General features: G+C 42.5%; 5 protein-coding genes across 8 annotated transcripts; 3 read left to right on the top strand and 2 right to left on the bottom strand.

The window, feature by feature from the left end:
- Positions 1-22,324: 22,324 nt before the first annotated feature.
- wdr43 (WD repeat domain 43) lies at positions 22,325-33,771 on the bottom strand. The gene is made up of 18 exons (XM_060051909.1): positions 33,496-33,771; positions 32,596-32,730; positions 32,309-32,430; positions 30,192-30,312; positions 29,742-29,860; positions 29,101-29,203; positions 28,920-28,984; positions 28,672-28,831; positions 28,480-28,566; positions 28,207-28,332; positions 27,864-28,013; positions 27,668-27,754; positions 27,548-27,579; positions 27,313-27,376; positions 26,332-26,445; positions 25,757-25,823; positions 23,442-23,500; positions 22,325-23,345 (listed from the first exon to the last, which is right to left on the bottom strand). Exons 1-18 carry the CDS (start codon positions 33,700-33,702, stop codon positions 23,211-23,213), a joined length of 1,953 nt encoding a protein of 650 aa, XP_059907892.1. The 5' UTR covers positions 33,703-33,771; the 3' UTR covers positions 22,325-23,210.
- A 1,069-nt stretch (positions 33,772-34,840) lies between these two features.
- Positions 34,841-37,864, top strand: trmt61b (tRNA methyltransferase 61B). Its single transcript, XM_060051910.1, has 7 exons — positions 34,841-35,863; positions 35,995-36,097; positions 36,459-36,652; positions 36,795-36,886; positions 37,241-37,431; positions 37,565-37,645; positions 37,763-37,864. Exons 1-7 carry the CDS (start codon positions 35,072-35,074, stop codon positions 37,795-37,797), a joined length of 1,488 nt encoding a protein of 495 aa, XP_059907893.1. The 5' UTR covers positions 34,841-35,071; the 3' UTR covers positions 37,798-37,864.
- Positions 37,865-39,065: 1,201 nt separating this feature from the next.
- On the bottom strand, positions 39,066-41,971 carry spdya (speedy/RINGO cell cycle regulator family member A). 4 transcript variants are annotated; one of them, XM_060051912.1, is made up of 7 exons: positions 41,806-41,971; positions 41,060-41,313; positions 40,753-40,811; positions 40,568-40,653; positions 40,274-40,445; positions 39,675-40,095; positions 39,066-39,475 (listed from the first exon to the last, which is right to left on the bottom strand). In XM_060051912.1, exons 2-7 carry the CDS (start codon positions 41,310-41,312, stop codon positions 39,414-39,416), a joined length of 1,053 nt encoding a protein of 350 aa, XP_059907895.1. In that variant the 5' UTR covers position 41,313; positions 41,806-41,971; the 3' UTR covers positions 39,066-39,413. The 4 variants fall into 4 exon arrangements, with proteins under 4 accessions (XP_059907895.1, XP_059907898.1, XP_059907894.1 ...); XM_060051915.1 differs by having other exon boundaries at positions 41,156-41,396; XM_060051911.1 differs by having other exon boundaries at positions 41,060-41,396.
- A 277-nt stretch (positions 41,972-42,248) lies between these two features.
- LOC132457644 (G-protein coupled receptor family C group 6 member A) lies at positions 42,249-46,711 on the top strand. Its single transcript, XM_060051916.1, has 6 exons — positions 42,249-42,538; positions 43,166-43,454; positions 43,548-44,402; positions 44,523-44,732; positions 44,841-44,958; positions 45,036-46,711. The coding sequence occupies exons 1-6, from the start codon at positions 42,345-42,347 to the stop codon at positions 46,154-46,156; spliced, it is 2,787 nt and encodes a 928-aa protein (XP_059907899.1). The 5' UTR covers positions 42,249-42,344; the 3' UTR covers positions 46,157-46,711.
- Positions 46,712-48,195: 1,484 nt separating this feature from the next.
- Positions 48,196-53,748, top strand: pcare1 (photoreceptor cilium actin regulator 1). Its single transcript, XM_060051917.1, has 2 exons — positions 48,196-51,903; positions 52,855-53,748. The coding sequence occupies exons 1-2, from the start codon at positions 48,584-48,586 to the stop codon at positions 52,976-52,978; spliced, it is 3,444 nt and encodes a 1,147-aa protein (XP_059907900.1). The 5' UTR covers positions 48,196-48,583; the 3' UTR covers positions 52,979-53,748.
- The last annotated feature ends 16,837 nt before the right edge of the window (positions 53,749-70,585 follow it).

The raw sequence follows: 70,585 nt of genomic DNA on the forward strand, positions 1-70,585 counted from the left end.
CAGTAGATTAATCTTCATCATATTTGAATGGCAAGTGTGCTGTTGGAAAGAAACCATAATCTCCAAATAATAAATCCCCTCAATATGTCCCAGCCATTTCTCCTTGTCACCATTCATTCGACAAGACCATTCTGGAGAAAGCATTCAGATGAAAATGGTCACTCATATTTGTCTGTTGAGGCTTGCTGTGAATGACATGTCGATTTAGATGTTTTTTGTGCACTACTCACTATACCCGACACATTGTGTAACGGCTGTATTTGGCATGGATGGCTAGTGTTTGGGTTGGTGCCAAGTGAATTCAGTCTTGTATTCAGACATTCTTTTATTTGACTATGGCATTTAGTTTAAAAAGGTTGTTCTTCCAAGGCATAGCCTTCTCAGATTTTCTTAAACTCTCTTATCTCAAATCATCTTTGATTTGATCTATTCTTCGATCGCCCCGCAATTTCGGAAGAGGAAGGAATGGGAATAATTGGAGTCGATTTCATTCACAGTATGAACCCCAATATCTCAATCACTGCACATATTACTGCTTGTCGCCAGAGTGAATCGCCAGATGCAGAGAGAAAGAGAGAGGAAATTGTAACGCACGAGGGCCAATAAGAGGAGAAGAGAAGAGAATGAGTGAGAAACAACCCTGGATCACGTTTATCAATTTGGACATACATGGAACGCTTGGGAAATCACATCAATGACAGGAACCCACGGCAATAAATATGGAGAGATGCAAATTAGCCGTAGCTGAATTAAACATGGATTATCCGTGGGCCACAAACACGGCGCATCTCAGGAACGTTTTCCTCTCCTCCTGTAATACGGATCAACAGTCTTCCCTAATGGATCAGATTACAGATTGGAGAAAGCATACAATGATGGCTTTGAAGTGATGACGTCTTCGAAGATGGCTGTCATGTTTGACTGGCGACACGAATACGGTGACTGCTCACTTTTGTTTAGTTTAGCATTTCTGATGTTAAGATAACAATGTAGATACTGTATATCTGCCGGGGGGGAAGCATGTCAAAAATCCTCTTGAATGTATACCGAGAACCATTTAGCTGAACCTTCTGACATATTTTGTCAAATACAAATGTTGGTGATATGTGTGGGAATTTGGCACTGTTCAGCCATAACATCCCTGTTGGTGCCTGATGCTCATAGGTTGGGGTGAAGATGGATTCAAATGACACAGACATCTCACTCTGGGTATGAGAGTATCATTTGTTTTTTCTTGTTGGAATGGAAAATAAAATAACAAGGCAATGGTTGGTTTCCTCGATTTTCCTTTTGTTGGTTATTTTACAAAAATGGATTTTGGCTTGTTGCTCTGTTAGATTTTGGCATAAAAGCAAATATATGCATTAATATCTATGTGTTTCAATTGTCAGGGGGAATAGTTGAGCGAACATCCTGTTTGTTCAAAAATAGATTATCTTTACATTACATCAGGTCTTTGACATTTAGATTCATAGTGGTGTGTGTTTATGTGTCTTCCACGTCCAACCCATGATGTGTTTCCCAGTAAAACAGGTTATTATTGTGGAAGAAAAATACAGGCATGTGGAATTGGGGCTCTGCAGGATTTGATTGGAGCGTCCAAATGTGCCAGCACTCACACAATGTCCTCACAAAAAGGAGGAAATGATGGTCATTAGTTTTGGATGTAAAGGAACTACTAAACGGAATGGATTGGCAAACATTGTTGAATGGGTGAATAAAACAGACATCTGTTATGTCCAAAGTGCCTCTGGTTATTTGCATGGCTTTATATATGGAGAACATTGAACTATAAATTGATGGCCCCTTTCATGGTATCATATTCTTTGCGTTAATGATCCCCAAAAGTAACCATTCCATATGAGCTATCGGGATGGGTTCACTGAGGGAGGGCAGATCTTGGCTGGATATGATTAAGGATGGGGGAATAAATACAGACATTAAGCCTAGTGAATGAAATCCATTATGGTTTTTCATCTTGCTACAGAGACAAGAGACATTATCGTTCTATCTGAATCAAAAGGTGCACACCCTTGTCTCATCTTTTATCGGCGACACAGAATGTCTTATCAAATTTGTCTTCAAAAGGAAGAAATGTATGAGCCTTCTGGCTGCTTTCATTGTCAAAATAATGCAACAATGAATATCCATCTGCCAATGCCTCGGTTGATGTTTTTGAAATGCAACCCGTTTATTCTGAACAATTTGGTATAAAATGAAAAATGTTAAGGAAGAGAGGGAAAATAAAAAGCCTTCATAGGATTTGCTCAGTTTACATGCAGAAAGTTGACCCATACGACTTGCTCACATCAAATGACGTAACCAAGTCATCCAAGTAGATCCTCCAAACTCATCGATAGAACAGCAAGTTAAGTTAGAGGTTATTTTGAACCAATCTAATTTAAGTGCTATTTCAACGTTTCTGGTGGCGTTGGAGAAGCACAAATCTGTCTCTTGTGCATTGGACACATAACACGCTACCTGCCATATTACTAAGGAGTACAATCAAGCCACCACAAACAGCCCTTCAGTTATCTATCACTCGCTTCCACTGCCTTATCTCCTATTGTTGTTCTGCGTTAGGCTCATATAACAATTCTCTCCGTCTCTCCTAACGATACTGTCGTGTTCATGGGAAATACAATTTAATATCTAATCAAATGTTTGCCGTCATGCTGCGCCGATTAGTCAACTGGTTATTTCCCTGATTAGTGCCTTTTGTAATTGTTCCGAGGATACGGGGGGAACATCGTGACAGGCTATTAGCGTGTTCCACCGTGAGTCACCATTTTAAGACCGCCTATACGCAATGAGTTTAAATAAGAGTTGTTTAGCGAGGGTTATGCTCATACACCCCCTCATCCCCCCTGAACATTCACTAACACACACACACCACACACACATGAGAAATAATTTGTACTGAATACAAACAACACAGTTAATTTCCAGCACAGTCCCCTGAGTGTAAATGTACCCATCTGGGTTCTTAAGACGTAACCATGAGAAACACATGCCGTCTGAATGGCTCCCTACTGTGGTCGGCTGGGGCGCCGGGAGGGGCGTGGAAGGACCATTATCTGATGTCCACCGTACTCATCGCAGCAATGCTACAACCAATTAAACCTTAGGAGGTTCCAGGGTTCCTGTATTGTTACATTCCATTGTACAGGTATAAGAGTCGATTCTTTGGGATTATGGCTCCTCAGACCTGCAGTAAATAAAATAACAATCAAAATATCTGTGATATAAATAATGTGGTGTGTTTCTAAAGTGCAGAGGTGAATTGTTTGCATAGTTTAACCATAAACCATGGTGAGAGTGGCGCACACTGAAGCCATGAATCCTGCTGTCCTTGCGGGCGTCTTTATGCAGAGTTTCTTCTTTTTTTTCCCGCGGTTTTAACCGACCTTTCTCTTTTATTATCGTCCCAACCTGGCTAAGGCCGGAGAGAAGGAGTTCCATGGGCTCAGAACATGGCCGGTCAGGTCATGGCAGGATAACGCGCTTGGCCTGGCTAAACAGAAACCGCGAAGGGTGTATGCTGCTGGGGTCTGCTGGCTGCGAGTTTTTTATGCTGCAACGTTCTCTGGTGGGCCATTAATCAAACGCATAAGGAACATTCTCATCGGTGTGGGGAAAAAAAGGACCACAGTGTAGAAAGTTTCCAGAGGTAGTCCATCGCAAAAGGTCAGGCGTATCAAAAGGTGAGAAAATGCACCGCTACAGAAAACCCGACACAGTTTAGATGTTGAAATATTAAATGTATTAGTCTTTTGCTTTTCAACATGGTGGTCTGGCATTCCTGAAGGTACAGTGTGTATAATTGAGTGGCATCGGGCTGTACATACTTGGCAGAAATGGTATTTTAATTATTTAGTATAATGGCATTACCCAATAGCCCTTTCAAACATGCACTGTAAGCACGATATTTTCCGGATTGTATGTGTGAACGCAAAGGTCAGAATCATGCTTCTCCGGAGTACACCCAGGTCAGCCCCTAGTGTAAAGTCTGGACAATCGGAGGGCCGGCTAATTCACGAGGAGCGAGTGCATGTTGTTGACGAGTTGATTACGCTTCTTCATGCAGCTGGAAACCGGAAGCACACCAAACCTGGAGCACGGAGTGTGGCGGCTTCGTATTTTACTTTCCACTCTTCTATTGATATTGCGGATGCGTCTTAATAAATGCAATATTGATATCGCCGCAAAAAGACTCAGCATTACGGAGTTGGAAGCCTCACCTTTGACCTTCGTTGTGTCAAAACACCGACTTCCAGGGCATTATCTACCCTTACTACTACTACTACTGCTACGAATACTACTACTACTATTACTGCTACCTCCTCCCTTCGTGTCTTCAGATGGAACTGGTCCTCTTGCACTATGTTAGTAGGCTACTTTAGCCCCGAATGGACACATTTTTGGTCTAGTTCTAGGAAGGAGTTAGGGGATCTTATCCCCATGGCCACATCTCTTTTCTGATTCTTTTTGAGTTCCGTATTTGTGCAGGAATGTTATAATGAGCGATATGCTCATTATCGTTGTATTTGAAATGTGCCACCCACAAAATACTGGCCATTATTATTTGTATCCAGCAGATACAGTATGAGATACATTTCTGTAGATGTATCAGTCTAGTCGTCTAGGAAGAAAATGCACATTCTCTGAATGTGATCGAAGTGCCTGTAAGAAGCCAAATGTACTTGAATGTCTCTGAGGTGAGGCCAAAAGCGCATTTCTGGCCCAAGTCATTATTTTATTTTATTCCATTCCCTACAGCCAACTATTTTGCTTCTCCCTTAGCACTGTTGGGTCAAGTTTAACCTAAACCGGTGGTGATATGATTTGGAATTTATGGAGGTTAATTATTCACAGGAAAAAATAAACAATAACATTACACAGATGATTTTGTAGATCACAGAGTAAGAAATACAAATCATATAACCCTGATGGTCCAATGATGGCTCCAATGTGTGACTTTAAATAGCCGGTTTGCCCGTCTGCACGCGTGTGTATGTGTGCTTTCGTGCATTTATGGACTTTGCCTGAGGGCATCTATCAAAAACGATTCACATTAAATTAAAGTGTCTTCTAAATTACCAAAATAGTAACCTAATAGTATAAACCTTGTGTATCCTCCGCATTCATGTAATGGCTGTTTGAGCAGAGATGTCTAAAGATTTTTTTGTTGACATGGAGATGAAATTATTGACATCATTATATCCAAGATAAATTATGCAAGGCTATTCTCCACCCGTCCCTCCTGAGAACAACACCGCTATGATTGTTGTTATTTAATGTTAATTGGGATCAACAGTAAGGTTGCATGGTGGCCGGGAAATTAATTAAACGTGATCGAGAAAAAAACCCAGCTCCTCAGGCTTCTAGGCACCGGTGGCTTGGATATTTCTGTTAACCGCCACCGTAGTCCGTCTCCAGCGCTCGCGGACCCCGAACAGACGAAATCAAGCGTCTCGCATGCCAATAGAAAAACTCTCCCTGGCCCGCAATCAAAAGCTGCCATCTGCCGGAGCGCCTTGAGTGAGTCAGCTTTTAGGTTGGGGAGGGTTATTCCGTTGTCCCCCGAGATCCCTCTGATCATGACGTAGAACCGAAACCGAGTGTTTGCTCGGAATAAACATGACCGAAACAGTAGGGGGGAGACTGTCGCGCTCGAAAATGGAAGCTCCTTGCCGTCGCGCTCCTCGCGGTTACTCCTCCCTTTGATGTGAAATCTCAACGTGACAAGCCCTTCGTCGTCTGGTGCGTCGCAGCGGCGCCTGCTGTGACCAGTCACAACGAGAAAATAACTCTGTTTCATGCGTCACTTTGGAATGAAATCCTCCAGCCCTTGGAGTATTCGTCCACTGGTACCAGTCGGAGGGGATAGGATGGTTTTGATCCAAGCGATAGTCGATGCAAATCAAGCAGTGTGTGTGTGTGTGTGTGTGTGTGTGTGTGTGTGTGTGTGTGTGTGTGTGTGTGTGTGTGTGTGTGTGTGTGTGTGTGTGTGTGTGTGTGTGTGTGTGTGTGTGTGTGTGTGTGTGTGTGTGTGTGTGTGTATATCCATCATCTTTTATTTTTGTAAAGATGAAAACATTGTAACTTTTAAACATCAGATCTTATATAAAAGGTTAACAAACAGAAAGCAAAAAAGGTTGACTGTAATAAAATAAAATAATCCATTGGAATCACACCGCCGAATGTATGTGCCCTGGGCTCCGAAAGTTTGGAGCTGGCCTGAAAAACAGAAGCACAGGCGTCTCTTGTTATTATGTTTCCCGTCTCCCAGCCGGCACGTAATGCTGACCGAGGCTTCACCACTGCACTCCAGCCCCCTGCAGCCAGCCAGCGACCCCCAGACTGCCCCGCGCTCACTGCTGGTTCTCTGGTTTAGTTTCCGTCTACACAACCAGAGGCAATCACAGTACCCAGAAGTGCCGGGATGTCGGCCTGCTCCACACAAAACGCTTCTCCGGGGGGGATGGGGGGGGTCTCTGTGCGCATGGGGAGGGCAGGGGGGGGGGGCGTATTAATCCTGTCAAAGGCGTTCCACTATAAGCACCTTATTTTTCAATGTGTGAAAAGCGTGACTGCGTTTTCGTCGTCATATCTTCGTCTTCTACTTGGGCGCGCCTCTGATTCAATCTAATTGGAGGCCGGTTAATTCCTGTGGAGTCGATGGATGCTTTGCTCGCAGCAAAGGAAACGCATAAAGAAAATAGGACATCGAGTCAAAGAAGGGAGTCCATAATTGGAGGAGGGCACGCACACACACACACACACACACACACACACACACACACACACACAGACACACAGACACACAGACACACACACACACACACACACACACACACACACACACACACACACACACACACACACACACACACACACACCTGAATAGCCATTCGGAGAGAGGGAGGAGGAGGCAGGAGAACATGTTTCTAAAGAAGGAGTCCATCTTCATATTTAGATATAGATCGCTATGTTGTCGATGTGTGTAGTGTTTACTGGTAGAGATTTTAGATTTATTGTTTTACTTTTATGTTCACTAATGACTTAAGTGCATCAACATAATTGTTTACTGTGCCATGTCGAGTACATAAAAGGTTTTAATTCAAGGGAGCCCACATGCTAACATGCAACATAATTACAGTGTAATGATTGTAATGTAAAATGCAAATTATTTTCATTAGTTCATTACGGCTGGTGGAATTTATTTGAGGGGGGGCTGAACGTTTGCATTCCAAACCCAAAAAGGGGGGTCTGGGCTGGGGGCATCCTCCCCCACAAGATTTTTTTGTGATTTTCACAAACAAACAAAGCATTCTGGTGCATTCTGACCAAATAGTAAAGGCAAAAAAAGAACATTTACTTACAAAGACGAATGGGGCCAGGGAACTAAGTTTTAAGTAAATTTTTTGCCTTGTAGAAATCAGCAACATTAAGAGTGCAGATACATCAACAATAACTTTGAATTACACACAAGGTAACATTCTCTCTCTCTCTCTCTCTCTCTCTCTCTCTCTCTCTCTCTCTCTCTCTCTCTCTCTCTCTCTCTCTCTCTCTCTCTCTCTCTCTCTCTCTCTCTCTCTCTCTCTCTCTCTCTCTCTCTCTCTCTCTCTCTCTCTCTCTCTCTCTCTCTGTGTGAGTGAGAGAGAGAGAGATAGAGATAATGGGTGAGTGTGTTACGGCCAAGCCATTGTGTTGGTAAACGTCACTCATAAATATATCTACAGTCTGCATTAGTATGCATTTAGACAAATACAATGAAATATGAATTCCACAAAATTCATGTAAATGTGCAAACTTTTGTGTGTGGTTGTTGAAGACACACTTAAGGCAACATAGGTTTGCAGAGGACTACATACAGTACAATATGCACACTGAAGGCCTGATGCCACCATAGGTTTGCAGAGGACTATATATACAGTATGTACACTGAATAGGTTTACAGAGGACTATACAATATGCACACTGAAGGCCTGATGCCACCATGTTTGCAGAGAACTATATACTGTATGTACACTGAATAGGTTTGCAGAGGACTATATACAATATGCACAATGAAGGCCTGGTCCCACCATAGGTTTGCAGAGAACTATATACAGTACGGGGTGGGGGGAGGTTGTGAGGGTCTGCAACCAGTGTCCATCTCAAGGGAAATACATATAGGCTAGTAGTGGAATAAATAGAAGTTGCTTACCTCTAGCATGGCTAGCTTCACACAGTTGTTCATATGCACTCTCGTTTTTTTCATCCGTTCTGACAGAATGTGTCATTCCTCTTACGTCAGGTCTGTGTCCACGAACTATCACACGCACTTGTTTTAAAAAGTATACAAGGAAAGCAAAAAATTGCATTGGCATACCCACAGCTAGTTAGCCAAGCCTGAACCAAACTCCGGAAAAACTTCTCTTGTAGACTCTATCCTTTTCTCTTGCTTGTTGGGTTATGTTCACTTCTGGCTTTTCTGCTCCGAGTTCTTTTACTTGCAATTTTTCTGCAAATGTTCTTCTTTCGAAGGGATTCATAAGCAAAGACTTAACTGAATTTGGGGATAGCTGAACTCACAGGGAAACAGTGGAAGCAGTACTCAAAGTCGCCATTTGCTGATCTCTGAGGTAATGGCAAATGCGCGGTTACGCGCAGTTGACGGTGCACTGCGCTTGGGGCTATATCTTGAGCACCCCAAAGCCATGCAATTCGACGACGCTGATTGGCGAAATTATGTACTTTTCTGCCTAGCAACGGGGGAACCATTGGCTAATAATTCAGGCATGTGGGGCTGAGCGAAAAGCGCCCCACGGAAGACATCTACTTCACCAAAATGAACGTTGAACATGTCAGTGAATGAAGATTTAATCATGGGGGATTCTAAAGATATTCTAAAGTAAATGCATTATTTGAATGCAATTAAAATAGATTAATTCTCAAAATGAGAAGATTCTTAAAAAAATATATATAAATATATTTTAAAAAGAAAAAAAGCCCCAGCGCCCTCTATAGGCGAGCCGCCACTTATTTTATAGCCGCTTGCTTGGTCCTTACCTTTCTTTTCTGTTTCATTTTGTGTTTGTCAACTCTGACTCAATATTACTGTATTATTCATCAGGTAGAGACATGGCCTATTGTTTACTCTGGCGCTGGCCGCTGTGTAAAGACACCTCTTAGATTTCCATTGACTCGCTTGCCATTGTCAAATGTGATTTACAATGTGAAAACAATGAAAGCAGAGAAGGAATAACGAAACGCCCTGTACATGAATCAGGCTCCTGAATGCATAAACATAGTGTGCAACAGCACAACAGAGAGCTGGTTGTAGGCTTACACATGTAGAAGAGTAGGTCAGTGTCAGCAAACAACAATCGCATTCAGGTGTCCACACTATTAATCACATCATAGAGTTTCCTTTTTATTAGACCTATAGATGTAAACAGGTTAGCCTGATTGAGGCTTAGCAGCGCCATTTGCAAGAGGATGCCTCATACATTCTTCTAATATACATCCAAACATATTCCGATGCAAGATCATTTTAAGCACTCTTTATCTACTGGAAAATAAACTTGAATCATTGGTTCCAATGTACAGACCGTGGTGGCAGCAGTTTTCAACAAAGATCCTCATGGATGGTCCTGTGTTGTGATATTTGGTGCCTCATTTGTGTTCTGCAGGTCTACCATAGTAAACTCCTGCACTATATAGTTGGGGCTGCGTTGTGAGCTCCTTTCAATCAGAAGAGAGATATCGAATAGACTGAGAGAGAAGCTAGAGGAGGTTAATGATTGATGGGTGATGATCAGTAAGTGATTAGTAGAACTGCTAAAGAATCAGAGTAATAAGACCCTTTTAGCCAAAGCGACTTACAATAAGTACATGTGTCACAAGAAAGAGAACTAACAACATATTGCGGTTGGCACAGTAAGGATTTTCATAGTATCAGACGTTACAATTGATAGGTTAACCCATTCCCCGTACACAACGCAGATAGGATGTGACAAGACACAATGGTAAGTACTATTTTTAAGTGCCAGGACAGTGTCAGGACAGCCACAGCCGATGGTGTTGTCCACTTACGCGGGATTAACCCAGGAGGGATAAGAGCGGTAGAAAAGTAGTGCATTTATGTCGCACTCAAATAGGTCGGCCGGGAGCCCGGCAGGAACGATGAACTTCTACAGAATGGTCCTCAAGCTGGGCCTGACCAGAACAGGGTCAGCACTGCAGCAGAACACGCTCACCGCCTCCCGACCAATCAGAGTACTGCGTCGGCGAGGGAGACGCTGAGAAAGAGGAAGAGGGGGAGAAACCTGCCATGGTGAAGACAGCCCCAGCTGCTGGCCGGACAAAGGACAATGAGTGTGTGGCGGAGAGCCTTCAATTGGCTCGACCCCAACATGAGGGAGAGGAACCACAGCAAGATGCACCGCGCCAACGTCCAAGAGCAGCTGGAGATGGGTGAGCTCTGCCTTCACCCTAAACCTTTTTCTTTGGCACATAGCTCAATGTCCAACCTTCAGATGGTAAGTGCATTAAAAATCTCTCTCTCTCTCTCTCTCGCTCTCTCTCTCAGAGGGGTTCCGCTCGACCATACATGTAATCTCATCGCCTTGCATTACAAAAAAGAAATCATTCATTCTCTTAATGCAGGTCTCTCTCTCTCTCTCTCTCTCTCTCTCTCTCTCTCTCTCTCTCTCTCTCTCTCTCTCTCTCTCTCTCTCTCTCTCTCTCTCTCTCTCTCTCTCAGGTGAAGGGTGAGGTACTGCTCAGACTGGAGGACGCCCCGTAAGTACGTGGAAGAACGGGAGCAGAAGACCCGGGAGCAGAAACAGAGCAGGAAAGCTAGGCTCAGGTCCGGACGGAGCGGAGGCTCCAGAGCCTTGGGGACCAGATCAAGGTGAACAGCCTCTCTGGGGGTGCCCAAGAGGAGGAGGACCCAATGGGAGAAGGTGAGGTTGAGATTATTGACCCAATACTGAGGAGAGCAAGGTCCAGGTTGAGGAATTAAAAGTCAAAAACTATTTTTGTTTTTTTTTGGTCTTTTTTTTTTGAAAATCACATTATAATTAATTTTTTCTCCCTAGGCTGCCGGAATGGAAAGACTCTACATTCTTCTTTCTCAATAAAGGACTGGCCTGAGTCATTTCAATTCTATTATCAAGAAAATCACATCCTGTTACTGATATATTCTAGAAATAAAAAAGGCTGGCCACCCCTCCCACACACGCCACCCAGCCAGATGAGCTTTGTTAATTTCAGGGTCACAGTTGCACAGCCATTTTTTTATATAATAAAAGTCTAAGGCATTGCGACTTACATTGCGACTTAACTAAAAAAGGTGTAACCCCCCCCCCAGTTTTAGCAGGATATCTTCAACTACCTATTAGGTAGTTGAGGAAGAAATGGACACACTGGGTTCCATAGGAGCAGGAAAATGGTCAAAACACATGTCACACTCGAGATTGGGTGTGCAGCCAATGGAAAACAACCACATAGGAAAATTGATTTTAGCTGGATGTAGCAGACAGGAGAATTTTTAAAGGAGAATTTCCACCTTTAACAACTTTAGATGTTTTTGTCAAAAAAAACACAGAAAGGTTTAAAATCTTTGCGGGAACAAAATGTAGGATTGGGGGATTATTTACCCTTTAACAGTCACTTTTGGTTTCCGTTACAGCTTTTGACCTGTGATTTGTGCGAAACAGACATTACCAAGAAATGTTTAACATTTACATAACATTTAGTAGATAATGCTAATAAATATGACAGCATTGAAGGGCCTAAGCCTGCCTGCCTGCCTTCCTGGGTGCGTGCCTGCCTTCCTGTGTGCCTGTGTTTGTGCCTGCCTGTGTGTGTGCCATCGTGCGTGTGTGCATCACATTTAATTCCTAGTGATTAATATAGTCTGCTATAGGCTTTGTAGTGTTTTGACAACCACAACGTACAAAACAGCATGGCTTTCAAACAGCAAGCGCTATCCGCCCTCCATAATACAAACTTCCATGGCCAACGACGTCCCACTGCGCTCCAGTCGGGTGGTTTCCACATAAGCTGTGTCTCAGAAGAGTTGACTTTCAATCTGTGTGTTAATTTGAGAATGTCATTGTGTAAAAAAAAGGCCCCATTGTGTTTTACAGGATTGTTATGCAAAAATAGGTTGGCTTCTTTAGTTGCAATGGTAGATAAACAAATACAAGAAATGCTAAATGTTTGCTTGTATGCAACCGTGTTTGGATTTTCCAATTGTTGAATACTGCATACTGATATGCTTGCTGCCTTTAAGATTGAGTGTGTCGCATTATATTTGCATGACATTTTGTCTGTTTCTCATTGCAATTCAAATTAAATTCAATGATTAGTTTCTCATCTTTCACTTTGATTCGTACTTACCGCCCTGTGTGTATCACACTCAGAAGCTTTATCCTCTCACTCCCAAAGACAAGCTAGTTTACAGCTTAATTACCATGGATGGCAAATCATTTCATTACATCTACGACATCCTGAGTGATAGCGACTATCTTTGACGTAAACTTTGACCGCATACTGTGAAGATCTAAAAGTGCTTATCGCTTCCTGCACAAAATGAAGAAATTTGAAAAACGGTTTGTTTTTCTAGCTGTCTAGTTTTTCTAGTCTAGCTGTTTGTGCCCAGTGCAGTCTCTTAACTTAACTGCACACATAGTGATGTCTACGAGACTATTTCTGAAACTATACTCTGTTCATGTCTCAAGGCTCAATGTGTCACAGCCACTCCATGCTCAGTGACATCTAGTTTGCACAATGAACTGGCGTTCACCTTACTGGCGATCCAAACACAAAAAAGGCGGGCCGAGGCGAGGCGAGTTGAGCTGGTACTGTCGGTTGAAAAGGGTTACTAGACTCTGCATAGACAACCCGCCCCTCCTACGTATTGTATGTTTAACGTCCTGGCACATAATTTATTATTGTATGTTGTATTTCGTTATAGTGCTTAGTTGTGTAGCATCTTATCCTATCATTGTTGTATACGGGGAATGGGTTAACCTAGCGATTATTAGTGTTGGCACTTGGTTCTATGAACATCCTTACTGTACCGAGAGTGATATATTGTTTAACTTTCTTATGGCAAATTTAATTACTGTACGTCCCTTTGGATAAAAGCATCTGCTATATGCCCTTAATGTAAATGTAAGCACACAGGGTTCCTACATACACCTAACCATAACACTACCACATTTGAAGTAGATCAAATTGATGGTTGTGGAGTGTGTGTGGATGATGGCTGGTTTAAGCAGCCTCACCTGGCCCCAGTCACACTGATTGGACTCTCGGGCTGTGTACGGCTACACACCTGGTGCACATTGAGCAATCAATGTGCAACAGGTTAAACGGGTGATAATATACCACCAGGGCCCAATTCGGAAAGTCGAATCTCCTAACCTTTATGCCACCTTGCCTCCACTTTTCCTAACCGACGTCATTGCGCGGCGGCGGGTATTGCTGACCTAAGATTCTAGCGCGAAACTACAATTTTCCAAAGATGGACTACAAAAAGCACTGTTTTGATCCATGCGTTCTTGTCGTATTGATTTCAATCAGGTTGTCGCCAACAGAGAGAATCACTTAGGTCGGACTTGGCCAACGGGAATATCTTAGGCCACTTGAATCCCAACTCACAAAAAAAAAGGCTAAACTTATGTTGATGTTGAAATTAGCTGCCCCCATTATTTTTATAAAGGTCCCATGGCAGGAAAATCTCACTTTATGAGGTTTTCTAACATTAGTATGAGTTCCCCTAGCCTGCCTATCTTCCCCTAGTGGCTAAAGCTAGTGTTCGGTGTAAAACGAGCCTTAGGTATCCTTCTCGCCCTTGAAAAAATGGAAGCTCAGGCGCGCTGATTTGGAATGTGGCCCCATATATTGTCAAAAGGGGCCAAGTTTCCTCCCCTTTCTCTGCCTTGCCCACCCAGAGAACAATGACCTACGACCATGCGAGCGCCACATGTGTGTGTGTGTGTGTGTGTGTGTGTGTGTGTGTGTGTGTGTGTGTGTGTGTGTGTGTGTGTGTGTGTGTGTGTGTGTGTGTGTGTGTGTGTGTGTGTGTGATTACACACACTGTAACGCAAGTGTTGTACACTTCTTTGTTATTTGGATAACACGTTGGCTCTTTGACATCTCTGGTATTTCCACAACGAGACTCGTAGTGGGGTTATCTCAGCCATTGTTGAGAAGCAATTGGGGGAAATGAACTTTGGCTTTGACTCCCTGAAGTACATGAACCACGACATGGAGGAGAAAGGGATTGTTGCCTGCGATTGTCTCCCGCTTAAGCCCCACTTCCCACTGCCGGCTGCTGAGGCAGCGAGGCTCCGGCGAGAGACAATCGTGGGCGACAATCCCTTTCTCCTCCATGTCTACTTCAGATTGATGTGGACGTGGAAGAACCAGAGACGTTGGAGAACCCGACGCAGTCGTTTGAGATTCATAATATCTTCTGGAGGCGCACACAGCTTGGGGCTGTGATAATATATATTATATGATATAGATATCTATGCATAATATGCTATTATTTAGATATAGAGGAGGGCTCCAGGAATCCCGCCGGAGCACCCGGAGTGTTCTAGAATATTTACAGAACAAGGCCAAAGGCTGTGTGCGCCTCGCCATTGCGATACATCCACTGTAAACAGAGCGCATGGTACCATGGCCGCAAGCTGCTCAGGGCCACACCCCCACCCTCCTCCTTGACCTGCCTCTCTTCTCCTCATTTGCATTAAAGCTACAGACAACGAAACGGCGCATTTGGGGAAAGCTCAATTGGGTGGCTGTAATTCAGCACCACGGTAGAATTTCGGGAACGTTTTCAAATACTGTGTTAGGGGCCCACTAATATCTATATTAAAGCATCCATAAAGTAGCATGCCATGGGACCTTTAAATGTGAAGTTGGCATTTTCTTTTCCTCTCTTCTCTTCTTCTGCCTTACCGCTTCTCTCATACGTAGTGTGTAAACTTTGTCGGTGGCCGCTTGCTTTTAATATTGCCACCGTAAATGATGATGGGTTACAAATATCTCCTTTTCTTTTGTAAAGGTTGGTCAGGAGTGCTAAAGGTGGGTTAAAGGTTGCATCGAGGCACCTTTCCTTAGCATTTTTAGAATTCCAACAACATTTCCTCCAAGTAGGACATTTCCTAAGCAAAAAACAGGCCCCCGGGGTGAGTGTGATGGGCCATTACAAGCCATTTGAAAATCTGCCTTTTCCTGTGTTTTAGTGACATGACAAGTGGGCGTGCCCACCTGGATTTATGATGGATAGATAAGCCTAATTTGCTACAGTCCACTGGGTAGGCTGGTAGACTGATCTATTCAGCATACATCTAGGTGGAAACGCCCCAAACGACTTGTAATGGCTAATCACACTCCCACCTTATGGCATAACATCACCCCTTTAAATCAGACATCACCACACACACTCCACAATGGTATACTGAATAACTTAAAAAGCATACAATGTTGAGTTCTGCTTCCCTGGCGACGCCATTATCACACCAGTGAAAACAGAGGCCTGTAGAACGGTACTGTTCAGCAGACCAAAGCGCAGAGATTAAATATTTAAAAGCAGCTTGCGTTATACGCATTCAAATAAGGCATTTCCAGTCTTCATATCATTGTATTCTCTCTGTGGATATGTGTCAGAAGAGGAGGTGTACGGGCTGTCAGGTTGGATAAGGGACGGACAGATGGAAGAAGTCAAGGTACACTGGAGGGCGTACGTTGTCTTGTTATTGAACCACAACCCTGTTGGGGGTGTTTTAGTTTAGAATTTGGACCAGAGCCCCCTCACCGCAGGGAAGTCCTGGGGGGATGTGAGGATGGGTGCGGGCAGCGTTATAAAGAGCCGGCCGACGTAGGCCTCTCGGTGTGAGAGCGAGAGAGAGAGTGAGAGTGAGAGTGAGAGTGAGAGAGAGAGAGAGAGAGAGAGAGAGAGAGAGAGAGAGAGAGAGAGAGAGAGAGAGAGAGAGAGAGAGAGAGAGAGATAGTGAATCAAAGAGATGGAGGGTATTGTAGCTGATCGTCCTCCTCAGTAGCCCGGATAATCCCCTTCTCAGGCAGCGGCGGCGGCTGCGAAGAAACGGAGCGATCATTGAAGATAGGGGGAACTTGATAAAAGCTTGCATCAAGCGTCATTTGACTTCTGACAGGTTTGAATTTCGAAAGTGCAGGTGTTAGGGTGATTTTGGGGACGGGGCTCATGTTTTGAATGGGGTTCCAGGCTGGGACCCTGACTCCAGGGAGATGTGCCTAAGGGGGTCTGAAAGGCTTGTACGGTGTTAATTGGCCACAATGCTGTTTGGTGAGGCTATGTGTGAGAGCATGTGTCCTATGGTGACGATCACCCATCACCTTTTATTTGACTGTGCCTTTGGAACAGCTCGACCGGCTGGGGCGGTCATCAACCCCTTTTATGTCTGCAGATTCGTATTCGTGGGATGTTATCCATTTCCCTTTTGGCTTTGTGTTGCCGTGAGTTTAGTCTTTCCTGAGGCTGGGGTGCTATGTTTGAGCAGGCTGGAAACTGGCTGAACAGCTAATGAACCACATGCAGATTTTCCCTAAATATTTAACATATTATTAATTCTATAACGATTTCTCAAACACTCTTTAATAAACTGTGAGGCACATTAATTCTGAGTGAAAGGATTAGGTAAACCTAAAATGGAGTTTCTAATTAAATTACATTTTAGATTAAATTAAAACGTCATGTGATGAAGCCAATGATAATCACAGTAAATTCAGGGGTTGGCACCATATTGCCATTCAGGGGGTCCAATCATTTTCTACAGCCCAGCACGTGTTTTACTCGCTTGCAAGCAGCGCTCCAAGTAATTTGATTTGCGCTAATAAACGGAGAGACAAGAGCAGTTCCAGCGTTTGATATAAAATACCTTTGATGAATGGATCCAGTCCCGGTGGCTCTCGCCGTCATAGGTTTGACGTCATATAGAAGTGAAGTAGTTAACAATGGCCACTAAAAGGCTAATGGAAATTTGATTTACCTCAATTTTCATCCAGAACAATACCACCTAATCCCAAGGGCCGATGCCAAGAAAGCGATTCAATAAATACCTCGAAATTATTCAATACAAAAAAAAGTATACATTTTCTTTCTGTAAATTAAAACATATACAGTATATTAAAAACTGCATTAGCCGGGTCCTGTGAATACAAACAACAACCAGATTATTGGTAATTATGGCTATAACTATGAATGACAGCTACAGGTTATAGCACAAGTAATTCATAACGTAGAGCGCTTTTACTAAGCAACACGTGCACACACACACACACACACACACACACACACACACACACACACACACACACACACACACACACACACACACACACACACACACACACACACACACACACACACACACAAACACGGAAAGAAAAGAGAGAATAAGAGGAAAACAGGAATACAATTCTAACCGTTTTTTATTATTGTGGGTGTATTCATGCGCATGTGCGTTCACATTTCCATCGTGGTGATGAACGTTACATAAGTTCTGAGTTGGCCAAACGTGCCACGATAAGTCATTCAAAACCATGGCAATGATGACATCTAGTGGTCAATCGGCTAAGAAATCGTAACATTTGAGATGGAAGGGCCAAGGGTTTCCCAGGAGGGACTTGGGTTTGGTTGGATGGATGTGGATGCAGCCTGGTGCCCACAACTAATGGTACTGGACAGTTTCTTATTCTGACAGAACTCTAACACCTTCTAGCCTACTTTCATAATAATGTACGATTGGAATAAGTCTGCAGAGTTGGTTCACGATAAGGGTCTGATTTCCCTCTATTGGCTTTTAGGCCTAATCAACCTGCCAAACATTTTCTCTCAAATCTTGTGTTCATAGGTTGAGTTTCTTCCGAGCAACCGATAAGGTTGTGGTTCTTATAAATAAAGCTAGATAGCTAACTAAATCAGTCATTGAAAATGTGTTCAACCTATTCTCATTACAGTAGCGAGATGTTTACAATTACCAGTCACAAGCTCATTAGCACCGGCAATTGTGAAACAGTTACGTTTTTTTTTTAACTTAAATCCAAATCCAAATTCTTTTCACTGGTGTTCTCTAAGAAGACTTGTTTTGTCTACTTCAATTTTGTGTTGATGTAACAGAATATGGTTCCATGAAATGTATAAAAAACTGATCTTCAACTTTCAAATAAAACAGATGCAATGTATTTGTGTAAAGTCGTACAGGTTCTCAGAGAAATGTATTTTATTGCTTTATTCCATCTAGACCAATTAGACAGATTGGTTTGGATTTATTGTGGTCTTGCAGCATTCGTCTTCCATTAAAAAACAATGTTATATTGTCAAGATTGTACTAATGGATCCTTTGGCATTGTTTATGAAGAAAAAATGTTTGACAAGTGGGTTGCAATAAATAAAAGTTCTGAATAACTTTGAATGAAATCGGTACACAGGCTCAAATCATATAGGCCTTGATCTCAGCGCCTCTTGTGATGTATGAGCGTTTCAGCACATAGGCAGCCTATGGGGCAGGCGCGTAGCCTCATAAGGGCCAACGTGGGCCAGTGCCACTATGATTGACAGCTGGGCCAGTGCCACTATGATTGACAGCTGACCCACCCTATCAGAAGTGCCCGGCATTAACTCGAAATTCAAGGAACGGAAAAATTTGCCCTAATGTCATACTAAATTGTTTGAGATCTATTTTGTTTCAATTAAGTATCATTATGTTACGAATATACAGAAATGCACTTTTTGTTCATTTTTTATATTCTGTCCGTAAGCTGTGTCCACAATCGCAATTCGGTTAGGCTATATGTCAAAAACAAACGTTGTTGGTGTCATCTTTTAAGAAACCAAGATTAGTTGTTACCACTACAGAAAGGATAAATGTTGCCGACAACGATGACTCAGTCTCGTTGCCTTCAACCTCGTCCACAACCACCTCCACTCTTTGTCATTCAGCTCTTTCCATGCCTCCAGGTGAGTAGTTCTCCAGCTCCCGGCACGCACGCACGGAATTGATCCTTGATATGTTTGTTGAACTCAGTAGCCTTCTTGGTCAGAGGTGGTTCTGTTCTGTTTTGTTATTTTGAGTAGTACCTTCTTCAGAATCAATGTTTTGGGTTCAGGCAGCACAGAACAAGTAGGCCTATATAGGCCTAATAGGCCTATATTTTTTAACAAAGCGCCCGCAATAGCCTAGGCCTTCTACAACCTTTTAATATTTAGCCCAGGCTACTTTATATGATTCTCTTCTCCATGGTGTTCACTATTTGACAAGTCTGTATGTTCAAAGTTAAAATCATTAGGCCATTAGGAACTATGAATAATCAGTTTTATATAGAATCTTTATTTGTCATTGGGTTAAATACTAAGTATTTACACAACGAAATTAAGGTGCAGATCTTGTTCAGTGCTTTTTTTTTTTTTTAATAAATAAATAGAATACAGTAAGAAATATTAATAAATATTTAACAACAATAACCCCAATAACCCCTCCCCCTGCCTTCCACTTAAGGCACATTAAAAGTGTCCTACACCCTCCCCTCCCTCCCAGACAACAACGCCTTCTGCCCACATATATCTAAATAGCAGCAGGTCCAGGAAGGTAAGCAAGATGAGGAATGTCCAGAGGTAGTGGTGATCGTTTATGTGGTTGTCTATGTATTGCACAGGGGTTATTTTTGTTTAGCGTACGTATGGCCCAGGGGAAGAAGCTGTTGGTTAGTCTGGTGGTGCGTGATTTCATTGAACTGTAACGCCTGCCAGAGGGAAGCAGATCGAACAGGTGGTGAGCAGGGTGCGCAGCGTCTTTTAGAATGGCACTGGTCCTGTTTCGGCAGCGGGAGCTGGCCAGCTCTTCCAGGGAGGGCAGTGGGCAGCCTGTGATCTTCTGAGCTGTGCCTATAACTCTCTGAAGTGCCGTCCTGTCTGCCGCCAAACTCCCAGCATACCATGCTGTGATGCAGTAAGTGAGCACACTTTCAATGGTTGAGCGGTAGAAGGACACCAGCAGCTTTTGTTCAAGATGTTTTTTTCTGAGAATTCTCAGAAAGTGTAGTCGCTGCTGGGCCTTCTTTTTTATTGCCGTTGTGTTTGTGGACCAAGAAAGCTCCTGAGAGATGTATGTTCCCAGGAACTTGCAGGACGGAGCCCTCTCCACGCAATCCCCGTTGATGTGCAGAGGGGCATGGGCTGGGCTGTGTCGTCTGAAGTCTATGATGATTTCCTTAGTTTTGGATGTGTTTAGTTGGAGGTAATTTGCTGAACCCCATGCTGACAGCTGCTGGACCTCATCTCTATATGCCGTCTCGTCGCCCCCAGAGATGAGTCCGACCACAGTGGTGTCGTCAGCAAATTTTATAATGAGGTTGGAGGGGGAGCAGTCAGATGTGTATAGAGTATACAGAAGTGGGCTCAGCACGCAGCCTTGGGGGGAGCCAGTGCTGAGTGTGAGGGGGAGGAGAGATGGGGGCCGAGTCTCACTTGTTGTGGTCTGTTGGAAAGGAAGTCCTTTATCCAAGCGCAGGTGGAGGCAGGGAGGTGTAGGCCCAGTAATTTATTTATCAGGATGTCCGGGATTATTGTATTGAAGGCTGAGCTGTAATCTATGAAGAGCAGTCTTGCATAGGTGCCTGGGTGTTCGAGGTGGCTCAGCGTAGAGTGGAGGGTGATGGCGATGGCGTCCTCAGTAGAGCGGTTAGTCCTATAAGCGAACTGGTGGGGATCAAATGATGCTGGGAGGCAGGCCTTGATGTGCTGGGCAACCAGCCTCTCCAGGCATTTCATCACCACTGACGTGAGTGCAATGGGCCTGAGGTCATTTCCGCTTTTACCAGCTGACGTTTTTGGAACTGGGATGATAATTGCTGATTTCCAGCAGGATGGGATGGTGGCTAGGGACAGAGAGATGTTGAAGAGCTTGGTGAGAATCCCTGTGACTTGGTCTGCACAAGCTCTGAGTACTTTCCCCGGTACGCCGTCGGGTCCTGTCGCCTTCCTCGGGTTCACTTGCCTCAGTGTCCTTCTAACCTGATGTTCCTGGAGGGTCAGCAGGGTGTTGGTGAAGGCTGGGGGGGGGGCGTTGGTTGTCTATCCGCCTCAAACCGGGCAAAGAAACTGTTTAATTCCTCTGCCCTTGTAGCATTAGAGTTGGTAGTTGTGATGTTGTGGCCCTTGTAGTTAGAGATGTGCTGTATTCCCTGCCACACCTGACGAGGGTTTTTGTCCATGATGTAGCCCTCTCTTTTCCTTTTATATGCTAACTTAGCAGCCCTTATGCCCCTTTTTAGGTTCGCTCTGGCTGTGCTGTACTGAGCCCTATCTCCTGACCTGAAAGCAGTGTTGCGGTCCTTGATAAGGGGCCGCACTTTACTCGTCATCCAGGGTTTCTGGTTCGGAAAGACCCTGGTCTGTTTTTTGATGGTGACATTTTCAGCACAATGTGATGTAGGATAAAACAGACTATGTACTCCTCCAGGTCCAAACTCTCAAATAGACCCCACTCTGTTGTTGAGAAGCAGTCTTGGAGCTGGGAGAGGGCGTCCTCTGGCCAGGTGTTGATGGTTCTAGTAGTGGGCTTATTTTTCCTAATGTGAGGGGTGTAGGCTGGAATGAGGTGCAGTGAGAGGTGGTCTGACAGCCCAATGTGTGGCTGGGGTAGGCCTACTGCTCTGTATGCATGCCTAATGTTGCAGTAGACATGGTCGAGTATTCTGCCCGCCCGGTTGAAATCTCCGGCGACTATGTGTACCCCATCTGGGTACGCCTGCTGCTGTTTGCTAATAGCGCCATGAAAATAGTTTAGAGCTATACTAACGTTAGCGTCTGGAGGGATGTACACTGCCATGATTAGTTATCTCTAGGTAAATAGAAAGGGCGGCAGATGACCGTCAATGCCTCTATGTGTGGGGAACAGTAGCTGTGGGTTGCTTGGCTGTGTACACCAGTTATTATTTATATACATACAAAGTCCGCCTCCTCTGCTCTTTCCGGAGTCCCTGTTCCTGTCGTGTCGGTGGATAGTGCGGCCGGCTAACTGCACAGCGTTATCGGGGATAGCAGGATGGAGCCAGGTTTCAGTCAGAATCACACAACAATCCCTGACAAAGTTGTCGGTTGCTATCCGCAGCTCGAGGTCATTACAGTTGAGTAGACTATCATTGTAAACAGCTTGGATGTCTAGCCCTTTCAATCAACAAATAAAGTAAATGTTGCAACATAACAATGAATATGTTCAGTACCCATGAAAATACTCAGAATTTGTAAGTTTCAAATGTTATGAACTTGGTAGCCTGTTGGAAAAACCCATTTATTTATCAATTTGAGCAAATTCACATTGTTTTATGTTGTGGCTATGGGTTCAAAATCAGGCAACAACCCAAAAACAAAAACACAAATAAGGAACATTATTGAGGGGACAACAGAACAGGAATTCATTTAATACGTACTATTGTTTTGCTTCCTGCGGACAAGTGTGGAGGGCTTTGACGAAACAGCGGCACTGTACATACAGATTTGCTTTGCTTGGTCATGATCTATGGACACGTCAGCAACACCATCTGTGATCAAGCATTTACTGTACAAAGGGAGAACAGATGCCTCTGCATCGCTATACAGTACCCAAAGCCCAAGCTTTGCTTTCATCATCAGGTTGTCTACACACCGGTGGGCAAATTTAGTTGCACCACAAGAGGCTTACTTGGTGACTCGCGTTCTACAAATTAGGGAACGAACATTTAGGTGAAACGGTACAATCATGAGAATGATGAGGCATGACAGAATACCGTATGGTAGCTCAGGACCAGGCAAAAATCAAGTGATCAACACATATCAGTCTTGTGTAATAGGGGTGGTTAAGTTACTATATGACGGCTGTAGAGTTTAGTCACAGATTACTTATACATTGGTATGGGGGGGGGAGGGGGAACAAAAGAAAACTATGAGTGTGGCCGTATCACAGCACAGCCCTCCAACTGGGTGGGCCGAGGAGAACAATGTCTGTGCTGGGAGACCGCAGTGAAATGGCAGGGCTCAGAGGAGGCGCTTGGTCTGTTTGCAATTCTGTAAAACCATCATTTGTTCAGATAAAATCAAAAGCATGAAAATAAAAAGTATATATATAAATCTTTAACCCTCCCTCCCCCGTCCCGACCCTTAATTCGTGTACGATTGGCGTTTATTCTTCCTCGCTCTCGTTTTCATGCTCCATGTCCTCATCGCCGTTTGTTTTGGACTCCAATCTCCCGTCTTCATCACCGCTGTTTTGCCCTTCCATCACTCCATCGTCCTCCTCATCCTCTTCCTCCCAATTCTGAAGAGAAAACGGTAGAGGTCACAGGATTAGACAACTCAAAAAAATAAAAAGGACAACCCATGTACAACACTGGAAGGACGGTGTGGTACTCACGTCAGAGTTATCATCATCAGGAAGGCCTTCGTCCCCGGAGGCGTCGTCTTCAGAGGACTCTGGAGGACCAAGGGGAAACGCATTAATCCAACCTCTGCAGTCATGGACATTTAAAGACTCTCGAGCACGCCCCGGTGTGCACTACACCTTATGACTACGGTCGGAGACGCGTGCTCAGATGGGCAATAACGCAACCAGTGAATCAGTAAACACCCCGTCTTAGAAGATCTCACAATGGTGTTTGAGTTCCAAGTGTGGGGCGACTGGAATAATCTGCATTTGAAATACCACAGCAAAGGCCATTTACACACACCGTGCACAAACCCACCTGACCCCCACCCACCAAACACGCATTAGGCAGCTCAGTTATTTTACAAATGTCAAACATTCCACTACTTTGACTTATATGTGGAACGCCAAATTTCATGCCAGTTATTGCCATTTCAGAAAGACACTACAGATAAAAAACTATTATTAAATCTAAAAGAACGATTCAAAGATGCATTACTGCCATTACTATATAAAGATGTATATTCATTTGTTGACATCAATTTTTCACGTGGGAGGAGAGGTCAGTGGTGAAGCGAAATTGTAGATGAAATTGAGATGGATCACATACGCATTAAAAGGTTTAGACGGGACACATCAGCTCACAAGCAATGCAAATGGTGAGCTGGCAGAAAGAAGGGCTTTGTTTTGGTAAGGACAATGACAAAGGGCTTAACTTCCCAATCCCTGACTCGATGCTTAAGAAACCATACACCTTCGTCATAGCAAGAGGTTTTGCCATTTTACAGAAAGGATATTAAGGTACTGAACGTCAACGCAATACAACCAATGCTATTTTAGAATACTTATTTTCATTGCTTATGGTATCTGTTGAAGATATATGACGTGAAAGGGATCCTTTTAACAAGAATGTTTACCCTCAATATTTCACAACACCCATTATAACCCGATGATTGCTCGGACCCCAATTTTGTTATGTTAATGATATGAGGATAGTTGTCAAGTCAGTTGTACTTTATAAACAGTTTTGTACATGTCCACCCTTATCTAATCGAGTTGTGGTGTACTTCCTATAATAACATAACGCCAATTGAATGTGGCTGTTTTGCATAAACTAACAAAATGAACACGCACGTTTTTTTTTTTTTTTTTTAAAGGCACAAGTTAAAACAATCAGATTCGCTATGATGAGATTCAAGGAATGACAATGAGTCACTTGACCACTCTATTGACCGCGTTGCAGCGAAAGTTAAATGTAGCTTTAAAAACTGAAAGCTTCTCTAAACAGTGAGGAGAGAAAAAAGTTGATGGTAGCTAAGCACATTCCAGCATGACACTATGCCGCCGATGAAATTTGTGCGTATAGGAAATGGCGATGAAATACAAAAGGTGGATGGATGGATTTTTTATAAAATCGACATCAGGGCAATATTGAACTTAAATCAGATCAACCTTATTGCTATTGAAGTTTTAATTATTATCACTTCAGGTCAAAATATACTTTTCACTTTTAGCTTTAACCTTTGTTCTCTTTGAACTTCGATTCAGACTATCAATATAAACGGCCTCAGGCATAAATCAATCTACTGATCATACATAAAATATGGCATCAAGCCACTAGTGATCATATTTCCACAGAAGTGGGGGGGGCTATTGTACTCCTCTTGTTCAGGACACGGCCGTGCCCTAATAGGCGCCCTCAGTTGGTTATTCACAGAAGCCTTTTACTTTGATTTGCCGTGGTTGCCTTTTACGGTGGAATTGTTCCTCTGGTTGTTTTATGTTCAGATAGAAAGGACTCGGGACGGAGGAGCTCGTGATTTGCATAGGACTGCAGTACAGTAATGAGACTAAACAGAGCCACGTTCCGCTCAGAGAGGGGTCTGAAAGCTGCTGACCAGGTTGCCTGGCAACAGGAGCCTTGTTTGCATGTTAGATGAGCGACTGCAAGGAATTCAAAAGTGCCTTGCAGAGTTACATGTGCGCGTGTTGAGATGCGTCAGCGCATCAGCTCGCAGAGAGAGAACGGCACTCAATAAAATGTAGAATACCGACTATTACTGCCACCAATTGTACACCTGCTCTGGGAAACCACTTTGACAAGCAACCCTTTGATAAAAAAAAAAAGCACGTCTACCGGTTCAGTCAAACTGAAAAGCCAGAATGTCCGCCATTGAAGGTGCTGACCGAATCCCTGCACGTCCTGAACCGCAGGGTACCAAACATAATGGCTTTGATGAAATGGACTGAAGTTTCCTCTCATTCCACCCCGCCCTCCCAAGGACAAACGGTGATGTATTCCTTACCCTCTTCGTAGACCAGCTTAGCAGTGCGGTCCACTTCTGTGTCTGTGCAGCTGTTGCTTGTCGCCACCTAGTGGTGAAAACAAGGAGGTAGATGCAAAAAAACATTCAAATCAAATCCCCAGAGCAGCCTTCTCCTGGTCTCTTCGTTGCTCAATCCCATTGGCACCAACTTTCAAAACCCCAAAAGCTTCAGGACCAATCAGTGCTATGGGAGAGAGTTTAAGTCGCCAAGTTCCCTGCCGTTGCTGAATCTGGTCTGAAGTCAAGCAAATACATTTGACAGAAATTTGACCCGAAGGCTTGCTTCGATTTTTACAGCCTTACTTACTGTCGCCGCAGTTTTTTTGGAAATTATGCAGGCTGCAACACTCACGCCGTGCTTAGTCATGAATTAACTATCTATCCCTTGATTGGTCCATCCACTTGTGTTGAATGCAATGGGATCGAGGCAATACTGAGATTCAGTGACAAATGGAGATGTGACCTTAATGTCCAAGAAGGTTAATGCTTCGTAGGCCGATTCTGGTTTTGGTACACAATGCTAATGTACAAAGCTCTATGTAAAAGGTGCATACCTGTGTGATGAGAAGAAGCAGTTTGCCATTCAGCTTGTTTAACCTGTGGAACATTTTCACCCTGCTTTCGATCATGTGGTACAGCACTCCGAGTTGGTTTACCAAGTCAGGCAGCTGTGGAATGGGAACATATGAGGACCATAATGAACAAGAAGCTGGGTAATTGGCGGCGTTTAAGAACAATATTAACAGGTTCAGACCAGGCATGAAAAGATATGTCAGGTAGCATTGCACTAGGGCGAAAACAGACGACTTGTGTTGCCGTCCACATGCAGGCTTTTGGGGGTTAGTCTTAGTACGTGATTATTATTTTTTTTACGCTCGCGGAATGTTTGGAAGTAAGGAGATCAATTTTGTGTTAGTGAAGCTCAAAACTGATCACGATCAATGGCTCACTCCCTATAGGTGAGTGTGCCCTGGGTTGTGCAATAGTTCAGCTGAATCCCGACGTAAATGAGATGAAAACTGACCAACGCCAAGACACGTCAACCCGATTCTAATTTTTATAGTGTTATTTTGTCAGGTTTGCTGCCAATATGGGAAATTAAGATTTGACTACAAATATTAAACCCAGTTGTTGCAAATGAGATTCCAATAAAAGTCTAATAATGTGCAGACAATATCAGTAATGCTACCGGCAGTCAGGATGTCTATTCAAATTTAAATACGAAAAGTGTTTTGCAAAGCACTCCCAATATCTAAGGCTTAAAAATACTTGAGTCAACCTTGACTAAATGGTTTACGCACTGGCTGCAGCTATTCTGTACTTAGTGGAGTACAGAATACATTACTGGCCTGCATCACATCCAAAGTTAACTTGAATGGAATCATTTTAAATTGAACAAGTTGTACTACTAGGGAACACAATACTTGCAATACCAAGTATTGCAAGCTAGCAAAATGACAAATTAATGACCCATTTCTTAACCGTCAGCCAGTGTCAGTGTCTAGTCCATCAGGCGGGTTGCAGGGTGGACTCACCGATGACAGGTACGAGGTGTGTTGCACGAGCACCGCCTTGAGCCACCGTACCATTAGTAGGGCCCTGCAGGGGGAGGGGGAGAAGAAGCCATGCTCCATTAGCGGCTCACATAGCGTTGTACAGCGGTATGATGGTGGTGCCGGTATGATGTGGCCCTCTAGACCGAGTGGGAACCTGCGGTGTTGTGACAAGATAATGAAGTGCACAGGGCAGGGCGGGGTGTGCTTCACTTACGCTAGGGGATGACCTTGCAGTCTCTTGGTGATCTTAGAGAACGAAACAAAAGTTTAGATATTCGTTGCAAGGCTTTTTTTTTTTAACAATAGAAGTTGAGAAATAATGATTTGGACTCACTTGGTTCACCAACGGCAGGACTGCTGGGAGTGGCAACCGGGCCACAGTCTTCTTTATCTGCATTTCTTTCTTGTTCTGGAACACTTTCTGCAAGGAGGAGGGGAAACATTATTTGGAGATCTGCATCGAGGTAACAGACAAGTTAAACAAACTCGCACATTAGAATTGATTGGGGGTGATGATAAAGCACACGTACATTCAGGATCTCTGCATCTTGGCTCTCCAAGCCTTGCACCAGAAGCACTGCAAAGTTGTCCATCTGGAGGGAGGGAAGCCCCTTCACCCGGCCCTTCTGTGCAGATACGGTGGAAAGATCGATCTCTTCAAGACGCTCTTCTATTGACATCTGCACAAAGGGAATGAACAAGTGGTTATAAAAAGGGTATCCAATTGGTTCCACATATTCAACTGGCTTTCCAACTCGATAGTGAAACACCAACCACAACTACAAAACAAATGGCAGATATGGTTCCAGTTTCCCCAAAAGTCAAAAGCAATTTATAAGAATACACAATTGACAAAAGATAAATTAAGCTTACCTCTGTAGTTTTACCGCCTAGTTTCCTCTTCTCTGATCCTAGTGAGGTCATGGTGATGGGAGCCTGGTGACCAGGAAGCCCTGGGACCAACACTTTGCTCTTGGTATTGACTAATGGCGTTTTCACCTGGAAAAATTTGATTCACTTTGAATATTGACCACGTGTTCACTCCATGATTGCCACACAGAAAATCAAAATGTCTACATGCCAAGCACTTGCAATTCGCTGGAGCAAGGGACAAGACAAGTGGCGGTAAGGACAAGACGGTGGTACCTTGGAGACATTGGCGTCAACGGAGAGGGATAAAGTGGTCTTCACGTCCCGGGTCAAGCAGATGTGTCTTTCTGATGAGTTCACCTCCTGCAGATAGGCGAGTGGGTGGGGGTGTTAAAAATAAATAAAACGTCATCCTGTAAACAAAGCCCACAACATGCTGCTGTATTTCAACTGTTCTGCTTTACTCACCACCCTCTCCATGACAGGCTGAAGGTGGTTGCCATAGGCCAGCATCACACTGCACGAGTCTGACCCCAGGGCTGTGGCCAGCAAGGGAATGGGCACCGGGGAGTCTTCTACGCCCGACATCTGCACGGTACAGGAGGGGGACAGGGGCTTCTTGCACGGCCTGTGAGAAACAAACAACAAATCAATCTACAGATGCTTCCGGATAGACACATGCTAGGTGACTAGGAACAACACTTTGAGGGTCTTACCCGTTCAAAAAGTGCTCAAAAAGATGGAGCTGTCCATCTTTGCACACCACAGCCAGTCTCATTGCCTGCACAAAGAATATTAGACTGACTTATTATTGAGAATAACCTATCCAAAACTGCATGAAAGACAGTAGCATCAATATTTTTCAAATCGGTCATATGAGAGCACAACGCGTCTGACCTCCTCTTTGCTGTTGGAAGAGTAGAGGTCAATGTGCAGGGGTTCGTCGGTCAATGTGAACGACACCACAGAGTTCTTGTCCTTGCCATCGTCTCGCACTTGCCTATAAAACACATACAAATGCATGAGTATCATAGCAGTAACACAAACTATTGATATAACTATGCATTTAAGTGGACAGGTATACAACAAAATCCAATAGAAAAAACAAGTTAATTATGAAAACGCATAAAGAGGGAAAAGGATCAAATAAGTATGCAAAAACCAATGGAAAGGTATCACAATAAAAACATCTTTGAGGTTGAGACTTCAGTGGTATACATGTTAATTATCTGCCAGCATCTACATCATGCCACCATTGTGCAGTCTTTATACTGTATTGATGAGAAAAGAATGTTACAATATGCAATGATGACAGGCCGGAGACAAGGAGCAAATGATAGGCTGGGCTAGTTAAATACAAATGCCTGAAAACACTGCACCCGTTAGGGTGACTTCTTAAGAAGTCCATGCAGCTCTATTCCGTGCCATGAAACAAAAATACTATAAATAAAAACCAAAACCAAGAAAATCGCCGCCAAATTGTACAAGTAATACTATTATTACTACTACTATTCATTCACAAAAATCCCGTAACTCACCAAACGCTGAGGAGCCTGTCATATGCAGCCCCAGACAGAAAGTACAGTCCATTGCCGTCTGGTGGCCGGGTGGTAGCAAAGCATAGGGTCGTTATAGCCGTCGAGTGGCCTGTGAATTTCTGAAAAGAGGGCAGAAAGCAAATGTGCCCATGTTTTATTCATTCATGGACTAACCGCAATGCTTACATTAGATATGATCAAAACATTAATTAGTGTATTTACTGTTATTTCAAGCCACGGTAATAGAAAAAACATGGTTAACAATAGAGCCACAGTATGACGTTCCCTCTTGGCCATATTCAGACCGAAAATCAAACCAGCACTTTATAAATAAGTACAGGCTGTAGTAATGGGGAGATTTCAACTTGGGTAGACATTAGTGGAATAATGATGATACACCCAGGAATAAAGATCCATTTGTGTCCAGTACCAAAGAGCTGCCGTGCTCACCCTATACACCTCCTTAGTCTCCAAGTCCCACATCTTGATGGTCTGTCCTGCAGAAAGCAGCAGCTTGCCGTCAGGACTCGCACACAAACTGGTCACTGCTGCACGGTCCGCTTTCCACTTGCTGAACACATTGAACAGATACATTCACACATTAACTCATCTGTCATCACCCCATACAAACATGGGGTAAAATAGGACTCTTTATCAAAGCTTAAATATCATGGGAATAAACTTTGAATCAAATAACCAAAGGTTAATTGGGGGTTTGGTTTACAAAGGCAGCCATGGATCATTTGCAATAAATCACTTAATACTAGGGATGGGCAACGATCGTCGAATAGTCCGATAGTCTGAGTCACGTAGAAAATTGAATAATGAATGTGACTATCGTAATTTCTTACACGGCTCTTCTCAATGCTGTTAAACTCTCCGTTAATTTGCATGGGCCTTCACAACTTCCGGTGGTGAATACTTTTTTTAATAATTCACCGTTGCTAAGCATTTAATGACCGCTGTCAAGGAACATGGATTTATTTTCTTCTAAACAATTGATTTCATACAATTCATAATAGCCTCTCCCTGTGTCATTGTGTGTGCGTGTATACGAGGTGCGTGCGTGCGAGGGCTTTGACTTTTGCCCAAAAATCATATTCGAAGTTTGTTTACTGGCGGTACTATGGTTACCGGTCTTGCATGTTCCAACAGTTTATTAGGTTTCAAATAGATCGCTGTCTAATCAATACTTCATTCACTGCCTCTTCCGTGGTCATTACAACATTATGAATAGACTGCTTCGGGTTCTCCGACGTCTCTCCCTCTTGGCCTGCCCATAACAGGTTCGAATATTAAGGGCTGCCTAATACTTGTTCGAATTTTGATTTATTTTTTGATATTCTAATTATATTCGAATAACGAAGTTCGGAGTCAAAGCCCTTGTGTGTGCGGGGTTCTTGATGGACCGATTTACGAATATTATTCCAATGCTTCTCAGTGAATATCGAATAGTATTTTTGCCAGAAATGCACATCCCTACTTAATACCTTGAAAAACATGCACCATGTAGAATAAAAAGCATTGCCCATCTAATTGAGTTTGCCTGTATTAGGTCATTGGCACTTTAAGTGGAATTAAGTTACGGTCTCGAATAGAACTGCAGGGACGATCTCAGCGGTTGGTTTTCCTTGGAGCTTTGTTGCTTTTCTTCCACTTTGGATAAGTTGTATGTAAATTATAGATGTTGGTAAAGTATTTATGCAGGTTTGTGCTTATTCGCTACTTATATTTACCCTGGTGACCGTTTATGTAAATATGTCCCCGTCTGTGTTTCTCCGCTAGTGAGATTTGTTAGATATGTTGGCCAATTATCTTTCCAAATATCAAGGTTGTACATAAGCCTGTTCTGTGTACCAGTGAACAGTGAACTAAACCATCTCCTACGGTTAGGCTGTTTGTGACTTTTGAGATTGTATTCCGGGCTAGGCCCTCCCCAATAGCCGGGCTACATTGAGAGCCATGTTAATAATGTGTACAGCTCCAAATTACCAGTACATTGATATACCAGTGTTATGGCTTATACATGTGCTTGTTGAAAAAGCAATTGCTTGTGTGTTATTACTGTTCTATATAATTGTTCATGTATCATCGTTCCCTTAAGAACACATTCTTCCTCAAAGGAACGTTCCCAACCAGAAGCCTGTGGTCTCCCTGTGACTGGCGTTCACCAGCTCTACTCCGCACATCTACAGAGGCCCTAGACATATTTCAATTGTCTTTTATATTCTTGAAGTGTGCACACGTGGAACTTTTGGGGGCCTTTGACATTAGTTTGCCTATATACCAACAGAATAGGCCGACACTCTTAACTTACTACGTAACTTACATAATGCGCTTACATAATGCGCAGTTGGATATATTGTTGAGCATTCATTATCGTTCATAACTGTGACCGAAATTTGAATGAACAATTGGCAAAGGATGTTCAACAATACATTATCCAGCATAATTTAGAAATGGCCTTGTGGATGCAAGGCATTCAAAAAAGAAGATGGCAGCAATCTGCCTGAGAAATTTGTTGTTCTAGAAAATGCAAGTTATGTGCGTAGTATGTGGCTACTGACCAGCGTGACTTTCCCGTTTGTAGGTCCCACTCTACAATTTGAGTATCGTCTGAACCGCTGTATAACAAGGCGTCCTGGGGGTGCCAGTCCACACAGTTCACTGCTCCACTATGACCGCCGTCCTATCAACAGAAGAAAGAAAACACATTAACAAAAATCAACAATAATAATGCAATGAAATGTACGTAACCAGCAATTTTTCACATAACCCCACAGCCCACCTCTGGGGTTGTGGATAATTATATATATTTAATTGATATGTAAATGTAAGTGTACCGTGACCTCACCAGAGTGCAGTGCAATGCTCCTTTTGCTGTGCTGTAGATAAGCACAGTGCCCGCCGCCGTGCCCATTGCCAAAAGGTCTGCCTTCTGCTCCACCTGCACTGCCTCTGATTTCCTCTTCTTCCTCAGGGGACCCTCCTAAAAAAACAAAGTTAACAGTTAATGAAAAAGATCAAATCCATTAGAAACATATTTTGATGCTTGTGTTTTACATAAAATTAGGACATCAAGGAATAAGACCATATTCAGCTGAATAAGTAAATGTCAAAGTGATGTATGCAGAAATGGCCAATATCACGAGGGACCAAAAGTTTTTCAGGGGCAGCAATCTTGCTCGGTAAGATATAAACCCTTAAAGTATAAGGACATTTGCGTTTACTTGTCTTAGTATCTAAAGTATATTAAAACGTCAGTGATCTATGGCTTCAAGTGTCATGGTGGAACATGTTAGCTTGAATGCTAAACCTTGTGTAGCTAACGCTAACTTCCAAATGCACACTTTTACAAGCGACAGAGGAGACATCAACGATGCGGGACATTATATAACGGCGCATCTGAAAACAAACAAACACAATGTGGGGTTGTTTCATTCGAAAAACACTGATTTCCAGCAGCATTTTCTGAATTGAAAACTAATTTCCCAACCATGTGGGACCAACATGTGCGTTTCCCTCAGGCGCTACATAGCCAGCTAATAGCTGCTAACGTGGCCACCGCTGCTAACCCCAGCCCTGTCCGTGTCACACAGGAGATGATCTTCACATTAACACATATGATTATCCGAGGAGTCACTCCTATGCTCAACAATAAATGCAATATACTCGGTTAACTGCCGACGCCCGGTTACAACTCATGCATTTCGTCAAGGCCTAAGCATTTTAAAGTACTGCTACCACCACATACCTTGACTGTCCGGCATGGTCCCCATGCTATGCAGGTACAAGTGGCACTCAGATGGGCAGAAGGCACATACTCTTGGTGAATTGTTTTACTATCAGTATTCCAGATTCTTAATCTACCATCTTGGGCACACAAGGCTAGATACTGGCGTGATTTAGGTGAGAAAACGCAGGGTAGTCCAAGCGAAGTGCTGCCACCGTCAGCCGCCATTTCCCCAGTACTGCGTGAGACTGCGTGGTCGAAAAAACCACGTGTGAGTGTTCACAAGCAGGCGCATTTCCCCTGGAGTTTACAGCCTTCCCATTGGCTACTATCTACAAATGGGTGTGTCTTAAAAAAAATCGAATCCGTTTTGGGAAACAATATTAAATTTGGGTTTTAAATCAAATACAAGGCTTAGTACTACATTTGAGTATGTGGTGAATTGTAATTACCTCGTTTGTCGATTTTGCCTTGTCCACAGCAAAACAAACAAGCAGCTGAGTGCAAAGGTGAGCATCCCAGTTTACCACTCGGGTATTATCGAAACGGGGAAAGTGCTTTGATTATTTGGTATTAATCGTATAAGTGCACAGTACCACAATTGAACCTCACTGATATACGCAACAACGTTATCCATCTATAACATCTGTGAGGTCACAATAGTATTTTGTGGGCTGCCCAATTAAAAAAACGAATACCATTTTTTTGCACCGATAAGACAGATTTCACAGTTAATGAAAGTTTAAACAAGTTAACGATGATAATGATAATAATAATTATTATTATAATTATAATACAAGTATACACATTTGGTTTTTTTTTCTTAGTTTTTTTGGGGTACTTCACAGAGAACCAATGGCGTCCTCTGCTGGAAAATGATGGTAGCTGGCCCCAAGCAGTCAGGCTCCTGGAAAAATCCGAACCCTACCAAACTGATTATTCAAATAATTTGTTAGTTGTAATTTGCAAAGCATTTTTGCACTAGAATCAACTGTTGCTGGTCCCACGACCACTTGAACCCTTTACACTTACACATTACACTTACGCTTTACTACACCTCATTACTTATTATTAGTCATTTTTACTTATTACCACTGTTTTAGTTGTTGTAGCCTCTTATTAATACTTACTTTATGTTATTATTTATTATTGTGATCTTTGCTGCTATTGTTTACATATTTTTCATATTTTTATTTACTTTATCTTGCATTGTTGCTTCTTTGTGGCTGTTGATGGACCAAGCCAAACGACTTGGTTCACAAACGACTCTTGTGTACTTGTACAATAAGATGTTAATACAAGTAATTCTGATTGGATACTGCCTAGAACCTGTCCATGCCTAGAACGCACAGGAGGCGGAGCATGCGTTGTCGCAGATTGATGACGTGAATCGTGTTGCTGCATGGGGAGCATGACATTCTGCTGCCGGATGCAATGCCATCGTTGGAGACCTACTTGACTTTCATGCGCAGCGTTGTAGTAGATATCCCAAAGTCTTTGCTTTCTCGGCTGTCGTGACTACAACTTCAATGTTTTGGATAAGTTCACTCAATTGTTTAGATATAGTTTTATATATTATTAACTGTTAATTTAAACCATGTCGATACATATGCCCATGGCAAGGGCTTTGCTTTGGCAGACGCTCGCACGAAATCAAATACCCAGTATTGGACACAAACGTTATAGGAAGCTGCATAAATACAATGTACAGTCAAGGGTCCATGAAGTAAGACGTTTTTCCGTAGGTACTAATAAGATGGACGAGGACGACAGCCAAAAAGTAAGACGAGATGTGTCTCTAGTCAGAAGACGTCCCCTGTCTCCACTGGAGAGAATTAGTCAGTTATTACCTCAGGAGTCCCTTGGACCTGAAGTGGAACAGTTAAGAGATTGTAATGATGACAGAACTGATGAAAGCCTGGCTGTCACTGAGGATTCAAACACTCTAGTCGCATCTGACCAAATCTGTGAATCAGATACACCCATAAAGGAAATCACAATGCCCCAAGAAGAGATTACACATCTATCTAATGGTCGGACTGTTGCCGATTGCAGTGACGTGCAAAGCCAAGTGGGGGCTGGAACTCCATCTCACATGGCCGAACCACTGCCAAAATCTCTCCCTCGGGAGACCATGATCGAGTTCGGGGAGCTGCTTGTTGCCGAGTTTCGCAAGAAAGGTCGGGTAGAGTTTAGGAAGATGTTCCAACTGCAGGAGGGAGTGCGTCTGCAAAGCTCCTGGGGTACCATAAACCACGACGACATGGCAGGGCGACCCTCGGGCCGGATTATGAGGACCACACACTGGGCTCCCATCCTCATTCGCCGCCCGAGCCTGGAGGATTATGTGCTGTTAATGAAGAGGGGACCAGCAATAGCGTACCCAAAGGTTCTGTTTGTTTAGTTCAGTTCATGGGCCTATTGTTACCAATATCTTTCTCTGTCATGGTGTGTTATTGAACAGTTCATTACAGACTAAACATTGTAACATTTGTATCCATGCATTTCTATTCCCTCCAGGATGCCAGCATGATGTTGACAATGATGGACGTGGTAGAGGGAGACTGTGTGTTGGAGTCGGGGTCAGGGTCCGGGGCAATGTCCCTTTTCCTGTCCCGAGCAGGTCTGTAGTACGAGCCACATACATTAGGCTTAATACATATGCGAGACATGCGTACAACATGCATCAATGGTTTTATGAAGACGTTAACACTTGAAACTGAAATCGATATTCACACCTTCTATGTTAAAGACTTCACAAGTGATATCAATAAACTGTTGCACTAATGGATTTTTTAAACCCTGACTACAATAAAATTAAATCCTGATGTACTTATCCGTTTAACTATTTACTAATCAGCAATTACTGAGTAGTGGAGTAACAGCCTTCTAAAATAGATACAATGAAGTCAATTCTACACTGGTCGTGAAAATACTTTATTATTCGTGTGTGTGTGTGTGTGTGTGTGTTGCATGCACGGCAGTGGGCTCCAAGGGTACCGTGCTGAGTGTGGAGGTCAGGGAAGACCACCTCGGCAGATCGGTGAAGAACTACAAACGCTGGCGGTTGTCGTGGGCCCGGCGGCGTGGGGGCGAGGAGTGGCCCGACAACGTTCACTTCCACCAGGCCGACCTGAGCTCCGCCTCCTCCCTGCTCGCCGGTCGGGGGTTCCATTCGGTCGGTTTAAACAGCAGAAATGCAAAACTACAAACTACAGTCCATTTAGCGTTTTTTCTAGTTTTTTCCCCAATACAATAACCCAGCACATTATGGAGACATTTCATTCTTGAGGTACTGACATGGATTCTGTGTGTTGCAGGTTGCTCTAGATCTCATCAGTCCCCAGTTGGTATTGCCAACGGTGGTTCCTCACCTCCACCCCGGGGCTGTGTGTGCGGTCTACTTGGCTAAGTGTGTAACATCAGCTTCCCCACTAGAGTAGATAAGTGGATTGTGTGTCACAACCCCTAAAAATACGTAAACAACAAGGAGAACAACATTTGCTCATTAGGTGTGCAAAGCCCTTATTGAGTATAAAGGTGTGATCTCAGGTTTGCCATCCCATATTTGAGAGATGTTTAAGAGGTTCTGTCAGATAGTCTGAAGTTATTTTAAATGTTTTTGAATCGTCCTTACACCATCCACAGTATATATATGATCACACATTACTCCACATTGATCAGGTATATTGTACTTGCCTATGCCTGCTTTTTTTTTTTTAATTGGGCCATACGGACAAACCTCACACTTGTATTGATCCTATAGTATAACACAAGTCGTCGATCTACTTGACGGCATCCGTTGCTCGTCCCTTCCTCTGCTGTGCGAGCGCATCATCGAGGTGCCCGTCAGGGATTGGCTTGTGGCGCCGGCTCGCCAGAAAGACGGGGACTTCTGCACAAGGAAGTCTCCCCTGTCCAACGAGGACAAGGACCTATGTGGAGTGGAGGAAAAAGGTGAAGTTCAATGCAGCTTTTGATGTAAGATAAGACGTGTTAAGGAATGTGTTCTTTATAGAGGTGCAGATGGTGTTACTGGAAGCTTAGGATCACACAGTTCCTGTTTCATCTAAATGTTTTGTTTTTTAAGGAGAGTCTGCGAACGATGCACGGCCTTTCGGAAGCGTCCCCTACATTAGCAGACCACACCCGGAGCAATTGAGCCACACTGGTAACAAAGCATTTGAATCCAGCAGTTCATCCTTCAATCTAAAATCTCACATGTGAAATATGTGAGATATTGCACGATAGTTTCCTGATTTGAAATTGCTTTTATTTTCACTTTCAGCATTCCTGGTAAAACTACGGAAATATGTACAGTAGCCTCTTTGCAATTGGCATACATTTATTGTACACTTAGACTAATAAAAACTTGTGACCTGTTACCCTTCATTTTTGTTCGGATGTGAATGTTATCAAACGAAGATCCAGGCACAGGCATTGCCACGAGAATATGGTACATTTTCTTGGTTGGCAGAACTATGCCAAAGGGAGGTTTTGTATGAGACACAATAATGGCAAAATTAAAGACAAAACAAGACCATACTGAAGTTTAATTCTCTTCTCTATTTAGCCCTCCGCTAGAAGAATAATCACAATAGAAACCACACACATGCACCACAACAGTAGTATTTAGGGTTTCACAATGTACCTATTGTTATTGAGATATCAATTTTATTTGGGAGCGCCCGTATCTCAGCGGTGGAGTGTTAAAGTTTTCCCATAGGGGGACACTTTGATTCAGTCAAAGTTAAAACTATTCACTGATGGATTAAAAATTCTGAGTCAGTCAAAATGACCCATCATTTCTGGTCCGATAATGTAAAAATGTAATTATTCTAACAGCTGTCAGCTTCAGAAGGTAGCAGAATGTTGAAAATTGCCATGCACATTGAGGGCACCTCCCCTAACAAATTTTGAAAGTTTACATAAAGATTGGTGTTGACATCTCATTCAATGACGGCGCAGTAATTCCTCATAAGCGAAATGCACCAATTTGCCTATAGAGGGCCCCAATTCACACAAACGACATCCAAATTTTGACAACAGTTGCCCAGTTGGTGACGTATGGTTTACTAGTGACGTGCCTGAACATGAACGTTTTACTCAATGTAAAAGAATCAGCCATTCATATTACATATTTTACTATTGATGTTTCCCAAGTGCACATGAACGGTCGCTGTCGGGAACACGCATAAGATTGAGCCTCATCACTGGTGGGCCGTCTCGTTATCACCAGGAGAGTGAACGCGCCTTCTGTATGTCTTGTGTGCGTTTGTGGTCACACGTGGGCTATGGGAGTAAAAAAATATATAATGTTGAGAACAAAGACGGAGGCATAGTTTCGTAGTAATGACTCAACCCTTGATTTACCTGAAAAGGGGGGCTGCTGGGATAGGCGTTGGATGCCTTCTGTGACTGTATGCAGTCAGTTATTTTTTTTGCTTTCACAGGCAACCAGTGAATAGTATAATTCAATCAAAAATAAGGCAAACATTATGGCTTGTGTTTTTGCAGCAGGTGATACAACTTGTGTATTTCAAACAAAGCACAACACTGAAAGTAGGGCAGGGTGAAAGACTGACTGGTAATTCATATAGAGCCTTTATTTAACACTTACAAAGGCAGGTTGTGTCATTTTAAAAGCCAGAGTAGAATCAAAACATGCCCTTAAAGTACCAGTGCAAGACATCCTAGGACCTGTGGTCAGAGCCAATATAGATATTAGATAATATAATATTATTCAAATTATTATTCCTTCATAAACACACATCAAGGAAGTGTTTACAATTAATGGTAGCTATGAAATTGCTTTGACTGAGTGGTTATTTAGCTGTGAACGAAACTCGAAGTTCCTGATGATGGCCTATTCATGTGTAACCCTGGGGAATCCCAGACAAGAATAATACATGTAACCCTAAACCAAACAGAGTTGTGCTTTACTCTTCGTTGATCCAGTCCATGGAGGCATCATGAGTAGACCCACAGCCAGAATCATGCCCTAAGAAAGAAATATATCCAAAAGGTCATTAGTCTGGTCATGTTTTAGTTAAAACCAGGTCAAATCTATTTACTTTATGAAGAGCTGTCTGTATATAGACCATGATCAACTAGGGGGCACCCCGTTTGAGAGGTCCATCTCCTAAGCATAGTTCTTACTCAGTTTTTCTTTGCAAGTGTTTTCATGGTTGGATCCTTACTGGGAGGAACCTCGGTGAGTCTGCAGGCGGAGCGCTGGGCCTGGCCTCTGGCCTTGCGGGCCTTCCCCTTGGGTGGCTTGGCCTTGGGTGGCTTGGCCTTGGGTGGCTTGGTCTTGGGTGGCTTGGCCTGGGGTGGCTTGGCCTGGGGCGGCGTGGCCTCCACCTCCAGCCAGAGCGGAGAGTCGAGGCTGGGGGTCGTAGCGGAGGAGCACTTGGAGGAGGACGAGGAGGAGGAGGAGAAGAGGACCAGGCTTCGACAGCGTTTTGCCCCGTGCCCACATAGGGTGCATGGAGCGGGAGCCGCAGAGGGACCCCGTGGAAGGCACACCTGATCTCGCTGGCCGTTATGCCGCCGGGCGCCACTGTGGTGCTCCGCCCTCTCTCGTTGCCACAACAAGTGGGATGGCATGATGGCGATCACCTTGGAGTGGGGGGAATGACAGAGGGAAGCTCTCATAATACTGGAATATATTAGATGAAAATCTCAGGTAACAATGGGTACTCTGAAATGAAACTCTGAAGTACAGAACTCCCTTCAACTGGGTTGGTTTTCTTTTAGCTGATACATTTAAATGACACATTTACTGTGGCATGCCTACCTCCTCGCAGCAGCGCTTGCTCACAACACCTCTGTATTCCATGCGAGCCCAGAGTTTGTCGCGCTGCTTGAGGAAGTGTGGGAAGTGCTTCCTCCAGCTACTGCCCAGTGCCCAGGGGAATATCTCATACTTGTTCTCCTCCTCATCCTCCTCCATGGTGTTGGCAAGGTAACTGTTATGTAAGCATCTTAGTTCAGGCTCTGCTATATCGTCCAAAAACTTTTGAAAAAAAATAGCTATCCTGATGCTGGAAAAACATCTAATATAATAACTTGATCAACAGGTCAAACTTACAGAGCAATGAAAAAGTTTGTTCTGTTGTGTTCACCGATGCTGAAGTCAGCCCGTTTGAAGTAGATAAAGGTCATGGCAAGGAGATACTAGTGAGCCAGAAGCAGGAATACCGTTAAAATCTGTAGATTGTGATCCCAATACAGTTTTAGAAGGAGTTTGTTAAGAGTCAAGAGTTTGGCAAGTACCTTGTCTGTGACTTTACAGCAACAGTCCCTGCACAGAAAGTCTTGAATGAGGACATCATCTGCAACCAAACACATTAATTTGTGATTAGGTCTACCACAAGATGAACATTTTAAATGGATCATGTCGAATCTATGAACCTACATTATGGACATTTGCCAAAACAGCTGTGATTGAGTAAACATTATTTCGTACATTATCCACGATGGGTTAAGAATCCAGGATACAAAGGTATGATGACCAAAATAAACAGGAAATTTAGGGTATTGAAAAAGAACACTCATTCTTTGTAGTAGAAAAGCCATTCACCAAAAATTCTAAAGAAGGCGGTCATCTCCTCTCGCTGTACAACAAGTGTCGGCCCCGAGATAACTTTGGCACGATACAACTCATGTTGACACTGACTTGGCTGGCTCTTGCCTGCTGGACCCTGGGCAACTAGTTGATTGGGTCTTTTAAGACGGAGACTTCTCTTGATCTGGAGGGAATATGCATTGTTGGGCTTGGTGCGTACGGTTACCGAGGGCGGGGTCTGGCACCATCTCAGTGTGTGTTTCTTCATGCTGCCTCCGTTTGGATCGTTTGTGGTAAAAAAAAAACAAACAAACAAAAAGTTGTGCCCTTTACCACTGAGGATTGTTTTGTTCTGGAATGAGATAAGGGAGACAACAAATTGAACCTGTTCACCAAGAAGTTGAACTGAACGGGTGTCATTCAAAGTGAGTTAGTCACACGCTTATGATTTCTGCTGAAGAGCATCTCAAACAATAGGTCGCTGTTTGTTTTCCCGTCACCTGTCACCGAGCTTTCTGCCCTGTCAGCTAGTCGGCTAGCTGACGTCAAATAAGACAGCCACAGATTGTAAAGCACATGTGATAAACAAAGGCATTTGCTAAACGATTTAATTTAGATACAGTACAATCTATTTTCATTATAAATGCCTTGAGTGGTCATCTAAGCCCACATGTTAACTTTTGCGTTCTGGGCCACACGGCTAACTTAACCACTGGGCAAAGCATCGGAGCAGTTACTGGATATCAAATTTACGTTCTTACCTTTGCTCTGAAGGTTTATAATGAACGCTGTGGTTCTAGGGGGTTTAAATACGGCTAGGTATCCCAAGTAGAGACCATTGACAAGTGCGGTTCCCTATTATAGCAGTGTTTGGTACCTGCATCTACCAACGTCTGGTCCTCGTGCGTCTATGTATGTGTGCGTGCGTCTCTCTTGCCTTATCTCGCGCGCGAGAGCTCTCTCTCTCTCTCTCTCTCTCTCTCTCTCTCTCTCTCTCTCTCTCTCTCTCTCTCTCTCTCTCTCTCTCTCTCTCTCTCTCTCAATAAATACTATTAATGGTTATTTTGGTATGATGAAAAAACTAAATATATATTTTTCGGTTAAACGTTTTAAAGTGAATTTCAATTCAACATTAAATGATTTGTCTTTCGGTCTTTTGTCTTTCAGCCAACTGGGGGATTTTTTTTTTCCCTTTCAGAGAAATGTGGGTGTGGAAAGAAAGATTTAAAATGCTGAACCTGTCCGGTTTCACTATTTCCTCTTTGTCCCACATTGCGAAAGCATCACTCTTAACTGTACAATGTTACTGCAGGTACATTTGCTCATACTGATTTGGACTCTTTCAGTGGGCCAGGTGTCATGCTGTGATTACTCTGGGTCGGTGTGCGGTGCCCGAGGTCCAGGGGACATCATCATTGGAGTACTAAATGCCTGCCACTCTAAGGTGGCGAACCTGGAAGGGCGAATTCAAGCTGAGAGATTCAACTGCACAGGGTAAGCCTTCAAACAAGTTTTTGTTTATTTCATAGTCTTTATTTCCTTTATTTCAAATAAAGTTGATTGCAGATGCAAAATCAGACAGATAGGTGTTAACAGTCTCACATGCAGTTAATATAACAATAGTTCATAAGAAAATGGAGTTGGTTGTTCTTTGTTATAATTGGTATAGGCAGCTATAAGGCATGCTGCACCGTTTAGGATAAAAGCAAGTCAATGTCATTTAAATGATATCCTAGAATATGAAATAAAAGAAATCAAAGACAGCCTTAAAAAAAACAAATAAACTAAGTGTGGAATATTACGTCGCCCTGTATTATGCATTATATTTATTTATATTTCCTATTATTATGATTTTGCATAAATCACTGATGTTATTTATACATGTATGTTTATACTTACCTTAATTATTACAGCCATGCTTGCATTTATATGCTTAGTTTGATTCTTTTAGAGGCATATTTAAGGGTTGAATGCAAAGCGTTTGTGATTGTAAACTATGATATGATCAAAACAAGATGAGATTACATAGCATCATGCTATCATCAATACTACTGCTAACAGCTGGGAGAAAGGCGAAACGTAAACATTTCTAATTCGAACGCATTCTGCATTCTCATTCAGGTTTGACTTGGAATCCTTTGTGGAGACCTTAGCCGTCATTCACACGATCGACACAATCAATGACTCTGGCTTCCTTCCTGGCATCCGTCTTGGCTATTTGGTCTGTGATACATGCTCAGACGCCAGCAAAGGAATCCAAGATGCCATCCATATGTTGGCCATCAACCAAACCAAGCCTTTCGGATGTGACTTGATAGAGCGACCATTAGTTAAAGCAATCATTGGGGCACGTTATTCAGAGGTATCAACTGCTGTAGCCAGACTTCTGGGCCTCTATATGGTTCCCCAGGTGAGCATAAAGAACTAACATAGCATCTTCTCTCAATTCAATGTTTTCAATTGTCACGCAAATAACCACAAAGTGTTTCGGATTCTTTTGAAGATAAGTGCCACGTCATCTGCAAACACTCTGGACGATACGTTACGATATCCGTCCTTTTTGCGCACCATACCTAGTGACGTGCATCAGACCCACGCCCTGGCCCAGCTCATGGCCCATTTCAAGTGGAACTGGGTGGGTGTCGTATCCGGTGATGATGACTACGGGAGAGCCGCTCTACACGACTTCTTAAAATATGCAGAGGATGCGAATGTTTGTGCGGCCTTCAATGAGGTCATACCGCATTACCTGGACCACCCTGAGAGCAAGCGACGGATTGACGAGGTTGCTACTCACATCCAGTCCTCCGACGCTCGGGTGGTTCTGCTCATCCTGAAGGGGCAGCTGGTGGAGCAGCTTTTTAGGGTGATGATCAGCAAGGGGATCTCCAGGACCTGGATTGCCAGTGATTCCTGGTCCCAGTATCAAGCGGTGGCTGAAATGACTGGGATCAATACGATAGGAGACGTCTTTGGCATTCGGTTCATCACAGGACCCAACCCAGGGTACGAGCATTTCCTCACCAACCTTTCGCCTGGCCCGGGGGCTGTGAATAGGTTCATCGAGGAGTACAAGGATCTGAGGTTTGAATGTACTCCAGAGGCTCAACAACACCAGGATTGCCTTAAAGATAGACCTGCAGACCAGTGTCCATTACCTGACTCTCTGAAGCTGAAATCGAAACTTGCTTGTGTGCTACCAGACCCTCAAAAAGCAAATGATGACTTTTTGGCTCAGGCTACTGATCAGACGTATGCTCATAGATTGGCTACATGGTCAATAGCGTTCGCTCTGCGATCACTCCTCCAATGCAACACAACTACATGCCCCGGAGAGCAGGACTTTAAACCTGGCAACGTATGTCTTTTTCAATACTAATTTGGTAATGGGAAGACTGACATAGTGCAGGTTTAATCTTGTAACCTTAACATATATGCGTTATCAACATTTCATCAAACACATGTCTTTTGGTTTCAGCTTCTTCTTGAAATGAAGAATGTAAAGTTCACCCTTGATAAGAGGCAGTTTTACTTTGATAAATCTAGCCTTGCAACTGGCTATGAATTAATCAACTGGGTTAAGAGACAAAAAAATAGGCATTTTGAAGTTATTGGAGGGTACAATGTGACGACACGCACTCTGGGTATTGAAGAGAAGACCATCGAATGGCATACTCCAAACAAAACGGTAAGACTGGCTACAACATACTGGAGTGACTTTACATAGATAACGTTTTTTCTTTCTTTAATTGCAATGTTTGTAATATTTGTATATTTATTATTCGTATTTTTTCAGATCCCTGAGTCAAAATGTTCACAGTCTTGTCCACCTGGAACATTTAAAAAAATCTCCATGATATTCTGTTGCTTCAACTGTAGTGAATGTGAAGAGGGATCCTTCACCAATGATTCTGGTGAGAATATTTTTGTGCATTTATTCTTATGAAAAATACAACCATACAAAATACTAAAACAACGTTTTTCTTTACAGATCTTCCCAACTGTCTAAAATGTCCTGGGGAAACTTGGTCCTTGAGGGGTGCGAAAAAGTGTTATCAAAGAACTGAAAGTTTCTTAAAATGGGACGATCCCTTTGCTATTTCCTTGCTTGTTGTCACGGGGATAGGACTTCTTTTGCTATTTTCCATATTTGTCATCTTCCTGAATAAGCGTAGTAGTGTCATTTTCAAAGTGGCAGGTGGAGAAATTGTCTTTGTTATGATGGCTGGGCTAGCAGTTAGCTTCGGTGCAGTGGTCTTGTTTGTTAGCAAGCCTACAGATGAAATTTGTAAATCCCGCCAAACTGTGTATGGCCTTGGTTTTACACTGTCCGTCTCTTGCATTTTAGTCAAGGCCTTTCGCACCTTTCTTGCATTCCTGTTTGACATGAACCAGCAGCATATGCTGAAGAAACTATATAAACCGGTTGTCATTGTGGTGTCTGGCACTGGAATTCAAGGCCTTATTTGTACTTTCTGGTTGATCTTTGATGCCCCTAAAGTTGACCAAGAAATCTCAAGGCAAAGCATGAAGATTGTGTTGCAGTGCAATGAAGGATCCAACTGGGGATTTGGCATCATGCTCTCTTATATTGCGCTGCTCGCCAGCATCTGTTTCCTCCTTGCCCTCAAAGGTAGGAAGGTTCCACAGCGCTTCAATGAAACCGGTTACATCATTTTCAGTATGATCATCTATCTATTTGTGTGGGTCTGTTTTATCCCTATTTATGTGACCAAAATTCAACAGCGCCCTGCAGTGCAGGCCTCTGCCATTGTTGTATCCAACTTTGGAATTATTTTCTGTCATTTTTTCCCAAAGTGCTACATGATGCTTTGCAAGAAAAAGCATGACACAGACAGACGGTCATATTTAAAAACTGTACACAACTTTTCAATCAGCACAATAAGCAATGGACTGTCGTATACCCCTGATTCTGGGCACGGATCTGATGTAGAAAATTCATTTGAGAAGTCATTTTATATAATAGATGCTGGGGCAAGCACCCCAAACTCTTCCAGGGCCTCTGCTATGACAATGAAGGCGGAGCCCCATAACACTGGCATTTCCTCATCAAATCAAATAAGGCAACGGCTGCGAGCAAAGTCCCTTTGAATATTACTCAGAAACTGAGTGTTCCATATTATTAATCTGAGAATTCCACTGAAACTATGTGTACTTTTCTATTTACTGCTTGGCATTAGCTGTGTCAGTAACAACCAAAATCGTTTTACTGCATGGTAAACAGAAAACATACACAGGAAAAAAAAAACATATTCCTCCTCAGTCATCCTCAATCTTTAAAACTTAAGCAAATAGTATTATCAATTCTGTCTATAAATTAACCTTGAAGATACTGTGGAGGATTGTAACAATCAACAGCCAGTAAATATGTTTTACCATCATCCTGTTATTAACCCCACTCCCTGCCAAAAAACTCCCTCAACTACTCTTGAGGAGTTGTGTTTTATGATGAATTAAGGAGGAATAATAATTGGAGATCAGGCAGGATTAACAGGAAGGAGGGCAGAATTTAAGTAACAATGGAAGGTGTTTGTTCTGTGTATCCTTCATAAGCCCACAAATAAAGTGTTGAACATTGCAACTATATTGTCTATTTTCGACATCGGACTGTAAACTCTTCACTGGTCAATAAACAACTTAATTTCATTGTGGTGGGTTTTCTTTGTCATTGTACCATAGCAAAACAACTAAATGTGGCATGGCATCCGTTTTAACACCTTTTCATTGTAACTTTGTAAATAAATGACTTAATGATATGTGTAGTGTGATGGAAAATCTACATGTTGTATTGTTTTGGTCTATATGAATTTAAGTTTTGTTGCTATTCTGTGTAATTTTAAATAGGGCCTAGGTTCTACTCCTTGTGGGTCATCTAAAGTGTATAACCATCAAGGGTTGAGTGATGCATTTTGATTGCCTGCTCTTTCTGTTATCTTTAAATCAGCTTCCAAACAATGCTTTGATGTCCTCAACACTCTGGCTGACGTCAACAAAGCCAGAGGTTACATTGCACAGCCGCCGACCCCACCTTAGCCTCGGTGGGGGAAGCTTCAACTGTAAAGATAACAATCTGGTGAACAAAGACTTCTAGTATTGGGGGACCACCCCCTTCAGGACCCAAACGAAGTGAATAAGAACTCATTGATTGTAAGACTCAGTGGACTTGTCTGAGCGTACCTTCAGAGAATGAAGTAACACGCAAAGAGGAGCTCCCATCTGAGGCCTCCGATTATTGTAATGTATGCCTGTTATGTTGTTTGTTGATGCATGTTGTGATGTATCTTTGTTCGTACTTTTATTACAAATATATATAACCACTAATTGTCAACAGTATTGTGTGCTTTTTGCATCTAAATATCTCATCTGCTTAGACGCAATATCTGATATAGAAATTGCCACGACAGTAGCATTAAAAAATGCAATAACATTAGAGCTGTCAGTTAAACGCGTTATTAACGGCGTTAACGCAAACCAATTTTAACGGCGTTAAAAAAACTTATCGCGCGATTAACGCAATTGTTTTATTAATTTTTTTTTTTTTTTTCTTTGGCTCAAAACAAAGAAGCAGTAACCTGACTGCTATGTTCAAATGACATTTGTTCAAAGCAGTCGTTTAATTGCACTATAGGCTCTTTTTTTGTATCGTCCTGTTTTGATCAGTATATGCCAATGTTGTTATCAATAAAAAATCATTTGCACAAGGCAAGCCGATGCACTTCACCATGTTGATAAGAGAATTAAAATGAGAAGAATTATCGGACAAAAAAATCAAGGGATATTTAGCATAGAAAAATAATTTGCGATTAGTAATCGCGATTAATCGTGAGTTAACTATGACATTAATGCGATTAATCACGATTAAATATTTTAATCGCTTGACAGCTCTAATAACAATACATTTGAACCAATATATTAGGTGGCACACATCGGGCCCCTCAACATAGTGGTTTTGTATTTTATGTTTTATGTTACACTTACAAAATCAACACATTAAAATGACTGCTACCCAAAAAACCTGTTGTTGTGCCCTGTGCCTACAGATAGTGACGTGGAGCCAGTCCTCATTACCTAAATGGGTTTATAGTCTTAGAGGTAGGTGAGTTGCACGCTTTAACGTGACATATGTGCACAGCGAGGGGTTAAGTAAAAGCCTCCCTAATCCTTTTAGCTGCGTGTGCTCAGCCAGGCACACACAGATTCTCCGTGTTTCGGTACATGCTTTATTGAAATATTAAAGGAATGAAAAACAAGTGATGACGAATAATATATGGATTTGCTTTCCTCATCTATGGATTCTCAGCAGAGACATTGAAGACAGCGTTATCAGTTTATTTTCTTTGGGGGACGAGCTTATGTGACGCAGAGAGCCTGGAAGGCTGAACAACCGAAGCCATCTGAAGATGACAGAGCCAGCAGGTGGCTAAGGACCTTGTCAATTGTTTTGGGCTGCTCACAGCATGTTTTACCCTGCTGTATTGTGACCCTACCGTGAGAGAACCAGAGCCTTTTGTGCATACAATGGGCTGTTCTCCATCAAAAGGTAAAGCTTTTGGGACTTATGGCTCCTTCAGGAGGGGTAAAGCATTGCTACCCGGGACAGAGGATGCTAGTCCTCGAGACTTCCAGTGTGCAGAGTCCAGAGATTTGTCCGTATCAGCAGATGGAGAAACGAAAGAGAGAAAACCGGTCAACGGCCCAGCCCAGTCATCGCAGAGGGAGCCTCCGTTCTCGCCGCAGAAAAGGAGAACTTGTTTGTCGGATCCGCCTCAAGAAGTGGTCCATTTGGATATTTCAGGAAGTCAAGCAACAAGTAGCACTCCGGCGGCGAAGGGGAAACAGAAGTCGTTGGAGAAAGATACGACAGACAAAAGATTGGCCAAGAAACCAAAGAAAACTAGCACAGGTGTGAAACCTGTTAAAAAGGAGAAAGCGAAAAAAGTAATTCTCTCAGAGCAGAAGGTAGACTTCCCAGAACCTCTGGTGAAGGCTCACCAGGCCGCTTATGGTTTTTTAAACCCAAGTATAACTAAGTATGACATTCTACTGGGACTCTTGGAACAGGCCACACAGACCCAGGTGTCTGTGCAGCCTATGGCCGCCTTCATGCTCATGCGTTATGAGGAATTAAATCGTGGCTTGGAAGCAATGGCTTACGAAGGAGAAAAACTCCTGAAGGAAAACGGTGAGCATCTGGCTTGGCCATGTCCAACGAAAAAACCCTCATCTTCTTCTCCTGTGAAGCCAGGCTCTGCCGACGTTGACCCCCCACCAGATTTGCTGCAGCAGCTGCTCCAGTACACCACACAACGGATGCAGAATGTGTGCCAGACTGTTGGGGGAATTGGGGATTCCGCTTTGGAGGAGGCTGTGGAGTACTTTGCATCGCTCTCTGAGCTTTTAGAAGAGAAACTGCATATCAAGCGTGCAACGGATGCTAGGCTAATGCAACTTCTCACACGTATTGAAACAGCCTCGCTACGTAAGCCTGGACCAGAGGATTCGGCTCTCTTTAGCGAGGACAGTGGTATTGGGGCCGAGAGCGAATCCCTGGCTGGATCTGAAAGGCGGCTTAGGAGAGAAAGCTGTGAATCTACCGAAACAAATAGAAGCAGTCCCATTGGGTGCAACGCAACTGCTAGGAACTGGCGTTCGAGTCGAAGGCTTGCAGGTAAAAACAGTTTGAGTGGGTCCCTCACGTCCATAGATTCTACGTGTACAATAATGGCCAAGGAACTAAATGACACAGAGTCAATCCTGGGTTCGTTCTCGTTGGACTATGGTGAGGAAGATGACATCGATGGTGTTGGGGATGCAGATGTTGATGACAGGGATATGGTGGTTAGAAGGCGAGCTAATTCATCTCCTATAGACCCATCACAACGCCCTCGACGTCTCGCACCAAAGCGCATTGAAAACCCGCGTAATGTGGAGATGACTTTAAAAATGAAAGACGCCATCAGTGGCCGTATTCAATTTGTTCCATCACAACATGCAATTTCCAAAACTAAGGTAACAGGAAGCCCAAAACATAATGGAGAACAGTGGAGGGAGGAGGATGAGGAGCGATCTTGTAAGAGACCACAAACTGCCACTTCTGTTCGGAGGGCAGCAGTACAAAAGAGCCAAGTGTCCAAACAGCGACGCTCTCAGTCTGCAGAGTCTCTGAGGAGCAGGGGTGAAGACCAAACTCTACTTGAGTTAGAAAGAACCCAAAAAGTTCTCAATCAAAGGATAGAGAGAATGAGCAAGGGAAAGGCAGGATCAAACACCAGAACGGTTCCATCCCAAAAAAATCTAGGAACCTCTCCAGCACAGTCTCCAGCAGCAAGTCGTCAACAAGGTCCATCAGTCAAGAACAACAATGTTCAGCCTCCTAAAGAAAAGGCACACTTGATAACACAGCCCTGCAAACAACAGGAGACGAGCTGTGTGGATGAGGATGACGAAAAACCAGCCGTCCAAACATCCAAGGGTCCGATAAAAGCTACTCCACCACCAAGCCCTCCATCATCACCACGACCTTCATCCGGATTTTCCAGAGGGCAGAATTCTGTCAAAAAACTGATCGATACATTCAGTAAAGGCAGGGAGCAATATGAGGAAACCCGCGTTTTAGGACCTCTCAAAGGTGTCAGAAAGTGTGGCGTTCCTGTCATGCCAGGCTTAGGTAATATTGAGGCCGTTCTCAGTACTGGAATCACAAGCTGTCGAGATGAATCAACATTGAATGATAAAACGGATGATTTAGATCTTGACAGTCTTCCACCACCTCCACTAGAGGTATTAAATGACAATTCCTTTGAGGGGGCTCACCGTTTTGCTTCATCAGATAATGGATCAACAAAAAAATTTAACTCACCTGTCGCTAAGAGAGCTATTGTATCACGGTTAAGGGCCTCAGTTCAGTCAGTCACAGTGCTGCCATGTAAAGGGAATCTGCCACAACTCTCCAGGGTCCCGCTCGTGATGAGACCTGACACACATGACACAGTTACAAAGATGGAGCCAGAGAAAGCCGTAGCTACCTCCACTCAAAAGCAAGCTAAAAAGATCACTCATCTGCAGGAATCTTCCGAAACGCATTCTGAGGTCTCATCAATAACTAATTGTCATTCAGGGCCATTTCTCAGCAAAGCAGCAGCCTCACTAGGAGAACAAAATGATAAAAGACAACCAGATCCGGAGTTCAAAAGTGTGCCTCAAACCATGGTTAGCAACAGCCAACCATCTGTCACCACACCTTTGTCCAGGGTGCGAATGCTACCGTCAACACCTTCGGTTCCAAGTACCGTGCAGCAACGACTCACTAGTCCCTGCAGTTCTAGAAAGCAGCCTATCCCTGCCTCTTCAAGCAGCCCCCCAGTCAGCCGGAAGCTTCCCACTCCACCGCCTGTTCACAGGAGACTCCCAACCCCACCTGTTACACGGCGAAATGTTCCAAACGCGGCCTCCTCGTTTCCTTTCAAGGCACCGTCTCCACCAGCCTCACCGCAAGTTCAGAGATGGTCGAGGGCGAGCAGCAGCTGCAGCAGTAACGACTCTTCTACGTCTCGGCTGACGGGCAACGCTCGCTCTGTGTTTGGCCTCGCTTCCCCATCTCTGTTTGAGGCCCAGCCTTACTCAGTGCCTCAACCTCCCCAAGCATGGACCTCTGCTGGGGGTTCCCTTCATCCGCGCCCTTGGGGAAGCCATGCGCGATGTCCTGTAGCTCTCCGAGGACCGCAGCCTTTTATCCGGCGCTGCCATTCAGAGCGAAGAACAAGTCTGCCATCTCGCTCAGCTGTCAGCTTCTCCATGGCCCAGAGCTGTGGGAGCGAGCCATCCTTAAATACACAGGGGTGAGTGATCCATTGCCGTCTTTGCCCCGTATTGCATAAATGTTCTCATATTCTCAATGTCATCGTCCCAAAATGACAATATGTGTTTGTCTCGGTGGGATGCATGAGTCAACTGAAGGAGAACTAAGAACATGCATCCTATTCATTGATTTCTGATCTCAAAATGGTCAAAAAAATAAACCTAAAAACAAATTGAGTCAGTTAAATAATTCAATAAATAACTATATTTCACAAAACACTATTAGTAGCAGTAAGTTGTCCTAAAAGCTAATTCATCATGCGTCGATATTCCTATTTTGTATATTCCTCAACAATTTCTACAAATTGATTCTGCTCCACAATATACCCTAACAGACCACAGACATTAGAACACACAGTTAGGATTTGTCTTGTGTATCTTAGGTAAGGTTGAAAGATTAACAACGCTGTATTCAGGTTAACTTCAGCACTTACTTATTCTACCCGACATGGATACCAGCAGCATGTGTATTAAAACCGCAAAAGGTCAACAGTCACGTGTTGATTTGGAATCCTATCCCCTGTTAAATTTGGCTGATTAAAGGTAAAAACAACATAATCTCATAATTACTTTAGATTTGCCTGCCTATTCAGAAAACAGCTGACTTTAATTTTCCATATTCCTTTTGTTGCATGTCAACTCTCCAACTTCTGTATCTTTTTAATGATTCATGATTTATTTCCCTCAATTAAATCCCTTTGAGTTCACGTTTATAGATTACTGAATCTACAGTAATCGTTCTGTACATGTAGTTGTTGGTTTCCTGGGAGGGATTATGTCTTCCATCTCAGGATGAAAGTAACAAACCGTGGCTGTGTTTCTCTCACTGGCTAATCTCTGTGACGCATTTAGCCTGAGTCTAACTGGCATGGCCCTACCTGGCCCTATTCTCTAATCTACCGTAACCATGTCCCTTCCCTTTTTTCTCATAGGCTGGGGGATGAACCTCCCAGGGAGGATGAATTGTGGAGGAGCCAATCAGATCTGCGAACTACCTCACGCTCTCTTACTCACCCTGATCTATGCATTGTGGGTCAGTCCTTACATCGAGTATGAAGGGGCTGGTAACGACCAAGTGGGATTAGGGATTAGCAGGCCTCTCAAAGGATTTCTTGTTGTTTTGAAGAAAGTTATCCCTTTTGTTTTTTTTGAGAACAACTTTTCTCTTAACCTTACTTTAAATGTTTTTTTGAAATGTTTTTGTATGATTTTATACAATGTGTGTGCATCTGTGTGTCTTTGCGTGAATATATACACAGAAAAAACACATACGGTACAATACAGTACATACTGTATATATTTCACGTTATGAAAACACTCAATACATTGAATGTCTGGCCTTTTGTTTTTCTAAATATGGCTAGGTTAAACTCACTGCGTATTTGATTTAATTAATCAAGTAGAGCCTGTGAATATTTTGGATATCTTAATGAATATTTCTGTCTTTATTGGTCTCCTAATACAATGTGCTAATACATTCTTCTAATGAGAAATTATTTGTCATAATTTGTTGAATATAAAGACGATTTTGTTTCAGGTAGTTTTTCCACGTACCTACACATTTTAAAGGTAGTGCCTAGAAGTTATTCTAATTGGGATCAGGCGGTGTTATCATTTGATCATCCCAGATATAGTAGAGTTTGTTTTAAGTAAGTCTTTACTGTGAATATAATAATTTATATTAACCATAATGGGTATAAACCACACAAGCTCTGGTTAAATTAACCTTCTTCCTGGGAAATACCAAACATACGAGATACAGCAGAAATAAAAGCGTACATCAGGACAGTTTTGTTTTGTCTTCATTGCGCTATACTTGATTAACTTATTTTTACTTCCTTCTCGGAATAGAGTAATTATTTCATAGAGGTGACATCATAGGTCAAATATAAAACTAAGCATGAGTCTGCCATTTTTCTGTACCTACACTGGGCTGCACCACCATGCGGAAGTTCAAACAAAGCCATAAGTAACAACTCAACTCTAAAATTATGAATTGCTTGTTTATCTAATTATTGAGTTGGCTCCACCAACACAAATAGTAACACACAGTAACACACATTGCCAAACACAAACATTTTCCTTAACACAAGATTTCTACTTTGTGTAGGCATAAACAATACTGCGAGCTAGCTTCTTTGTATCATGTACATTTATTTGCACGTACGTTTCCATTAATTGCGTGAATTTTCGAACAGGTAAAGCAAGTGTAAGACAGTTTCTTCTTTTGTGGTTTTCATTGTGTGTAAACATTACTTTATTGTAACTGTCCACTTGTTTCATTTATTTGATTGTTTATTATTATTATTTTTTATTATTATTTACTTGTTTGAAATAAAAACTTTTTCAATTCAATTCAATTCAATAGGGGTGTGTTGACAGTCCCTTTGGTGGCATGTGAGATTCCGATACAGCTTATGATTGCTTATGTAATTAACGGTTATTAGAAACACCTGTTGGAGGAAGCCGTGGAGTACTTTGCATCGCTCTCTGAGCGATGCAAAGCAGAGAGATACTTGTTAAAAGTATACCCAGTATACCCAGTGCTGGTATACTCTATCAACATCATGTTAGGCCTCTTTTCCAATCAAATTACAAGGTCAGAACTCACTGCGTACAAGGCAGTCAATGTACAATGTACACAGTGTTGCCATCAGAAAGAGTGAACATTAAAAAGCAGGGCAATGGAAAATTCTGGTTAACGTCTGTCATGTAGGTCTTGTGGGAAATTTTTTGAAGATACAACCGAAGATATGCAGATGTCCTATTGTACTTAGCAAACAGTGTGAAAGGTTTGTGACGGGCATTGGGGGAGTTCACACATCCTCCCAGCTGTGAGGCTTAAAAAAGATTCCCCCTGCGCGTGGGATTAGGGAGACCGGTCTGTTCAGTTCACTCAGTAGAAACAAAGAAAGTGGGAAGAAAGTGAAACCGAGGTAAAATTAAAAAACACATAGAAATACAAACAATAACATAATTCGTTCAGATTTATCAGAAGGGTTGGCTTGAGAAAGGAATTCAATGTTAACTTAAATCCAAACAAGTTGACTTAAGAGCGCCTTGCATGGCATGAGACAAGGAAAAAAAACACACTCCTTCCTCATTCACTGAAATGAGCATTGCTACGGTGGACCGGTTCGACTGGTGATTCAGAGCACATCTACTTATGATTCACTGATCAGCTGTTTCTATCAATAGAAAATGACATTGAATGGGACTGTTTACAGTGAATTGTTTTTTGTATCTTATCATCATGAATAAGCAGGTGGTTTTGTAGAGGTGTCTTGTCAACCATGCATTCAGACTGGAGAGTGTGGTTGGGTTACCCACGACCGCTCAGCTGGTAGACAGAAACTTTAACCACTCGACTAGGCCTGCCTTAATTGTGTCTTTTTCTCTTCATCCATAATTTATTTCCATGAATTAAAAAAATAAAGCTTGCTAGAGAGCACGATGAAGGCCTTGGATCAATTCAATTCAATTCAATTTTATTTGTATAGCCCTTAATCACCATTACAGTCTCAAAGGGCTTAACAGGCCAAATATTTGTGACACCCCCCTTTACCCATGCCCCCACACGGGCAAGAAAAAACTCCCTTGAATCAGCAAGGAAGAAATCTTGAGAAGAAACGCAGTGTAGGGGATCCCTTCTTCCAGGGATGGTCAGGAGTGCAATGGGTGCCCCAATTGGCATACAGGTAAATACATGTACATCATATTTAAAAAGGTGATGGGGTTCTGGCTGGTTATCCATGAGGAGAGTCCAGGCATCCAGTCCAGCACCCGCAGCACGCTACAACTGACAGAATAGTGAATTAGAACGGAAAAGTACATAGTGGGAATGTATAATGTAATAAGAAAAGCACAAGCAAACAGAGTAGTCTTCACTACGCATCTGTTGTTTTCACACTCCAAATGCAAGATTGTAGAGGTGCGTTTTGAGCTTCCCTTTGAATAGCTCCACAGAGTCAGCTTCCCTGATCGCTGATGGCAGCCTATTCCATAAAAAGGGGGCTCGATAGGCAAACGCTCTCTGTCCAGCCGATTTCTTTTTAACCTTCGGCAATGAAAGAAGGCCGGCTCCCGAAGACCGGAGAGACCGAGAAGGACTATAAGGAATGATCAGGTCCTTCAGGTACAATGGAGATAGTCCATGCAAGGCTTTATAGGTTAGCAATAGCACCTTAAAGTCTGATCTGAAAGTTATTGGTAGCCAATGTAAAGAGGCGAGAATAGGTGTAATATGATCAAACTTTCACAGACATGACTGAAATTGAAAGACCACCATGCTATTATGCTAATCACTGATCATCTAATAAAGAGATTATTCAAGGATGCCAGTCAGCTAAAGACTCAAAGGAATTGGTCCCATTTAATTTATCACTAATAAAACTGACGTCATTTTGATTTAGGTAAATATGTTAAGCTGTTTGAATCATTACTTATGTATAAATATGATTTAGCTTTATATTTAAGTAGTTTTTACTAATTGTGTCTGTGGCCAACTGGATTTAACTGCAGGCATCACAAAGCATTGAGTCAGTGTATATATATATATATATATGTATATAAAATGCTATCCGCCACCTAGGTTACTTTAACTTGGCTCCTCCAAGGACGCAGGGGGTTGTGTTGAAGCTGGTTTAGTAAGGTTTGTAGATTATTACAGCCTGTGCTCCATGCGGGATATATCTTCTGGAATGTCTGTGTGGAGATGGCTGGAATTACCGGTTCAAATTGAATGCACAATGTGCAACAAGTGTGCAGCTTCACCCAGCCCCAGAGTCCAATCAGTCTTACTCAAGCCAGGTAAACCAACCATAAGCCACACACACTCACACACCCCAATATATATTATCATTCTTTTTTTAAACATCAGAAAATTTTCTACAATCCTTAAAACCTGTATGCATTTACTTGTAAATACGTTTAAGTGTGCATACTTCGATAACTGTAGTTAATCTCTTATGTTGTAGTTACGGATGACCGCCACTAAAGGGTGCTATGTTTCCTATTTCCATCGTTCATCTCTTGTGCTCTTTTGACCATATACGTACAGTATACGACGTATCTATCTACAGGTATTGTTTCTATATAAATTGACATTTGGGGGGAATTAAAACCTTCTTCTGACATAGGCTACTAATATAATCTGTAATTTTTATTTATTTTTATGATTGGCTCAAGTTCTAGCTCAGTTTCAATACATATTGGACAAATAATACAATGATGCAATTGCCAGTGTCAGATTTGTATTAACCTTTATCCATATGATAGTTTTTGACAGTATTTTGTGTGGTTAACATTGCTTAAAACCTAGTAAACATATATGATATCCTGCTAATAAAGTGTGTGTCCCTTTTCCCATTCATACAAACAAGACTATAACTGGTCTATTTGCGGTCGTATTTCTATGGATGGTGTCCAGACCAAGGACCGGAAGGTATTTATATATATATTTTAAACAATATTACCATCCCGAAAAGAGAGTGAGCGAGGTCCTGACCCGGACAAGATTAAGAAGGGACCTGAGACAAAGGAATATTCTCAGCTGACGTATACAGATGTGCTTGGCCGCTTATCCAGTCAATCTTACGAAGCAATTTCAAGGAGTTGGCCCAGACAGACTTTTATGAAACTTTTCTGGAGGCTGATAGCATTTGTCATGAAAGGTCACCGTGATCCGAGGAAATCAAGAGGAGAAAGAAAGATGTTGATCTCACCAAACCTTGCCGAGGTTACAGTTCAGATCAAAGATCTGCCACTCCAAAGTACAAAAAGAATGAAAGAAAATACTTTGATATATTTCTTCACCAAAACAATTGTGCTCCTGCAAAAGCTAGGCCAGGTAGCCGTGATAGCATGTTACTAAGCTGCAAAAGCAAAAAAATCCTTTATATGTTTGAAAACGAGGTGCTTCAACAAGGCATCTTCATAATATAAGAAAATCCTCATAACGTACTTTACCAGTAAAAAACACTTAACCTTGACCACTAAAAAAGCCCAAATTGTGTGCTTGTATGTCCCTTTTCTCTCTGGCCTTACAGTGTTGGTTAAGAGGAACACAATTGTCTCCTCAGATAAACGTGTCCTATTGAATCTCACTGATCCACTATCACAATATCACCAATCGTTGATATGGCCAGAGGGCTTTTTTTGACCAGGAAATTTGATCAGTCAATATTGCTTTCCTCTAACGTCTTGACCGGCTCCAGTAGTTTTCTAGGGTTTCGCTAAAGGGCTTGTACATCGTGAAGTGGTACTGCAATGGTGGAGTATCACTAAACAGGGAGGCATGAGAATGCCAATATGCCCTAAAGTGTGACACTATAGTGTCACTACAGTGGTCTCCACATATCTGTCAGGACTTTCTGTGTGTTACTTCCCCGTGATGTGTCAGGACCTTGTGTGTGTTACTTCCCCATGATGTGTCAGGACCTTGTGTGTGTTACTTCCCCGTGATGTGTCAGGACCTTGTGTGTGTTACTTCCCCATGATGTGTCAGGACCTTGTGTGTGTTACTTCCCCGTGATGTGTCAGGACCTTGTGTGTGTTACTTCCCCATGATGTGTCAGGACCTTGTGTGTGTTACTTCCTCGTGATGTGTCAGGACCTTATGTCTCTCCGTTCCTTTTGGTTCAAATTAACCTGGGCCCAGGCACTTCAAGTTACAGAGTTTACAACATATTGAGGATGCTTTTCAAGAGTCTATCTTAAAGTCTCATCAGCTGGATTCATGATGAACTCTTGATTCCAACATGTGTGACATACTGAATCATTTTAACCTAAACTTGTTTAATTGTGCATTATGTACACAATTATTATGGTGTAACGGCATGTTCTCATTTCATTAGTGCACAGTACAGTGCACTAATTGGCTCATGGACGCATTGATAAAAATGCTTGTCATATTGCAATGTGGTATTTTTTGTTGCATATAGGCTTTTAACATAACAAGGCTATGAGTGAGACTCTGACTAAAGGAATTGTCACCAAGCCATTGGGCTAAAAAATTAATGTTTTTTTCAATTTTTGAGGAGGTTCTCTTAGAATTCCAGTTATTATCTTGTGTTCAGGTCCAAAGACTATTTAAAAATGTTCCAGACCAACCGCTCATATTTACTGGAGGCTTCGCGGCCAGCCTGGGGAGGGGGGACATGGCCGAGTACCTACGATTAGTTCTCTGTTATCAGGTTCCGCGTGTGTACACAGGGCCGGTTGGGACATGACAGTTCCCCTAGATAACGCTATCTGATAGAACGGCCTGTGGTTCCAATGGCCCCGGAACCTGAAGCTGAGCCCAGATCACCAGGGGCCCCCCGCTGGAAAGTTGGTCTGAAATGCATCCAGATGTTCTGGCTTGGCTCGGTGGCCTTTCCTCTGGCCGGAGAAAACAATGGATAGTGAGAGAATAAACTGAGAGAGTAGAGCATATTTACGACTATTTTGTTGTCATTCAAAGCTTTGCTTGCTAATTTCATCATTTAATAAGTCCAAATTAGGTTAAACATTTTTGTCATGGCACTTGACAAAAATTCATATAATTTTTAGGATCCATACTGCATCAAGCCTAATGCAAATTATTATTATTAACATTGTAAAGATGTCCATCTATAAATCTGTCTGGCTGTATGTATGACATAGGATTTGATGGTCTTATTGGTTGAGGATTTTCAACTCTTCAGACGCATTAATTGAGTATGCATCCATTTTGAAATAACTGAAAGATCAAACTGTAATTTCTGTGAGTTTTTATGTTGATGAAGGCCTACAAAACTAGACTTTGTCTTATTTAGTTTTCTGATATAACTAACAGAGGCTACTAAAAGTCATTAAGTTGTTTTGGTATTATGCTCCATTTGCTGATTTCATAATCAGCACGTGCCGTGTAATCTGCTTTGGTTTCGGGGGCAAACTTCAAACAGGCTATTTATCGACGTGTTTGGTCTGCAAATTGGCTGCCTCTGCTGTTGCTATCTCAACACCCTTTAAAAGGCACACTTGCCTTTTATCTATGGCAATAATACAATTCATATTGTATTTATTCTATGGAATCTGAGGGTGTCGTGTTTCTGCTGACTGACTGAGAACCACATGAAAGCTGATGCCCCTGAAGGCCAACATTCCTGTTAAATGAACTGCCTATCAGATGTTCCTAAGCTCGTGGTCCTTTTATCTGAAACAGTCAGCGAAAGAAAAGGACCTTTATTTACACTTTTGATATTCTATATGTATTACCCAAGGACTTTTGTTATTCAAACTCAGATTGTTTTGGTGTGTTTATACTATTCTTGTGCTATGTTCGTAATACTGTCTTCTTTGATTGTAATGGATGTTTTTGTCTCTTGTCTATAAGATATATATATATATATATATATATATATATATATATAATATATATAATATATATAGACAATCCACTCAATGAAATCATTTTACAATTCACCACATAAATGGCCGTAGCCCACTTTCCCCAGCCGACATGAGATCTGCATACTAAACAGAAGTGTTATCAACATTGGGGAAGCAAGTTTTAATGAAAATGATTAGTGATATAATGGATGGCTGTTGGAGATGGCAAGACACCAATGGCAGCGACTTATTGAATGTGTGACGTGGATTTGCTCTGCTCCTTTCTATGCAGAGCTACCCAGAAAAATACATTTGCATATAGATAGCAGTGGTGAGATCCTCTAAAGAGAGATTTGTTTGATTGCTAAAATAAATATAAAGTGTGTGTGTGTGTGTGTGTGTGTGTGTGTGTGTGTGTGTGTGTGTGTGTGTGTGTGTGTGTGTGTGTGTGTGTGTGTGTGTGTGGAGTAAGGTTAGATAGAACATTAATGTGAACAACCGACTGTAGTCAGATTTCGATCACTTTGCCTAACACATATAATAGATAATGAGTTGAAGTGAGTTGAATGGTATGGCTACAAAAGCAAATAGGACACACACTCCCCGGTCAACACAGTGAATACAAAACAGGCTTTTTAGCATGTCATGTGGGTTCAACTTTATCTGTGAAGGAACTGCCCTTGTGAAGAAGGTGTAGGAAATGCTAAAACACTGATATGGCCACCCAGAATTCGTGTTATTGGTCTGTTGAAGTCAAAAGAAAATAAAAAAAAATTTCGCCAATCCTGCCAACACTATTATGTGACTCATGATAATTTTCACCCTTTGTACACAGGGTGGCACTGTACACAAAGGCATCTTCTTTCTTCTCGTTGGTCCCTTTCCCTCATGTTATGGATTTGATTCCCTGGCGGGGTATCGTTGATCATACCTTTGGTTTTCTCGCGTCCTGTCTGCACAGGTCCCAATACTATACTTAGGTCGACGAGCTGAACCCCCGGGTCGCAATATCCTCCACCCTTTCAGTCAATCGCTCCGGCGGAGCGTGGCTGGTATCGAGGCGCAGGCGCTGGTAGAGCTCTGTGTGACACCTCCTCCTCCGCTTGCGTCGGCGCGGTCTTTGTGAAAGGTCAGGTAAGCAGCGACGACATTGGACCACTCACTCAAATGTCAGGAGGTCCCGAGGGTCGGTGTGACTGACGGGACACCTTATCTGCTGGGATAACTCTAACCACTGGTTTGGGGATGTCCATGGTATGTATAGGGTCCGCTGGGGCGGTGCTCATAGTAGCCTACTACAGTGGAGGTATGGGCGCGGTATCATCACGCTAAGTGGGCTTTTGAGAAACGATACAAGGATTAAAAAGGTCTAGCATATTTCTTATTTAAATAATAGCAAAAGCTAATTAGGACTATGCTGACGTAATAAATGCAATATGAGTGAGCCACGCAGTCGTGTCCTGGCGAAACAACTGCAGCTGTGCAGGCCTCTGGCCAACACCCTCAAAGCTAGAGCACACTATTAAAATGCAAGCTCACACTCACTCTGCTGGTTACCTGCTGATACTGCTGTCGTCTGGACCCCCCCACACCCCCTCTGATGGCTGTGTTCCATCGTATCTCCCCGGGGAGGCAAGTGATAGTGGTGGTGTCAATGGCGTTGGTTGTAGGCCTACCTAATGGACGACTACCAACTCCATCTCGTCCCCCGTTCAAGTGATCGTTCTTTGTAGACAGAGCATGCACTCACTGACTGCACTGTGCGGTAGGTATCCTCACTTTTACCACACACATGTCCACATCTCTGTCAAGGGTGTCTGGAATAGCATCCTAATCGTGTTGTTTGCTCATTGGTTATTGGACCTCTCCTCAAAACAAACATGGTTCGATGAATGAATGAGGGAAATTAACAGCAGTTTGGCCTTATAGCACTAATATTTTACCCTGGAAATCCAGAGTTCTCGCGAGAGCACAATTTGAATTTGCTCAGCGAGTCACTCTGGGGAATTCACCTGGATCCGAACATTAACCAATCACATCGGTGTATCTGATATAGGCGGGCCAAAAGCTAGCTAAACAGATGACGACAATGCGGACGACCAACAGTTGTTTGAAAGAGCTTTGGCCGCTACAATAAGAAAAGAGTTAGACTTGGCTTTTCCTCTAAAAGAGGAACATAAGATGTCTTCAAGGCTTTCCTTTGCATGAAGGACGTTTTAGCTGTTTTACCGACTGGATACGGAAATAGTCTAATCTATCGGTTAGCTCCGCTGGCAGCTAGTGTATGGGGCTCTGGTTACGTGACCCCTTGTAGTCTTCTGATTGGTCGTAGTGTTGTCCAATTGCGGGAAGTGATATTTAAAATGCATGCTTGGTGCCGCTGTCACACCAAATTTGCCCCTCGAGTTGGGCCATTTCATTACTCGTTGCCAGACCCTACAGCTTTCTAGATGTTGGTCTGGATTTCCAGACTACTAATATTGCAAAATAACAAAATAACAAAATTGAAGTTATCTTTTAAGACGCATCTGATTCCAACACTTTTGCTTGCTCTAGTGATGAAGATGATGACCCCGTTGACACGAAGGGAAAACGCAGATATTTCCACGCGGTTTGGCCTCTCATTTACGAAAACCCTGTTTTTAACACAGAAAACGATTATTTCTAAAAATCTCCACTCGGCCAAAGTGGAGATTTCTGATAACGCCGGTTATGTGTTGTCGTGTCCACTGGGAGAAACAGGGGTTTAGGTTCTCAAGTCACATCAAGCGCCAGAAAATGCTTAACGTCATGTGAGCTCCCGCTGTCTGTCCACACGAACGAACCTTGCGCCATATAGGGGGATTATTTGTTTATCAACACGGCAGATGCGCGCAGAATGATCGCTAAAAGAAAAATTGTCTGACCGGTTGCCATGGTTATCTCCATGTGGTTAATTTGCAGTTGCGGTGTTAATTAGCGATGTTGTCAGCTTACTGTTACGTAATCAGAAAACACGGTTCTATGCTATAGACCCTATCGTATCTGTGGTATAAAGGCTGGGACGAATTTCAAATTATAAATATGTACACTTCATGTTGAAAGTATTGACCGTCGCGATTCCCATTGGAACGAATGGCGCGGTGATTATTCTTCAATACGAGAGCCGGTAAATTGTGAAAAATGAATTAAACTGTTTTGAAAGGAACAGGAAGTCGCTCGTGTTATTCGTTGTTGTTGATTCAGAGGATTCTGATTGGCTTGCATGGCTTTATCCTTCCCCCTACACTGGCGCCCATAGGTTTGGCATAGTTATAATGGCGCTCAACAGCGTATTTATGTGGGTTGATGTGAATGACAACTTTTTGGAAAAAGATGTGTGCACAGTGTTATTTTTTGAAAACGGAGGGGGGGAAATATTTGTTTCTCTAAATACCCTGCTATGTATAAACGTGGCCTAAAACTGGCAACCCTTTTCTTCCAGTCACAGGGAAGCAATCATCCTACCGATAGTAAATATCCAACCTGGTTCCAATGACATAAACTGTTGAATGAACAACCTAAGTGGACTGATAAACGAGGAGCTAAAGCAATCTATAATTAGCATTACAATATTGATTACTTTATCCTCCAGTCAGTCAATCCAATTCTGTCAGCTGTCCAACAACTTTGGGGGCCATAATGATCCTAATGGAGATGAATGTGGACGTATAGGTCTCCAAGGGAGCAGCTTCACCTCTCTCAGGCATCGAAGATGGACTACCTTCTTCTACATTTAGGATTCAGGTTGCAAACACAAACACATGCACACACACACACACACACGTGCGCGCATGCACGTGCACACACATGCACGATTTAGCTGGCTTCTTCCTTCCTATTTTTTTGCTATAATTTAAAGTACGTCACTGTTTGTTTTTGCATCAATTCACATTGCATGCATTCAATTGACCACGACCCACAGTGTCATGTTTTAAATGACAAGCACACTATACATAATTGATATAAACAGTAGCACTAATCCATTAATGGCATTGGTGTTTTAGAACTTACTCTATCACTCTGATGCCGTCTTGATTCATTGTTCATTGCTTGCTGTTAAGGCATTATTATGACTCAATCTATATCAAAATTGATTATAGAATTACAAAGTATTGACCCTCTGGTTTTTTGTCAGAAATAATAATATAATGCAAACCATCGTATAGGTCAGAAGACAATTGGCTTCCATGATTGTGGTTTTGAAAATATTGCGGCCGAGCAGCGGTATTTTTCTGTGTCTAGCGTTGTGCTTGAGCTCTCTGTGAGTTGGAGCACAATAATGAAGTCATAACAACACAGAAGGTGTTAAGTATATAAAACGATTTAACTCTTAATACAAATATTGAACTATTAATAATTGAGTTAATTAATTAATTATTTTTTTCCTAAAAATTTCAGATAATTCTAAGGTATTTTCAGTTTTGGTTTGAAGTGGCCTTGTTAAAAGGATACTTCAGAAATACATCTAATATATATATATAAAACTGAAAGCTGGTGTGTAGTTGTTATTTATGGGAAAATATTTTGGATATATATGTATGTATACATATATATCCAATCATATCGTATCTATTATTTTTTCTACCTGAAACAACTTCCTGTGTGCTCTTTTCTTTAGCTTGGAGTAGTCATATTTGATCTTAAATCTACTTAATTTAAAACCAAGTTCACTTTGACTTTTGACCATCCCTCAGAGGGGACAGAGTACAGTGGGGGCCACTCTATGGCTAAACACAAGGATCCTATTAAAGTGGTTTGAATGGACCAGCGCCAGTCTGGCGGATACAGATCTTTGAAATCTAAGAGTTACCAAAGACTTCCCAAAGGCTCTGGATTGCCAAACCCATGAATCAGGTTGAGTGTTTGCAACTCTGTTTGACTTTGAGCGAAGTCAAATGTGCTCTGTGGACAAAAAACTATAGCAACCCATCTGTAGTCACCTTCGTACCCAGCAGAATATAGGTCGATGTTTTGTTTGTATTTTCTTTTTACAGAGCTTCTTACTTTGTTTTTTACTGTGCGGGATAAAAATGTGTTGAGTTGAAGGGTAAAAGACAATGCTTCGAATGAATGGGACCAAATTGCTCTGATGTAGTCTGTGTTGTGTGAGGTTTGACAGGAGCTGTTGGTGAGATTGTGTTTGACTGTAAGATGAAAAGGATAAGCCTGCAGAACGGACCTGAATGTAAGACATGTATTATATACATGTAAACTGTACTGAAGATTGGAGTTCAATTTTCTAAAGTTTTCCTTTGCTGGAAATGTTTTTCTTTCAAATATTGAAATAATTGAAACCTTGACAACGGGCTTTATCTGCAAAGCAATGTCCTCAAAAGGTGTAGAGCAGCATTTAGGAACATAAAATAGACACATTTTTGTTTTTTTTAAAGCATATTCCATCTCTCTCTCTCTCTGTCTCTGTCTCTGTCTCTGTCTCTGTCTCTGTCTCTGTCTCTGTCTCTCTGAATTCGGGCTGGCTCAACCAATCCAATCCATCCATTTCTGTAACCATTTCCGACATGATAAGATGTTTTTTTTTCGCCATCTATTTTCTGACTTACAGCTGATATGTCTCACTGCCAAAAGTGGTGAGATGGTAAAAGATGGCAGTTGTATAAAAAACAATACCCCACAATCCTGCCCTGATGCTAGGACATTGACATTGACAAATCCAAACCAGGACCTAAGACAGCAGCTGGGACAAGTCCCACATTTAGTTTCCTAATGCAGTTAGACATCAAAGCAATGACAATATAAATAATACTCTTGAGATACCATGGCTTCACATCATACAATTACAAACAAATATTTCCTGAGTTGAATCACAGGCATGTGGTGGTAAACAAAATAAAAACGTCCTTTATTAAATCCAACTAAAATCCAAGAGGTAAATGAAAAAGCAAGAAAGAGAAAAGTATTCTCTTCTAGTGTTTGTTTTCTCCTCATGAGGGTCTTTCCTTGCTGCGTCTTGACTGCAGACCTGGGATCGTCTCTGCTCCTCTCACATCATCACACGGTGCGCATAAGCACGTGGAGAATCTTCCTGGAGACCGGAGCAGAGCCTTTCCCCCTCCGAAGACGGATGGACTCACAACGGGGGACATAACAATCATAACCCTTGCAATCCTATAGCGGCATAAGAAGGGGCTGACAGCACAGCGTGTGGAGGGGCCTTTGCTCAATCTTTCTCTCTGAGCAAACTCGGTCATGCTTCTCGGCTCTGAGCTGTCCATCTCCACATTGAGTCTGTCACAAATCATTCCAGAGTTATTTTGATTGTTAATTATGCCGGACTACCGAGTGCTCCTCTGTCTGTCTGTTTATCCATCAATCTGTATATAAATCCAACTATTCTAGAGTTTAAATCTATCCATCCATCTAAGTATCTATATATATATATATAACATAAATATGTATATACCCACACATCTGTCACTCTATCATCTATCTGTCCATCCATCCATCTATTCTAGAGTTTATATATATCCATCAATCTAATTACCTAGGGTTAGACTTAGACATGTCTAGTATCTATCCGTCTGTCTGCCTGTTTGTCCGTTTGGCCTCTGTCCGTCCTACAGGATCTCCTACAGTAGTTGCGATAGCGTCAGTCATAACCAAAGACAACCTAACCACCTGGGCTGTGAAGTCCTCCTCATGCCTATTAGCGCTGCTTAAATGAACACCACACAGACGACAGCCAGTAACCTCACCTATAGCAATGAAATATTAGGAAGTACGTCCTTTCACATATATACATTGTTAACCATTTCGGCATTGGATGTCGGTTTGTGTTCTGATGTCAACATGTCTTTCTTAATGATTATAGTAGAAGCATCAATAACGTATTTTCCGTCATCAAATACATACTTTTCTATGTGTGTTTTGAAGCATGCAACACTTTTGTTGTTATTAACGTCTTTGTTATTCTTGGATCATGTTGTGGCTGCTCTTCCCCAGCCCTTCAAGAGGCCAGAAAACACCAAATGAGGATGAAAACGGATAAAACAGCATTGATTTTGAGAGGCATCAGAACTGTTTTCCTGAGTTCTTAAAATACAATAAATCACTAACCGGTATGGATGGCCGGACAAAACGGGTATGCATCACCTGGAGCAGCCTTTGGTGTTCCTCACCTCTAGCTTCACTTCTGTAAATACATTATTTAGTTCTCCATTCTCAGGTGTTGACTGCTACACGTGAAAGGAATAAAACGTGCATATCTAGAGCAGCTCCAGCCGTGGCGTTACTTATACGTTTCTTCCACTCCCTCTACTCTGTACTCACACTCTCTCTCTTTAACTATATATTTGCGAGTGTTTTCGAAAACGTTGTTTGTCTCACTTAAAAGTGCATGCGACAAGGTCAACCTTTTCTGTGTGTATGTGTGTGTCTGTGTGTGTGTGTGAGTTTGTGGATGTGTGCATGCATTTGTGTGGTGGTGCCTGTGTGTGAGATGTATGTGTGTGTGTGAACGTGTCTGTCTGTCTGCTTGGGTGTGTGTTTGTGTTTTTCTGTCTGTCTTGGTGGGTGGGTTTGTGGATGTGTGCATGCATTAGTGTAGTGGTGCCTGTGTGTGTGTGTGTGTCTGTGTGTGTGTGTGTGTGTGTGTGTGTTTATGTGTGTGTGTGTGTGTGTGTGTGCACCCATATGGTCTGCGTGGGAGCATGTGTGTTAGATCCTTGTGTCTGGATGTGTGGGTGGGGGGTCTACAGAGATCCGGATGCCTCCCTCGCTGCTCTCCGGGCTCCTGCCGTCTGCAATCACACTTCAGCCGGAGACTCAAAGTGATATCTGACTTTAATTGCCGCCTGGATTTGGGGAAACCACATCTTATTAGGCACAGGATCTAAATGTGCATCATACTACGCATCCCAATGACCCTAGTGTGGAGGCATGCCTTCACACCCCTCCCCTCCCTGCTATTCCTTCACCGGGATCTCACGGCATCATGAGGAAGTCACAGCTCTGGAGACATTGTGTCTGCTCTGTGGAAGTGTGTTCAGTTTCTAACCTTAACAGCGGGGAGAGCCTTTGTAGTCAGGAGGGAATTCATGAAGAATCATAGGGATTGTGCACTTCTGGAAAAGTTTTTGATTTTTGGCAGGGTGTTAGGTATGGGCCTAAGGTTTTTATAAATCCGTGGATGCAAGTTTGGGCGGCCCCCTAGTGGCCGGTATACATAAATCCCAAAATGGCCCCTGCTGAAAAGAGAAAAGGTTATATCTCAGCTTCCTTTAGTCTTGAATTGTTGTATAATGTAATTGTTCTGCTTTGTTTGATACAAGGAATGCAATTCTGATGTTATCTTCTTGTTTTAAGTCCATTTTTATGTTAAATGTATTATTATAGTCACTTTTTGCTTGAAAAACGGTCCATCTCTGAAGTTAAATAGCATATAATGATCATTCAGGCCTCTAAACCCATATGCTCACCCTTTAGGAATAATATTGAACAACTTACAATCATTCTAGTGTATCTAGTGTATAATCATTGTTTTGCAAAAGCCTTTACCAGAAACTGGCTATTTCTGAAATCAAGTCATAAAAGGTGCAAAAATGGTTTCATTGTTCTATGAAATGCTCCAGAATGTGTTCGGCCAGTTTAGCCAAGCTTTGCCATCGGAATCAGTTGGTTTTACTAGAATATTTAGTCCATTGTAAAATGTAAAAAAAAGGATAGTTCTTAGAACTCTTCTTAGAAGTCCTCGGAGAGCTTATCTAGAGGTGTATATTTTCACCCACATTTCATACATGGGTGACTTCATTCAACAGCCTTCACTGATTAAAGTCAGGCCTACAGTTTAAACTGATCTTGATTACTGAGGTAGCTAGTCATAAAAATATAGCCCTGGAATGTATATGTAGCCAGTTTCATTATTAAATTAATTCAATTCAGAAGTCTAAACATTAGATGACACTTCAATTCGGATGCAGCCATCCTTTTACATTTCAGGCTTCCCTCTTCATATGCCAAGTCTGAAGATCTACATATCTCATCATGAGTGATGAAAATACATTAAGTACAAGACGAGGAATAGATTGGGAATTGTGTTGCTTGTGTCAACAGAAATCAAACAAAGATTTGCAATGTCCATATAAAATGGAGCGTTGTCTCAAAGCATGTCAAACCCTTGAAAAAGATTTGATATCATTTGCTGAAGCTAGTATCCCATTGCCTCTCGGAGTGACATTGGAAAGATTAAATGATGGATCCTGGTCTCACAATTTGCAGCGAGCCAAAAAAAAATGCCAAGCACTGCCTCTCTTCCATGCGTTCACAGGATGTGACGTGGTATCAGCAATGTATGGAATTGGCAAGAAAACTGATGATATTGATCCTTCAGATGTTGAAAAGCCAAATATAACTTTACTGTGGCTTGGTTCTGAAAATGTGATCTAAATCCTCAACAATGGTCCTTTTGGTCACCTTTCTGACACAAAAGTGCTAGCGACTTGTCCAATCAAAAAAGAAAAGCATACCTTGGAGGTAAAAAATATGGCTCTAGTGCCCTGACTAATATTTAAATGTGACTTTTTCAGAGATATTGACTGTTTGTTTGAGCTAAATAGGACTATGATAATGCATTTAACATAGAAATGGACTTAAAATAGTTAGACTATATCAAATTGGATTCCTTTTTTTAGACTAAAGGAAGCTTAGATATAACCTTTTCTCTCTTCAGCGGGGAACCATTTTGGATTTTTATGTATACCGGCCACTAGGGGGCCGCCCCAACTTGCATCCACGGATTTTTAGAAACCTTAGGCCCATACCTAACACCCTTCCAAAAATCAAAAACTTTTCCAAAAGTGCACAGTTTTTATGAATTCCCTCCTGACTATTGGAAATATGCTAACATGCACTGTATAGTCGTCATCGGTCTATTTTCAGGTACCGCAGAGGAGAGAAAACATGCTCGCTGTGAGCACACATAGCATGTGTTGTTCTGTTGTTCTGTTCTTGCTTCATGCTTCTACTGCAGGTTTTTAGAGTAACAAAGGGCACAGAATGGCGGTATGTAATCTTTAACATAATTATTTGCTTGACATAAGGAAATGAAATTGCAAAAGGAGGAGAGAATGCATATGGCATATAGGGTACATCCATTACATATTTGATCCAGTAATTATGCAAGGGATAATGTATAGAACGCCGATCATTATCGGGAAAATAAGCCCCGACAGGGTAAACCGGACCCCGACGCAAAGCGGAGGAAGGGGCTTATTTTCGATAATGACTGGCAACGTTTTATACATTATCCCGCTTATTACACGGCTTCTTGCCAAA

This window comes from Gadus macrocephalus, chromosome 5 (genome assembly GCF_031168955.1).
Source record: "Gadus macrocephalus chromosome 5, ASM3116895v1".
Classification (NCBI taxonomy): Eukaryota; Metazoa; Chordata; class Actinopteri; order Gadiformes; family Gadidae; genus Gadus; species Gadus macrocephalus.

What these genes read in the sequence shown, in the direction of transcription:
- wdr43 (XM_060051909.1), bottom strand. Translation starts at nt 33,702, where the DNA reads ATGGCGGCTGACGGTGGCAGCACTTCGCTTGGACTACCCTGCGTTTTC. An exon ending in CAAACGGGAAAGTCACGCTG is followed by an intron (nt 30,313 to 32,308) that starts GTCAGTAGCCAC and finishes CAATGTGTTCAG; the next exon opens with CAAGTGGAAAGCGGACCGTG. An exon ending in ACACCTCGTACCTGTCATCG is followed by an intron (nt 26,446 to 27,312) that starts GTGAGTCCACCC and finishes CCCATTCCACAG; the next exon opens with CTGCCTGACTTGGTAAACCA.
- trmt61b (XM_060051910.1), top strand. Translation starts at nt 35,072, where the DNA reads ATGTCGATACATATGCCCATGGCAAGGGCTTTGCTTTGGCAGACGCTC. An exon ending in ATGTGGAGTGGAGGAAAAAG is followed by an intron (nt 37,432 to 37,564) that starts GTGAAGTTCAAT and finishes TTGTTTTTTAAG; the next exon opens with GAGAGTCTGCGAACGATGCA. An exon ending in GGAGCAATTGAGCCACACTG is followed by an intron (nt 37,646 to 37,762) that starts GTAACAAAGCAT and finishes TTTCACTTTCAG; the next exon opens with CATTCCTGGTAAAACTACGG.
- spdya (XM_060051912.1), bottom strand. Translation starts at nt 41,312, where the DNA reads ATGAAGAAACACACACTGAGATGGTGCCAGACCCCGCCCTCGGTAACC. An exon ending in GCTGTAAAGTCACAGACAAG is followed by an intron (nt 40,654 to 40,752) that starts GTACTTGCCAAA and finishes CTGGCTCACTAG; the next exon opens with TATCTCCTTGCCATGACCTT. An exon ending in ACTCACCGAGGTTCCTCCCA is followed by an intron (nt 39,476 to 39,674) that starts GTAAGGATCCAA and finishes TTTCTTTCTTAG; the next exon opens with GGCATGATTCTGGCTGTGGG.
- LOC132457644 (XM_060051916.1), top strand. Translation starts at nt 42,345, where the DNA reads ATGTTACTGCAGGTACATTTGCTCATACTGATTTGGACTCTTTCAGTG. An exon ending in GAGAGATTCAACTGCACAGG is followed by an intron (nt 42,539 to 43,165) that starts GTAAGCCTTCAA and finishes ATTCTCATTCAG; the next exon opens with GTTTGACTTGGAATCCTTTG. An exon ending in GCCTCTATATGGTTCCCCAG is followed by an intron (nt 43,455 to 43,547) that starts GTGAGCATAAAG and finishes ATTCTTTTGAAG; the next exon opens with ATAAGTGCCACGTCATCTGC.
- pcare1 (XM_060051917.1), top strand. Translation starts at nt 48,584, where the DNA reads ATGGGCTGTTCTCCATCAAAAGGTAAAGCTTTTGGGACTTATGGCTCC. An exon ending in CCATCCTTAAATACACAGGG is followed by an intron (nt 51,904 to 52,854) that starts GTGAGTGATCCA and finishes TTTTTCTCATAG; the next exon opens with GCTGGGGGATGAACCTCCCA.